Source organism: Melospiza melodia, chromosome 9, assembly GCF_035770615.1.
Source record: "Melospiza melodia melodia isolate bMelMel2 chromosome 9, bMelMel2.pri, whole genome shotgun sequence".
NCBI classification, from domain to species: domain Eukaryota; kingdom Metazoa; phylum Chordata; class Aves; order Passeriformes; family Passerellidae; genus Melospiza; species Melospiza melodia.
Window position 1 is genome coordinate 6,161,824 of NC_086202.1, and position 72,089 is coordinate 6,233,912.

The 72,089-nt window shown below is 39.1% G+C and overlaps 1 protein-coding gene across 5 annotated transcripts; it reads left to right on the forward strand.

Moving 5' to 3' along the window:
* The first annotated feature begins 24,028 nt into the window (after positions 1-24,028).
* Positions 24,029-40,210, forward strand: FAM204A (family with sequence similarity 204 member A). Of its 5 annotated transcripts, none has more exons than XM_063163120.1 (8): positions 24,034-24,391; positions 24,494-24,805; positions 25,703-25,793; positions 26,308-26,341; positions 26,901-27,000; positions 28,698-28,787; positions 39,391-39,497; positions 39,847-40,210. In XM_063163120.1, exons 2-8 carry the CDS (start codon positions 24,572-24,574, stop codon positions 39,896-39,898), a joined length of 708 nt encoding a protein of 235 aa, XP_063019190.1. In that variant the 5' UTR covers positions 24,034-24,391; positions 24,494-24,571; the 3' UTR covers positions 39,899-40,210. The 5 variants fall into 5 exon arrangements, with proteins under 5 accessions (XP_063019191.1, XP_063019192.1, XP_063019190.1 ...); XM_063163119.1 differs by having other exon boundaries at positions 24,037-24,391; positions 26,898-27,000; XM_063163121.1 differs by lacking the exon at positions 26,308-26,341 and having other exon boundaries at positions 24,029-24,391; positions 24,494-24,758; positions 26,898-27,000.
* Positions 40,211-72,089: the final 31,879 nt, after the last annotated feature.

The window sequence follows — 72,089 nt, forward strand, 5'->3', positions numbered from 1 at the left end:
AACATTTGGCCAGATTCAGTCAAAGTGTTTCTACAGATCCAGATGATAATTTCAGTGGAAATTAGAACCAGTTCAAGATGTGTTGTTGATATTCAAAAGGCTCTTGGTCTGACTCTGATACAAAAGACTAAATTTAATTAGCAAGAAAATTTTTTAAGATAGCTTTTCCCCCCCTATTTTTAATTTGTTTCATATATACTATTTCTCCAGGGTGTATAAGGAAGACTGGAGTTGAAAGGGAAACAGAAAATATTGTTTAGCAATACAAGGGGGGAGGCTTCAATGAGTATAACCCAGGACAGCAAAGGTGTATGAAAGAAACACAAGATGGGAACATTGCTATTTTTCAAAGACTTTTTTTATAATCTACTCAATCTTCAGAAATTTCAGTGTTTGTTTGATATACATTACCATGATTTCCATGTCAGGTGTGTCTCAAGTATTTAATAAAAGGTAAATATGCATCTATGCATGTATGCATATATATACACACACATACACACCTGCAAGTTTAATAGTATACCAAGTGTACATGACCAAAAGACCACAAACCATAACAAAATATTCAAAATTAATTTTTATCTTTCTGTCAGTAATATTGGAGACCTGTAAATGTACCTTGAGAAGAGCACCCCAGCAGTGCCCTGTGTGCTGCCACACACCTGCCACGGCTCAGTGATGGAAGTCCAGGAGCCCTGAGCCATTGCTGTGCTGGAAATGGGAGCAGAGAGCAGCCCCAGGCGCTGGTGCTGTAGTGGCTGTGGTGACACTTACTCCTGCAAGCACACGAATCTCAAAATACAAACTTCCTTTCCTCAGAATGCAAACTTCCTTTAGTCTTAGGCTAATATTTGGCAGCTACATTTATAGAGCATTCTCATTTAAGACTCCAGGGCCTAGATTTTCTAAGATGTTTAGGTTTCTAAATGGTTTTACTACCTTTGATTACTTTGACATTTAATTTGAGGACATTGGAACATGCTGGAGGTAGAACCCAAGACATCCAACATGAAACTCACAGGACTGATTACTGAAAGATATACTTTTATATCAGCTATAATGAAAATTTGGGTGCCTATTCCTCTACACCAATACCTTGGTTCTAAGAGGCTTAATAAATAAAATAAATTAAGCTAATTTGTAATCTGTCTTTATTGTCCACAAAAATGTAAACAATGTGAGCTTCAAGCCAATCTAGTCAGCCCTCAACCCCAGCAAACCGAACACAACTTTCTTCTAACCAATTAAAGATACTTTCATTACCTGCCATAAGTAGATCTCAGTCAGTGAAATGAAAGTCCTACATACACAGAATTAATAAGAGGTTCACCTGAGGCTTTCTGTTTATTGATTAATTTGGATTTTTTTCAAAATAATTGAGTTTTAAGCAGTGCATTGCCATGGCCCAACACTAGTTAGGTTCCAGAATCAGTGAGGAAGGTGTCACATAAAGGTCTTCACAGAAGAAACAGAGAAACCTGCATTTTGTGATGCAGAGATCAAACCCATTTCAGAGGCTGTGTAATCCTGCTTTGGTTTTGATTTTCCTTTGAGCATCATCCAAGCCTTCATTACAGCTGGCTTTTGGCAGACAAAAGTGTCCTGTCACAGACTTGTTTGCTTCTTCCAAGTAGGTCCCAAACAGAAGCATTTCCTCACCTTTCAGATATGAAATAATCACATGTTTATTAAAGGAGCTGTTTGCATGATATATTAGTGCTCTCCAGTCTGACTTTTCTGGCAGCCCAACCTTCTCATTGCATTTAACTTCCTGAAAGAACAAGGACACAAAGGAAGAGCCTTAAACGCAGAAGAAAATGAGAAAACATAAATACACAGCAGGATACAGATGTAGAGGACACTGGAAAAGATTCTAGGAGAAACAACTGTCATTCATGTTTCACTTTCTGCAAGGCTGTAATCATGAAAGTATCTCACTACAGCTGGTGAGAATTTTTTACAAAATTTTGCTTCCAGGAAAAATAGTGTTTTTGTCATAAGAATCAAAACATTATGATTTTCTCATAAAATCTGAATATATCTGTCAGGCAGGAACACCCTTTGAATAATGGGAGGAGGTTTGGGGTTTGCTTTTGTTTTAAAATGAATCTGAAACTGATTAATTGAAAACAGCTGAATTATGCTTCCCATGAGTCCCTGCAGTGTATTGTGAAGAAAACCAGTTCAAACTACACCATAGAAAACACCTGTTTGGTCTAATAAACTAAAATGAAATTTTTAGATTATTTCTATTATGTTATTTACATTAAACTGAAAAAATCTGTGTGATATAATGAACCAAGATACATCAAAACTTAAGCATAATGTATACTTCTGTTTTCAGGCAGTTCCTCCACCCACATGCACAAACTAGAAATCAAATTGGTTTGCAGGTGGCTGGGTGGCAAGAAGGTGCAAAGCCATGTCAGCCTGGCAGGGTTTCTAATGACCATCCAATTTTCATTTTGCTGTCCACCATAAGTAGATAGAAAATTATGAAAGAAAGGAAACTAGAATCAGCAGCACATATCCACCAGCACTGCACATTTTTGAGAATAAAAGATGAAATTTTGGCCCAAAATTTCAGTGTTTCGGCATGCAGAATCACAATCACTGTTGAAGTGTACACAAACTCTACCTCAATATAAACTGCAGATCTATTTCTGTGCACATAACAAACACTTTAGCACAACAGGACACAGCAAAAATGCACCTTCAGCTGTACTTTGCAAAATACCTTCTCTTGGGCTTCATATTTGGGAAAATTAGGGACAGGGAAATAACGGAGGAAAAAAATACAGGCAGTGATTAGGGCTTTTAGAAAAAAAGCAGACAGACCCTCACAAGAAATAAACAAAGAAACAAAAAGCAGTAAGTGCCATCCAAATTGCTTGAATACATCATGAAGCTCCATATTCTGTTAACACAAAGCCTTACAGTGAAAGATGAGAAATATGATGTAGCATGACTGCATTTAATGAAGGTGAATCCTTCTCTGATGATTATCAAGTGAGGATAGATTTCCTGCTCCACTCTCCCCATCGTTGTACTTGAAGAAAGACACTGAGATAACATCTAAAACCATAATAAGGAAAAGAGATTATGTTAACTGTTGCTTAAGAAATTTCTTTGTACCAGAGCAACAAACAAATTGAAGGCTTTAGAAATCAAAGGGCAATTTGATGTAGCAGTTCCACACAAGCACAAAAGAACTAATAAAGAGCTGCCTCCCCTTGTTGCAGGTAGGTCACAGAACTCTCACTGTTTGCAGCATGTCAGCAGTGGCTTCCTACTACCACCACCTTCCACCAGCCCTGGGCTAAATGGCTTTATCTTCAAAACTGGATTATAGGCTATGCAGTTTAGCTTTATTTTATATATATCTATCTACCTGATAATATCTACTATATTATCTACCTGATAGAAGAAAAATGCACCATGAAGAAAACATTCAGCACACCTGCATAAGCAAGGTGTGTTTCTCATTTGTGATGTGGCTGTTTGTGACCTACCACCTGTCTGGAGTACCAAACCAGAGACCCCTCCTGAACTACAATGGTACTGGATTGTATAACAGAAATGGATTTTATTTGGCAGAAAAAAAATAAACTAAACACAGAAGGGACAATGAAAGACCCAGAACAATAAAAATCCCAACATGCTTGACCAAACTGAAACCCCTTCTCACATAAAGGCTGTCCTGGAGACTGAAGGTATAATATCTTCACAGCAAGGAACAACTGCTGTAGTCAGAAATGTTTCTGACTACAATGAAGCCAGGGAGGGATTTGCAGGTGAGAGATTGCAGTGACTGCTCTGTAGTGCCATAAATCACTGCAGGACAATGCAAGATTTCCCTGCAGAGCGTGTGGTTCACCTCAGGTGATCGCCCTGATCTTTGCCTCTCTCTGCCTCCCACACCATGGCTCAGAGATGAGGATGTGGACATTCAGAAAGTTCACTTTGAACTTTCCATCAGCCCTTCCAAGGCTGTCCTAGAAATCCTCTGGATCCTCCTGAGGCCACATGTACATCTAATATGGTTTTTTGCCTTATTTTGCAAACTGATATATTAATTTCATTTAATGTGACTAGGAAATAGAAGAAAAAAGAAGAAAGAGGGAGTCATGCCAAAGTGACTTTAAACCTGACTACTCAATATTGGGCATCCAGACTTGGTCAAATATATTGAAGCTCTCAGTTAATTTTTTATACACAAAATCCACCGTGTTTTGCTTGTAGCTGCAGACCAACATTAATTTTTGTGAATGTGTCGAATTATGATGCTTATAATGCAGTATTGTGGATTCAGCCTCTGCAAAATAACACCAATGGCATTTTTAGTGGTCCAGTTTGAAAATGTGACCCTCAGAGACTTGGTGAATAAAATTAGTCAACTCTGTAACTTTAAAATAGCTCTTTTCTAATTAAAGTGTGATGAAGCTTTCAGCCTATCTAGCTAGGGATGCAGAGTGCACGAGCAAACCAATTAGAGATAGTGACAAAAACAAAATGGTGTCACAAAAAGATTTACCACATCAGTCCCTCCAGTAGCTGTACCATTTCTGCTGATAAAGGTGAAACAACAGCCACTGCTGCAGCTAAGGCTGAAGCTAATGTTAAGCTGACAAATCAACTTTTAGAGTCTTGGGAGATTCAGCAGAGCTATCAAGAGGCACAAAGGCTACTAATGCTTATGTCATACTTCTCAACTCTCACATTTTACCCAGGAGACGCCAGATTTTTTTTGGCTTAAATTTTTTTTGATTTTTGTATTCTCTTGGGCAAAAAATCAAAGAAGCCCATTAATTCAATGAGAATTTCACATATCACGCTGCTTGATTTTTTTTTTTTTTCCCTCCACAAGACTCACACTGTTTGAGGTTGAGAAATATGCTCTACTTTGACAATGACACCCTGAAGGATAGCGCTGGTAGAAGGATGAGCACACAGCAAAATCCCAGCTGCTGCCATTCCAGGCAGACATTCAGGCCATTGGATGCTTGAATCCAGGTGGAGAGACCGCCAAATATCACTGCACTGCCATTGTGGGAGCCTGTAGAGCCAGACCCAAATTCATCCAGTATTTAAAACCCACAGCACAGGGGAGGGAAGAGCTTGGCCTGACTCCTATGAGCAAGCACACAGCTAGTAATAATCTGTCAAACATTTGCACGCCTTGTGGTAATCTGGTTCACCACTTCTTAGAGGACGTGATTACATGCTTACTTGAACAAATCTCCCTGGCTGTCTAGTGGCAAGCATTAGTAGCAATGGGAGGAAACAAACAGATGTGATGCTAACAAAAAGAAAAAGCAATGATTTTTATGGCAGGCTCTCCTTATGTCGTTCCAATCTTTCCTATATCAAAATACTGAGGAGTGAAAACAATTTTTTTGCAGAGATTGAAGATCTAGACAAAAGTTAAAAGCAAAGCGAGTGTTGGAGGCTGAAACAACATCTTGCAAGTAAAGCACTTGTCATGTTAGGTTTAAACCAGGTTCCAAAAAGCCCAAGAACACAGGTCCTTTGTGGTCAAAAATACACAGGTTTGGGCACCTGAGGGCAGAATTACTGGACCTTCAGCAAACTGTGTGTTACCAAAACCACCCAGTGTACTCTGTATTACATTCAATATTATCCCACATGGCAGAATCTTTGTAGCACAAGATTAGGAAGCAGTACATGGTTTACATTTTCAAGATATATATCCAGCTTTAAACAAACCCATCCTCCTTTTCTTCAGTTCCAGATAATTCTTTAAAGAAACAGCAAGTTCCTAATATATAAATTATTCAAAAATTAAGGTGGGCTATAAATTGAAACACAGATGCAAATTTTCAGGATTCAGTAACCCAGTGTAGATCACCTGTAAAGTTCAGATCTGAAACCTAATTCAAATTGTACACGTGTAGCTCTTCAAAGCCATAGATTTATTCCAAGCTTAGCTGAAACATTATTATTATGAAGAAATAGTAATTAAAAGACTAAGTTAGCCAGAGGAATTGTGAGAAAATGTAAGACAAAGCGTAATTTTAAGATGTAGGTAAATATGGAAGAGTGATGTCTAGTTAATTTCATGCAGGAGAATAGAAATAATGTGAGTTAGGAGCATGACACTATTGAAGGTAATAACATCAGGTAATACATCACAGATTATATAAGTGGAAGAAGAGTAGACTCTTTTCAATGCATTCAGAAAAGTCTACAAGAAAGTAACCACCATATAAATTCCCACCTATGGATGTGATATGGAAACTGCTTTAGAATATAGCACAGGGATGATGTCTGAAAATCTGTATAATTCCCACTCAGTTTTTCAGGGAAGACAGAACAAAAACTGTCAGAAGATTTTCTGACTCATTGGATTAACAATACTTGCAAAAAATGGTGGAAACTACTGCATTTTACATAAGTTGATGTAAACATAGTGGAGGAGACCTTTGGAAACAGGGAACTGTGTTAGGGACTTGGGGCTGGAAGCAGGAACTAGAGGAGAGAGTTACTAAACTCATAAAAACTCAGAAAAAATGATAAATTCTCCAAATCAAGATCTGATTTTCAGTCTGCAAAAAAGAGAGGAAAAACATCAGAATAAATATTATTACATGTCCAAAATACATTTCTAATTGACCTAGGCCATTCTGCCTTTATAATGCTGATACCTGTGTTTCCGATTTTGCCTTACTAAAGACGTTTTCCAAAACTGTCATTTTAAGCAGCACGTGCAAAATTCAATCTGTTTTTTCCTGGGGCCAGCTTTTTTTTTTTTTTTTTTTTTTTTTTCTCCTGGGCTCTGAAAGCACAGCTTTGATACAAATCTACATCTCTGTGTGCCTGCTGCATTAGTGATCATACGCAATGGCCTGTCTGCTGTGCGAGATTATGGGGATACTGCAGGCAGGGGGCAAGGGATCAGCCAGGATGTGTACAAACTTCAAATTGCTGGCTACACCCCTGACTGAAGTCTACATAAATTATGTCCACCACATTCCCATCATTTATTTCTTTTGTCATTCCTTCAAAGAACTCGGTCATATTCTGTCTGACAGGATTTATTCTTGGTAAAACCATCGCTGATCTTCTTTTAATAACCCCTTCTCCGATAAATACCCAGCGCTTTCATCCCTAATGATTGATTCTCGTATCTTAACTTTCAGCAATATATCTGAGGAGAGCTATTGAAAAGCAAGTTTCATCTGCTGAGGCAAGTTTAAAGATGAACTCAGGTGGCTCTATGCTTAAATGTCTGTGTATCTATTTATCATCTGTTGAGGTACAAACAGCTCATCATTACAACAACAAGCACTGAAGATGAAAACGATATCCTTCACTCAGTCAATCCTAAAGCGGGAATCAAGTGTCTGGAAAGAACAGTTTAACTTTTTTGAACATGAAAAGGAAAAAGCAACCCTTTATCACAGGCATTTTTTCTGTCAGAAAACCATTTCCCATCCTCTGCCTCAATGTCTGCTACAGCTAACATATATGTACTAAAAATGTGACTAGTTTGTTCTAATATAGACCCCCAAGTTTTATAGACTCAAGCTTCAAAAGGCACTGGTTTAACATATTTGATTGGTGAGACTTCATGACATAATAGCAGGCAAGAATTGAGGCTGTAGTATATTCTAGTATTCATATTGAGTTTGTTACTGACAGGTTTATTTCCTTGTGTTTTAAAACCCAGAGAAAGTCCCATGGTAGCTGCCCTTGCTGGTGCAGGTCTGCATGGCTGTGCCCACTCTAGAACTCGACAATGCAATTCCATGTCAGCGTTTTCTCTGCCTCACTATTGCCCTGATGAAGAAACTTCAGTTAGTCTGGAAATCAGCTCTGAAATTTTGACTGACACCATGCATGAAAATCACATTACCCTGGTTGTAAAAAACCTTCTCTGGCTACCTGTAAAGTACAGGATTATGTGTAAAGTCCTAGTTATTAACTTACAAGTCCTTAAATTGACTTGGGTTTGAATACCTCAGAGACATTCTGGAACCATACATCCCCAGTCGTTTTCTTTGGTCTCAGTCAATTGGATTAGTTCTTTTTGGCTGAAGACATTGAGCTACAGGGCATTTTTAGTGTTTGCTCGCTCCTCATGGAATTCATTAACCATGGAGGTCAGACTGGCTGACTCTCTAACATGCTCTAAATCTGAACTTAGGTACACATTTTCAGATTGCTTATATTAGGGTGTATAAAAAGTATATGATTATCTCCACTAAGTTGCAATAGTTTTTCACATCTGTACATATCCTTGAGTGTCAGTATTTCAGAGCTAGAATTTTTAGTCGTGTCTCAGGGTTATTTTTCCTCTGTGCACCACAAGAAAAAACCCACTTTGTATTATTGCAATTTTCCCAATAACTTTGTAAGGATCCGCAGAGAAAAGACTTGGCAGATGGAAATTCAAAGCTTAGACAAGACATTCCTACCTTTAAAGCACATTTGACAACATGATCTAGATCAATATTTCCAGGAAGCACAGCAGATGAGAAAGAGAAAAACTATCTTTTTAAGTTTTTGAAGTATTTATTGCAAATACTATGAGCATTTGCTTTTAAGATATTTATCACTTTTCCTTTTTCTCATGATTACACACCCAAAGAAGTTTCCTTGATTTATCTGGTCTGCACTACAGCAAATGAGCACTGAATTCAGACAGATGAAATAAACTCTAATGGAAATAATTATTAAGACTTGATGGGATCATAATTTTAGTGTACCAAGAGGTCTTCTTATGAACTCCTGTGTGGTGTGACAAGGCTTACATTTCACAGTGGTACTGCAGGTGGACATATTCTAAATTATGAAAGCACAACAAAAGGTTGACTAACAAGAGTCTAAGGGGATTTGATTTGACCCTTCCCCTGTGTCCTGGGGATAAGTCAACTGGCTGCAGAGAGGATGATGCAATCAAAAGAGGGAGGCATGGATGCAGTTAATCCATGAACGTGCTCTCTATATTGGTATATCATAGAATGAACAATTCCCTATCAGCAGTGTATGAATAACTGTGTCTTGAGCTTGCATGCCAACAGTTATGGGTAGATGTCATCACTTTAAAAAATAAAAGCTGTTTCTGCAGACATGCAAGACAGATTGGTGAATTTGCCTGGTTTAAATTAGGCTGAGTGGTTCAGGATGGTGTAAGGAGAGGAAAGATATTTTAATAAAACCAGCCAAATCAAACCTTCCCTGCCCAATCGACTTTTCACAGAACAGGTTGACAGGGTATTAAAAGCTGTTCCATTGCATTCTGCATGTGAAAAGGGTGCCTAGCATCTAGATTTAATAGAGCCCTAAATAGCTATAGATAATTTATTCTAGTTATAGCTTTAAGTTCTGTTTTTCAGAGAGTAAGAGTCTTACAAAAATGGTTTCCATGCAAATCAAAACCAGCTGAAAGCTTGCCAAGGCCAAGATGTAATTTAAGATGGCATTTAAGCTGCTCTGTCTTTTCTGTCTCTAGAGATATCATCATAAAATAAAAGAATTCATCAGGTAATATTTTCTTCATTATTCAACTGCACAATTCTGAAGTGAAAAAGTTAATTAGACATACAGTGCTGTCGACACATAGTTTATTAGGAGATTCTGATTAATTAGCTATGGTAAAAGGTTTTTATATAGTCATAATTAATTTATATTTCAAGAAAAAAGGCAAACACAGTACACAGATTTTAATATTTCTTCCCTCTGACAAATTTATCAAAGTAATTCTGAAGTTCTGTTGAACCTACTGCCCTTCATTGTTACTTTATAAAGTGGGAAACAGACATCTGAGAGCACAACTAACACTGGCTTCCCTGGGAGTCAGCTTAACACTTTCACACCATTTTGAAAAATGCATTTTTTTTCTGCTGAACCAGCAAATGAAACCACTGTGAACTGCTCACCAAGACAAATCTTGGAATACACTGAATCAGCAATGCAATATTTGGATGTAACACACAATATGCCTTCTGCATTTTCATATTTCCTTCTATGCAATTGACCTGATTTATGGTAGGACTCAGGTAAAAAGTTGATTATTCCATATTGCTTTAATTTTACATATTGAGTATTATATACCAGAGTTACACATATTCTCTTAATCTATTGTCATGTTTGCTCCAGACTCATGCTCACACTCAAGCCCAAACTCCCCTGACAGACCTCACAAGTGATACACATTGATTTATGCTTTGGTCAACACTGGAATGAGTCACCAGGTGCAGCAGACAAAGAGAAGGATGAGACAAATTCAAGCAAATTCAAGTACAGAGAAGAAATGAAACTTGATCAAATAATATGGCAGAGAAAAAGTGAACCTTGACTCAAGCACAGAAAACAAAGATGATGCCACAGAGTTTAACTGGTGTATCTTCACTAAATTACTGGCAGGGATTAATTTAATCCAAATAAAAGAAAAACAGAGAAAATCTCACTGATCTTTGAGATGATCTTTACACTGCATCACTGTGTATTGAGGTTTATCAGCCACAGCACCTACATACTATGGTATAAAGACTCATTTTTTGTGAAACAAACATTATGAATCCATGTTTGGACGTGAGGCTAAAGGCAGAAGCACACATACAATCACCAGGTACCGGTCAGGGTTTTTAAGTCACTTATTCTGAGAGTTAAAGTGTCCTCTGGGGACATTCATCAACAACCCCTGGACACAGCAGGGCTGTCTCCAGTAGATTTTGCTCAATCCTTTGAAAATGCTCAGGTGGCACCTCAGCCATGGGTGGAATTAGAAGGACTTCCAAAACCACTGTTTCTACTTTGGTTTCCAGAAAATCCTTAATGATAAAAAGTAGTTCAGAAAAGCTGAATGCAGGATTCTGAGTAATGTCCATTCAGTTTCAGCTTAAGCTTTTTTGATGCAGTCCATTACTCAGAATCATTTTGAGCTATAAAAAATGTTACAATAGTGAAGATTCCTGAATAAATAATTCTCAATTAAGTGTTAGCACCTAATTATATTAACTTATAGTAATTACTGATTCAATTATGAAATTGAAGATTAACCTGAAAATGCAGACTGGCTAATTTATTTTTATGATAGCTATACACTAATAGCACATATAGTTGGGCTTCTCTGGGCACAAGCAAGGCAGAGTTAATTTTAACACTCTTAGGAGGCTAGATTGTCTTGCCACACTTGAACAATATCTGACTGGAATACATACTGGATTGTGTCTGACACAATGTTCCATTTTTTATTCCATAGTCTCATGAACCTTGCACAGAAATAGGGGAAGTAATGCACCTTGCTTTTTATCATCTCTGTTTATGGTTTTATTTTTTTCAGTCACAATTTGCATGGGGCATTTGATGATATCTTAGAGTAAGTACAAGAAGCAAACATATTTCTTAATACATTTGTGTTTGGATTTTGTCTTGGGAACAGGAAAGATAGAGAATGGGCCAGGTTTGGTTAGAGGAGAGAACAGGTTCAACTGTTGGTCCAAATGACATCAGTTAAGTATTTAGGGAAAGCTTTTGGCTATTAAGACCAGTGAGGTAGAGTAAGATAAAGATGACATAGTCAAGCTTTCTTTGCGTTGTGTAAGATAGACTAGATGAACTTAAAAAGTTCTTTCCAGACCTCAGATTTTAAGAAAATGTGCAAAGTAAGACTTCTGGTGTTTTGATCTCTCATGTAATCTCATGATTGCGTATTTTCTTTCCATATGGGTATAACTAAGAGCAGAGTTTTGCCACTGATTTGTACTTTAAAGTTATGTGACTAAAAAAAAAAAACAAAACAGCATGCCTTGGAATCCCAAACAGCTAATTTCTCCCAATCCAAATTTTCAGTGATGATTTACTTATTGTGCTACTTACAATAAATATCATGATTCTCAACTACAGAGATAACAAGCTGCATTTGTGAGTGGTGCATGTAGCATTTTTAAGAAGTAACAAAGCAGCAAAGATTACTTCACGTGTGCAGATTATGTATTATTTGTTAGTGTGTCACTTCCAGAACTCTTTCTCTTCCAAGGGAAAGTATAAAAAACATGTGATTAGCTATGACACTTTATATGTTAGCTTTTACCCAGATAAATGTCAGATTTAGGTAATCCTATAGGATCTATGCTTCAAACGCTTAGAAACATGACTCTGGAAGTTTAAGAAAATACATACATACATATTATTGAGATTAGTACACCAAATAGCACAGTCCTGCAGTAATAATGTGTGGGGCAGATTGAGTTTAACCACCAACTCTGAACATTTTCTATGTGAATCAGTGGAAACCAAGTATATGGGAAAGGGGAGTGGATTATTCACTACAGGTGACTAATAAATGTATCATGCTGCATAATCCATCTCTATTTTAGCAAGTTTTTTAACATTTCAATCTTAAGTATCTTCCTAACTTTCAGGAAGACAGAACATAGTAGAGATGGCTTCCAAAAGTGACTGCTGTGGATAATTTCTTTCATTACAATGCATGGACTTTTGCACAAGTAATTGGTCTTTCCTTTAGCATCCCTTTTTGTTTATATTTTTATAAGATTGAAGAGAATATTTAAAAGGACTGCTGCATTGTGCTTCTTTGGCACTTACCTTGTTGCTATGTAAGAAATGGGAAAACTCCAGGCAATTTGTACTTTTGAGGTGTTTCCCTAATCAGAATGTCAAACTGGAAAAATATAAAGAATCTAAAGTTAATTTTAAAAAAATATTTTTTTTTTGTAAAACCGCTTTTATGTTTTGAAGAAAGTCAGATTGTTCCATGATTATACATAAATCTGTCACTACCCAACACAATGTTAACAAGTTTTATAGGAGCTCACTGTCCCTTTCCACTTCATGACTCATGTACTGCATGTTTCAGTAACTTCCAAGACACACTGCATTACTCTGCATTCTCATAAACACTAAATATTTTAAGAACTCTTTACTGTTAGGAAGTTGGCAATTAGAATGTATGAAAGCACCATAGGGGAGGCAACTGAGCTTTCCAATACAAACCAGAATTTGACACTGGCTGTGTATAAGTGTGAACAGCAAGGTTAACCTTGCACTCAACTCCTCCCTTTCACATTGGTTCTAAAATCTCTTCCTTGCTGATGGTTAACTCACCATCAAAAAAAATGCAAAAATTCCACACCTGTCTGCCAACCACACACAGCTGCACAGATCTCACTGCTGACCCAAGCATCTGCAAAATGCAGCAGTCACTTCATGAAGAAATTCAAAGCATTCTTAAGAAACAATATTTTATTTGCCAAGCGGTGCCTGCACCTCAAAAGAAGCATCCATTCTTTGGGACTCTGGATTAAAAGCATTGGATTCAATTTGGGAACCTAAACAATCAGGCCAGCCTGATTTAGTATTTCTGAATTTCATCAAGGGCCTGACACAAACCAGCCTGGATTTGATTCCTATACCAAAAGACAGGCTAGAGGAGTCAGTCTTACTGGTGTCTATCCATAACAAAACAGTGGCAGTAAGGAAGGTGCAAACCTTCAAAAAAACCCCAAACCACTCAGAAATCCACATCAGATAGATGTCTGCTGTTTACACACAGTTCAATATATAGAAAATATGTGCTGGGGCTTTCTGACACTTTGAAATAGATGAAAGTCAATATATGAAGAATTTAGAGTAGGAACACTAAATTTAGAACTTAAAATACTCAACACTAATTTAAGTGATCCCTTATCAAAATATGTATTTTCCTGGGGAAAAAAAAAGAAAAGGAAGAAGCAGAGGGATACTATGCAGTTTTGAAGAAAAAAAAGGATGAAGAAAATATCCTGGGTTCTTACAACATAAATGATGGGCTGTTAAAAGATAAGATATGCTGTAGATGATGTCTCCATCACTTACACTAGATCTTTCTCTTGGAATCCAGCTCTGTGTAAACTGCAAGTAGGCAAGACAACACTTAATGAGAAAAGAATATGATTCCATTTATTGTAAGCATCACATTCAATTTTTAACAACATTCCAACCCTAAAGCTTTTGGAAACTTACTGTTGAAAAATTATGAGACATAATAAACCTATGGTTAAGTGTGTTAAATTATGATGATCTGTTTTATGTAGAATTTAAAAGAAACATTTTCCAAAATGTGTGCTGATTTACAACCATTAATTCCTTTTTTATGTAAACAAATAATTCTTCCTGACATGTTTATTTCTAATCAAAGTCCATTTAAGATATTGAAAAAGAATTAAACACACTTAACAATGTGTGCTCAGGACCTTTCATCCCCCAAATATACACACCAATTACCTTACCTTTTGCAGTGATGCTACTATCCCAAAGAATCCCAATGTGCTTTGCAAATATAATTAACAATATGGCATCAACCTCCACTGTTGATATGCAACTGCTATTTCTGAAGCTGTCAGCACTTGGCAATACTGTGTAAATGTTTAAAACTAAAGTGAAGAATTAGTTATCAGTTTAGGGGGCAAATATAATCATTGAACTTGGAATTTGATCAGGATTAAGCCCTGGGGTTTACAACCCTGCTCTTTTTGTTGCATTCCTAAGGTATCTTGATGGTTAGCATCCTTTAGCTGCACAATGAATAATGATGTTTGACTGGGTGACTGCATCAGAAGAAAGGATAATATACAATGAAAAAAAAAAAGTTATTGTTTTATTTTTAATATAAGAGTTCAAACATTTTTTTCCCAAGATACCTATTGGTATAATGAAAAGGAAAGCAGTTTTGGGGTAGGGATAGGTAGGGTTGTTGCAACTGTAGCATCTGGGTGCTGCTCACTGCAGGTCCTTTCTGGACATGCCCCCTTTGAAGGGATTAGCAGCAGGCAGCTCCAGGCAGCCCCTGGGTATCACCTGGCATGTCCCTGACACTCTGCTGACAGTAAAATAAGTTTATTATTGCAGCCACAGAGACCTGATGTTCTGGAAGAATCTCAAACTGGTCACTCAGGCTGGCCATAGAGCCAACAAGGACTACCACAGGATACACTGAAACCCAGCACAAGGCATTGCAGCTGGAGTACCCAACAGTTTGTGTGCTTCACAAACTGTGTTTTACGAAACAATAAACGGTGTTTATTTCCCCTGGTTATAAAAGAGGATCCGAGAATTCCTCGGTTGTTCCAAAAATGTAAAACAGGATCAGCAGTAAGAGATGTTGAAGCAGCAGCGTTTCCCTGAGAAGCAGCCAACTTAGAAGTGGAATATGGATTAGTGTCATCAGGAGCAGCAGCAAGAGCTGCACAGGCAGTCTGATGGGGCACTTCCTTCGCACATCATTCTGAGGCTCTACAGCTGAGCCACTCAGAAAATCACAACTGAAAAAATTGTGTCCAGAACTATCAAGCAGATTTGCACCTTCTCTACACTCTGAATTTTACAGGTTACTGAATAAAGATGAATGAATATCTCATGTAGCAGGTGGAATTTCCATCTCCTGAAAAGAAAAAAATAGCTCCACTACCATAAACAGCAATGGCATGAACCAGAGTTTGATGTGCCATACTGGGTCTTTGCAGGAGTCTGTAATCTCTTGTCAGATGAAAAAAAATAAAAGCTCTTTTTAAACAATTCAGTCAATCTCTTCTTTATTTATTTATTTTTTTTTAATTTGTAAAAAATGTAAGTGGGAAGTCTCTGTCGTTGTGATATAACAAAAAACCACTCAATGAATTTTCTTCTTTCACATGCCATTCTGAGATTATTTAAATATTCTTATTAAATATAAACAGAAAATATGCTAAAAATCAGCCCTCCACATTGATTCAGTGGTAGCATTAATTTCAGTCTCTAACTGGCTGCAGTCAACAAGCCTTCAGAGAGCTTGGAATCTCTTCTCTTAGTGAAACTGGCCATCAAGATCAAAAACCATCAAGGCATTGATTACTGAATGATTAATGTCAGACTAGAAGACCAACCAATATTTATACTGGGAGTTTTTGAAGTGGCAAAATATATCTAAGCTCCAAAGGCTCAATAATGTGGCATTTCTTTTTCAATTTTAAACCATTTGGAGTTACCATAGGGCAATTTTAGATCACCTGACATGGCTCCACTTAAAAACAGCATTCTACAAGTCTGGGTTTACTTTCTAAGATGTCTCAAGGCAGGCACCTAAAATTGCAAGTACCAGAATACTTTAGAAAACATAAGCTTTTATTTCCAAAGCACTGAAAGTTATTATTCTTACTGACATCCAGACATGAAAAAGCCTTATTTATTCACCACATATACTCAGAACCACATGACTTGCTTTGCCCTTGATTGAGTTGGATTTTCACAGTGCCCTTATTTTGGTCACTTAAGTTTGCTCTTATATAACTTTTTGTGTTCTTATTCACATTCTGAAAAAGTTGAAGAATTCAAAGTAATAAGTTTTCCAGTATGAAGATCTATAGTATTTACCACTACAAAATTAGCTTTTAAAGACCTTCATGCTACCTATAGGCTTTGTTATACAAAGATTCCTTGTCTTGATAGTGAAAACTTTTATCAGTCTTCTGTTTAAGGTGAAATATCTCTGGCCATGAAGAGCCCTGCTCTGTAAGATGGAAAGGTAATGACAGAGTTTTAAATTCCTCCTTGGTCCATCCCATGGTGTAACATAATCCCCAGGCTTTTACTACCTGGCACATCCTAGGAGCAGGTGAAAAATATGACAAGTCCTAATTTTAATATTAAAGAACAACTCTACCCAGAGTGTACTTTTACCCCTACGTGCTAGTCCTTTGTGCCATCAGGAAACAAGGCAAGCTTCTGATTCTCAATTTACAGATGGAAAGAAACACTGGGCAAGCAGGACCAAGTGACCTATCAAACCTGTGGGTGATATCAGCCTCACAAGCAGGAGCTCATAACTTCCAAGTCAGGCCAGAAACCTCCAACTGTGATCATAGACCCCTTGAAAATAGTCAAATGGATCATAGAGTCATATTAACTATGCATTTAAATTAGGCAGTTTGTTATAATTGCAAATTTAATCTGAATTCTGTGTGTGCAATAAAATTTAGAACTACCTCAAATATGTTTCTCATAGCAGATTGCAATTTTTAGTTTCTTGACATTGTGTAGATGTCAGGAAAGGGTTACTGTGATCCCTATGTCTTTTAATATGCCCTAAAGATAAGTGAATCAAGATGAAAAAATACAAGAACCTCATAATCCATACTCTCTGTGCTGTTCACTTCCTAAGGAGTGTTCTATATGAGGGAAATTATCTATATTATATGTATACTATAGCAGAACAGATCTATTTTCCATCTGCTACATTTTCCCCCCTTCAAACTCTACTCCCTCTGTTGGTACAATCAAAAGATGGCCACTTGTCCTCAAAGAGAAAAATACAGTAAACATCTAAATTTATGTAATTTATTCCATGTTTTTCAGCAAAATACACAAAAAATCAACATAATTATTATAGATTCTTAGAAACGAGTTAGGCCTTTACAGTTAGCTACCTCATTTTATTCTAAAATTCAACAAACTCTGAGAAAATCTCTTTTTTTTTATACAATCTTTTGGATATGTCATTTGCCATTTATATTTGATGGCCTTAAGGAAAAAAAAAGTTGCAAAAAGGTATTAATGCAAGTAGATAATAAAGCTGCATTCTATAAATCTATAGCAGCTTACAGTAATCATTAAAGCATGCAAAACTCTTTCATCTATTCAAAAATATGCAGTGCACAGAATGCCTGCTAAGGTGCATGACAAGTCAGAGTTAAATATATATTAATAAATGAATTAGCTTCATAAATAATAGCCATAATGACATTTTAGGAGACAATAAGTCTGAGGATTGTCAGAAAATGGTTGATGTATGAGCTTCACGTCTCAGTGATTCTTCAAAATGAATAGGCTTTGCGAGATAGTTCAGACCCACGACCAGCCTATTTCCTTGAATAATTTACTTGTTGTCAATTTGTACAGCCACATTACACATGCAAATTGTGCTGCCTGTGCAAACACCACTTGGAGATGATAAAAACAAATTTACGAAGGCTATAGAGGAAGGATTTATTTCACTTTCTCGCCCAGGTCAAGCAATACATGTATCTGACGATTGTGTGTACCCAATTTTGTTGTAATTATATCAGCAAATTATTCTTTATAATCTTATTATTTTTAGCAGTCTCCTTGTGCTTGGGATAATTAGCTTTCTTCACTCAGTGTAAAAACAATTCAACTTGCCAGCTAGGCAGGGCACAGCTCCATTATCTGTTTTGGGTTTAAATTTATTCCCTATATTCTTGGACACTTTGTGTAAATTAAAAATTTCATAGTCCCTAATACTGTACACGCTGTTCATTCAGTGATGAATTAAGGTCCCTAAACCTCTACGTTTGCTATTAGATATCTCACCCACTTTATATGTTAATCTGTGCTAATGAATTCCACAACCCCTAGCCACAGCGAGATGACTAAAATTATTACCACTTACAGAGATATGCCTTTTTCATTTAAAGTTCAATTCAAATTGCTCCCATAAACAGTCTGCCACACAAAGATACCTCCTTTAAAGAAGAGTTACTTACCTGTAAGTAGAGTTCTCTGAAGGCAGCACTATCTGTGGATACACATTCCCAGCCACGTGACCCCTGGTTTGTGGCAGGGGGGAGTGGATCCATCCCTTGATAGTTAAGACTTTTTCCTCAAGGCACTTCATTACCTCTGCAGCTCCTGTGCCTCAAGGGTTGTTTATATCACAGCCTGTCAACACAACCACCCCGCACTTTTGGAAGGGCCTGGACCAGGCTGGAGAGCAGAGAGGCTCCTCAGAGTGGTGGCCATTGTGTTGAGGGAACATCTACACAGCAGCTCTGCACTGAGCAAACCTCAGGTGTGTGTCCTCCTCCCTCTCAGGATTGCTACCTATGAGCCTTCACAGCAAGAGCAGCAAATCCACCGAAACAAAAACACAGAAGGCAACAAAAATCTGGCACAGTATCACACGTGTAGCACCAGAGTCACCCAAGTGTCAGCTTGCCCATGGTGCAGCTTCTTGCACTTCACAAAGCCTGGCTACACAACCAAAATTCTACTGCTCTCAAAAGGAAAATAATTTAAATATTACATTTTTCTCAATAAAGGAGAACAGCAATACCCTCTGTTGAGCGATTGTGTTTCAAACCAGTAGAGGGCATTGGCATACACAGAGACTAAATAGGTTTGTTACAGGAGCTTCCAACATCAGCTGTTATTTATAAAAATGAAACAATAGCACACTTCAAATACACTACAAAGTAACAAAACTAGCCCTTCAAAGTTAAATCAACACAAAAATAAAACGATTGAGATGCTTATAAGACTTTCCAATTATATAGACCTTTATTGCAGTACAAATACAAAACTAATTAATTTTATCTAATATCCTTGAAAAGTAGTTAAAATAGTGTTGTTTGTTTCACAGACTAAGCCAAGGAGAGGTTAAGTAGCGTGCCCCAGCTCCATATCTGAGGGCCACATGAGCTGTAACACTCCCTATTGTACTTCTAAACAACATCTATTAATATACAAAGCAAAATTCTTTGAGAGGTTAAGAAAACTGCTTTCTCACCCTTCTGTGTAAGAAAAGTCAGGTGCCACTCCATTTGGTGATATGGTAGAAGGATGTTTCTCTTCTATTCCAGAGAAATGCATCCAAGATCCCAACCCAGCATAAAGATTTTGCATTCATTACAACAAAATTTGGATTGATATATTTGGATCAATGAAATTTGTCCAGTGCTAGGTGAAAACCCTCACATGGTAGTGAATTACATGATTCAGGTTCCATAAAACATATCCTGCACTCAAAATAACAAATGCAGCAGCAGAGGGGTCAGGTCAGAAAACACAACAGTCCCCATGCCCCAAGGGAACCCCAAAGGAATGAAAAAATGCTGTGGCACAACTAAGTGAACTTAACACCCTCAGTTCCTGCCCTGGATGGGACCCAGATGAGTCAGGTTGAGTTTGGTATGGGCACATCTCCAACTGCTCACTGATGCTTCTGCCTTCTGCAAAAAACTCATTCCAGAGAACCCAGATCATCAGCACCTTGAAGTGCTTAAACTTTTTTTTGTAGACCTACACTGCAAGATTAATTTGTTCCTTGGCTTGACCCTCTGAAATCCACTGCAGACTCTGCTGATGCCCTGGAGTCCAAATGGGCTCAAAACCTTCACAGTTTATGCTCACAACAGACAAGAGTGATGAGAACTCTTCCACTTGAGAGGCACTGAAATTGAAAATACCTTGTTCATTCCTCACAGGAATCCTGTGGCAAGAATGGGAACCTAGTACAGATCTTCCAAGCTTCAATGGGGAATTTTGAACAGGTCTTACTTCCTCCCTGAATACCCACTGTGTGTTACTGATGTAGAAATTCCTTTTTTAAAGAATAGACAAAGCAAGTTGTTCATGGGCTGCTGATGCTTTAAACCACAGAGATTTCTTTCTGATCCTGTGGTCAGAATTTTCATCAAAATGCAAACCTCAGAGGAGCAAGGACATTGTAAATGGTGCCATGAAATATTCTCATTAAAGCTCAGGGCTTGATGCTACATTAATCAGTAATGTACTTCACTGTAATAAGAAAATTTAGAAACATCTGGGCAGACTTGCTTAGATCTTATATAGCAGAGTATGTGGGAAAAAAGCCATCTGTAAACCTTTTAACTGACTTTAAATGTTCATTTGACTATAACTATTTCAAAGGATTGATAAAAAGTATATTTTAAGTTAGCATCAAATTAAAAGTTTAGGAAAGAAAACTCAGAGGCTATTATATTGTCTTTACATCTCTCTTTCAAATCATACTAATTTTCCTTTCCATGTATTAAATACAACCATGGTAGAAAAATTTCTCATTATGTTAGCAAAAATGAATACAAGGTAGATAGTATACTAACACAATGACTGTAATCTGCTAATACAATAAGGCCTTCCCATTATGTTTAAAGAAGAATCCAGTTCTTGATCATTTTGACACAGTTTGAAAACACAGTTTCAAAAGGATAGAATAGAAATATGGAATATTTCACTGCTTAAGAAAAAGTTTCTTATGTCTTCATTTACTGCTAAAAAACAGATAATAATGGAACATTTATGCTGGAGTAGATTTCATTTCTGCACTTGGAAATTGTGTATATTTTGTGGAAATAAGTATGTAAGGAGTATTTGTGGTTAGTTAAACATGTTTTCAAACCTGTATCCAAGGAACTGGTTCAGGCCTTCAGTGTGTTCTACAGTTGGCCTGAAAATGTGAATTGCACTGTGAGAACCTGCCATGGGGACCTGGCACACACACAGTCTCCAGCTTTTCTGGGCTCTGACAGCTCTTACCACTTCTGTGATGGTACTCATGAAGAGAGTTTCAAAAAGAACCCAAAATACATCTGACAAAGTACACTATCAGAACTGGAACTCATGGTAGTGTCTGCAAATATCCCACAGCAGGGAAAGGAAGAGATAAAGATGGATAAAAAAATCGCCAAGGACCTGACAAATCATAGAGATCCTGGAAGATTCAAATTAAACCTGTTGTTACATTTAATTGCAGCAGTCCTTCCTTCTAAAGTTCAAGTCATTTTTAATAACAGCATCAGAAATATCTGAGCTGTAATTACTGTGGTGTGCCAGTTTGATGTTCCACAGGAATCTCAAAGGCATGACTCGTTTCATTCATGAGAGTCATTGCTTGGCAAGTCTCCAGGACAGGAATTCAAGTGAGAAAGGAAATTAGATCAGTTGACCAAAAGGAAATAAATCAGATTATTTGAATATTTGCTCAATGGGGAACAGAAAATTGCCATCAGAAAAAGTCGACACTGAATCAAGTGTTGGCCACAATAGCAGCCCTCAGAAATTTGATGTAGGGACATCAGGGCTGGTCACAAGGTTGTGCTGCCTTCTATTTTCTTCTGCAGATAAAAAGACTTTACACATTATTTCAACACAAAAACCCAGCAGTAAGTTGCAAATTCTGATAAGTAGCCAGCAAACTCTTTTGTAGTTCCACCAAGCACTTTGTGGATACAAACACTTCTGGACTGATGAAAGTCCAGCAGGAGCCCTTGCCACCATTTTTCCTATGGAAGAATCTGTGAGAAGTCAGAATTATTTTTTGGGAGGACTGGAGATTACCCTGAAAATGTGGCTTTTAAAATGATGAGAACATTTAATTTGTAACTATAAAATACAGTTAATGTGGATACTTGAGTACTTCATTTGTGTGCACCACCAGTGCCATTCTTGCTACAAATTGCTAAAAAAGGAGCAAGATGTTTGGATACAAATTGTGTAATGAAATTAAACTTGCCTTCTGAAAATGTATCCCTACCAAACATATAAATTTACAGGTCATAAAGATGTCACAAACCTTTTAATTTTATGAGTGTGTTCAAATTGGGTCACATGAAGAAAATATCGTGCAGCCTAATGGTCTAACAACTCACTAGAACAAATGGCAATGAATATCCAGTATCAATACAGTTATTAATTACCAGTTATCTGTGTACCAAATACAACCAATTATTCAATGTAAATAAAATAACTCTCTTAAAAATTGATTTCCCAGATGAGAGGAAAATCTAGTTAGCAAGCTGAGTGTGAAATTTACATGTAGTTCATGAAAAAGTGATTACTTACGGAATTAATTGATTTTAGAAATGAATCTGAGGATGTAAAACTATGGCATAAAAGGAAAACAATCTGAAGATCTGATTTATGTTCATGAGAAAAGCATTTAGTTTTTCCTTCCATACACAGCCAATCCCAGAAGCTGGGATCAACCAAAAAATCCCTATTTATATCCATATTCCCAATTATCCACCTTCATAACCCCTGCCCTTTTCTCATTCCCCTTTTGTTTGTCCACAACTGGGTTGTGCTGTGGTTTGGGGTCAGCAATTCCTTTCTCAAAATTCACATTATCATATTGAGATAGAGTTTTCAACCAGTCACACTGTCACTCAAAAGTACATCTTCTCACAGATTATTTGGGAGATGGGAAACCTCCTGTTTTTCAGACACATTTCAGTGCTGGTGATGTCAGCCTTGTCCCTTCATCTTTTCCTTGTGCCTCCCTTCCCGTTGCTCCTTCTGTGCAAAATGTTCTTGGTGAATCACATTCAGGCTGGTCCCAAATACCTGTGTTGTCTGCCTCACCTAGGAAAGCTGAAAGGACAAAGTGTAACAGAATCTTAGAGATTTGCTCTGCACAGACTTCGCATTTTTGTGGTTTTCTCATTACCACATCAATCCAAGGCATTACCAGGAACTTTGTAAGGATTCTTGAAGAGTATGACCCTCATCATTCTGTCCCAGCAGAAACATTCTGGTGTGGCTTAACTACAACGTTTACTGTTGGAAGAGACACCAAATTCCTTTATGGCAGCAAGGATTGCTGTACAACTTGATGCTTGTCCTTCTTCTGAAACTACCTCAAGCCTGATAAGAGGAGCTGAGGGAGTTGGGGGTGTTTAGTGTGGAAAAAGAAGAGGCTCAATGGGGACATTATCGTTTTCTGAGTCCCTGACAGGAGGCTAGAGCCACACTGGCAACAGGTTCTGCTCCCAGGGAACAAGAGATTTGATGAAATGGCCTTCTGTTGCATCAATTGAGATTTAACTTGGACATTAGGAGCAATTTTTTCCACTGGAAGGGTGACAACATTGGACTGGGCTGCCCAGTGACGTGCTGGAGCCACCAGCCCTGGAGGTGACGCCAGCAAAGACTGCATGTAGCACCCGGTGTCACGGTCTGGTGGATACAGTGGCGTTGGGTCGTAAACTGGACACGGATCTGGGAGGCCTTTTCCAATCTAAATGGTTCTGAGACTCCGACAACCCCTCGCCAGCACACGCCGTCCCCGCAGCCCCGCCGCCCCCTTCACAGCGCTCCCCTCACAGCGCTCCCCTCACAGCGCTGCCCTCACGGCGCTGCCCGCCATGGCCGCCCCGCCCCTCCCGGGACAACCGGGCCGCCCCGCCCCGCTGCCATGGCGACCGGCGCGCCCGCTGATTGGCTGCGCCGCCCCGCCCAATCGGCGCGCGAGGTGTTCCGGCGGTGCCAAGATGGCGGCCAGGTAAACACGGCCGCGGGCGGCGGCGCTGAGGGGGCTCCGCGGGCACCGGGGCACGGCGAGAGCCCGCTGCCTTCCCCCGGCCGGCCTTGAGCCGCGTTTCTCTTCGGCTCCCCTCACTTCCCCGGCCTGCCGCCTCCCCGCACCGGCTCTCCCCTGCCGGGGCCCGGGAAGGGGAGGCGGCTCTGCGGTCCCGGGAAGTTGCCCCTGAGGAGGCACCGGAGGCGTTTGCTGCAGTGTCGCCCCTAAACTAAAAGGAGCTGTAAGCAAACGCATAGGGGCACAACTTTAAAGGACGAGGAGTGGTGAAAATAGTAGTCTCAGCCTCTGTGATCAAGTTGTCTTCTTTCTGCAATAGTAAGTATTAGCACCTTTATAATGTGCTTATCTGAAACATGTAGGAAAAGCAAAAATATTTCTGATGACGTGTTTTGCTGTTTCTGTTTCTCTCTTCTGCAGGTTGTTTTTGTGTTGGGATGGGTAACCTGGTGTCTTTGCAGTGACTTGAAATAGTTTGGACTTTATATAAACTGGAAGATGTGGAGTGGGCTGTTGCCTCCAGGACTGAATGAAAGTGATGTTGATCTGAGTTCTGATGATGGAGACGAATCACCTGATTCCTGTTCAAAGCAAGAGGCAAAAGAAGATACTGAAAGAGTTCAGGGGACTGGACAAGAAAGTAATGGCAGCAGTGAACCTCTTGTACCAGTGGCAGATGAAGAAGGTGAATTTCAAACGTGCCCTCCTGGAGTTTCTGTAAATATCTGGAATGTATGTATCATTACTGGTCTCCAAATGAGCATGATGCAATGTACTCAAATGGTTGATTTTTAAATTAAAGTAATTAACTGTTGAATAGTCAATATACAGATCTGAAATTGGGTTAAATATGATCTGAGTATACAAACCTTAGATTGTTTGAAGCAAGGTGAACAGGAATTTAGGAAGTAGTTAGGTGGTAGTTTGGTGGTGGTTGAAAGCACAGCAAGGAGCTGTCATAACTATACAGTTGTATAAAAGTTGTGTTTTCAGTGGTTTATGGGCTCTGAGCTGCTTGGTAGGTGCTTTCTGCATTGGTAAGGATTTACAGCTCAGTGTTTCATGCCTGGGGAGGGGAGGTGTGCCCTGCTGCTTGCTAATTGCAAACATTCAGACTCAAGAGTTCCTTATAACCTCCTGATTTTGCAGTTGCATGTAAAGACTGGGGAAAACAAAAAGCCCTTAACAAAACAATATGTTTTAGGCTTTAGATTCAAAATAAGAATTGGCAAAAAATAGTTGCCTTCTTTCACCTCTCAGTCCTTGTAGGTAGCCTGCTGTTCAAGGGCCATGCTGTCACTAATTTGTGGATTACAAACTACCAGCTAGGCAATAAAAATCCATGTTATAGCTCAGGAAAGCAGAATTGTGTTCTGTGTCACATCCCATGGGAGAACTGTCAGATCTGAACAGCCCTGGGATGTAGGGAGGGCACAGAGTCAGAGAGAGGTGATGAAATATTTGCACCAGTTCCAGTTTAACACCATCAGCGTCCCATGGTCTCGATTTATAGGCTGGGATGTAGCAGGTAACACAAGGCACTGTGGGTAATTATACATGTCTCTATGTAATTTCTCAAAAATGGGGGGAAAATTACAAGTACTGACTTGGTTTTTCATAATCTTGTAGAAATTTGTGGAGCTTCAGAAGAAACACCAGGAAATGAAAATGCAAGTGAGAGAGGAAAACAGATGCCGAAAAAGAAAGCGCCGCCGAAAAGGTGTTATTTTAAAAATTAACAGAATTTATTTTTTTCCAATTAAATTAGTATCAATACATGCTGTTTTGTGGGTGGTTTGAGGTTTTCTTTCTTGTGTCTTTTTTTTAAAATGAAGAATTGTATTCTAGCTGTTATCTAGGATTTTATTTTTCTGCTTGTATGCATCACTTGCAAGGTTGCAGTGACGTTGTAGACAGATTGCTACATGGAATGCAAGTAATATATTTCTTCTCTCCTTTAAAAGGAGGCAAAACTTAATTAATACTGATTTATAGTGGTTAAGTGTATTTCAGTAGTTCTACAAAAGTTTTGCACATTCTGGTTAAAGCTTCACAGATATTTGAGGAGTTTCTTATAGCTGGGTGGTTTAAATCCACATGATCATTGGGTAAAAATCCCTGTGTGTTGATCTTTCAAAGGAAATGTGACCAATTAGAGCTCTGTTAACTTCATTGGATGCTGTGGGGTATCACTGTGTAATGTTGGATTTTTTTTCTTTTTTTTTTCCCCTTAGCAAAGCAGAGAAAGAGCGATGAAGTGGCTCAGAGGTATAACCAGGTCAATGGGATTACCTGAGGTCTGTTAGTAGCAGGCAAAACTTACAATAAGCCTGACCACATTCATAGCCAAAGCCTAGCTTTGAGCATTGTGTAAATTATCTTTTAAATTTGCTCAATGTGTCTGTTGGGCAGGCTGAATTTGTACTGGTGATTGCTTGATTTTCAAAATCTCCACAAATGTATCATTTAATGTAACTTTTAATAGACTTAATGCTCTTCCTACTTCCTTCATACAAGCTCCTGTTCAGCCTGCTCCTTCCCTTCTATTTCCTCCTTGGCAGTGTTAGATTTATGGTTAGACTTGATCTTAAAGAACTTTTTCAACCTAAATGGTTCTTTGATTCTACCAGCTTGCTTTCAAGATTGTGAAATTACACTTACACAAAGGGGGAGCAATAATTAATTTCACTTTTTTAAAAAACTGAATGGGTAAAAAGGCTACGTCTGCCAAATGGAGGAGTTTATTTTAGCTTTGAAAAGGATATTACAAATTGTGGAAAGGAAAGTGGTTATAGCAATGACTTGTTTGTTTGTTTGTTTTTAGTAGTCAGCAGTTGGAAAATGAAGACAAATGGAAGGAACTTACACAATACTTTGGAATCAATGATAGATTTGAATCACCTGTGGACAGCAGGGCTCCACAAAAGGTGACTGTTATTACAAGGGCAGTGTCAGCTTGTGTTTGGCAGTAAAAGAGCTTGTCCTTAACTGAGATAGGAATGAAACTGAGGCTGTCTGAGGGTAAATGCTACAGTTGCTCTGAGGAAGGATGATTTTGTGAGCTTTTTAAATAAATGTCCTTGAATGGTGGCTGTGCTTTCTTTTAAGACTGTATCCAGGCTTGTTTCCTGTCTGGTTTTGTTTTTCCTGTTGTGAGAGACAGAACACTGCATAAGCATTGTTTGACTTTTCCTTTTGTTTTGCTTCATTGTGTTTTAACTTTAAAATGTGTCCCATAAATTCTTCAGTTGGCACCAGTGGCTACAAGAATTAAAGGTGCAATCCTAGCATACATTTTGACTGGATTCATAACAAATTCTGTTAATAAATATTACTGTGTGACTAGTCATATCTGAAAAATTGGCACACACAATGGATTAGTTAAGAATCTCACTACACTGGGAGTTTCTGGCAGTGCTGTTGGCTCTATAATATTTCTTATGAAGTTCTCTGTTAAGTTCTGTTACATGAAATGTTCAGTTAGCTTCCTTTTTGATAATTCTTGTATTTTTAATTTTCTTAAAGTAAGTTTCTACATGCAGGTCCTGAAGATTTGTTTGCTTCTTATCTTTGGTGACTATTTAGTTGTCATTGAAGTGGTCAGGATAGATCTGGAATGAGGCCCAAAGTGTTAAAGTGCAGATGTTTCATTGTAATTTCAGGGATATTATTACTAGTGGAAGATATGCTTTGCTATTTTCAGAAGAGGCATCTTAACAGAATTTGCCATCACTGCAACTTCCAATTGTGCTTTTTTTTTCATCTTCCACCTGAAATAACTCAAGTGCAGTGTTTGCAGATCACTGTTTCTCAAGAATTCCATTAGCTTGTTCCTTTTTATCTCTTAAAAAGTCTATGTTACAGAATTGTCAAATGTGTTTTCTTTAGTTCACTAATATTTAAAATCAGTGAGGCTGTAAATTATCTTTTGTTATGAGAGTGAGTTTTTTGGTGAAATTCTGAAGTCAGTGCTATCCTTTTGCACTCCATCAGAAATTTACAACTGTAATTTCCAGGACATGGTTACTTTTTATTGTTGTGTTATTTTTAAATGTTGCCATTAAACAAGTCATGTTTACCTTTGAAAATAAGAAAACAACCCTTAAATCCTGAAGCTTTCTCATTGTTTTCCATAGGGCTGCTAGAATTTTTAATTTATTAGCACAGTGGAGTGGCTCTGTGCCAGAACTCTGGTTTTTGGGTAGAGATAAGATCTTAGAACTGTAACGATACAGTGGTAATTGCCATTCTTCATGTTACCTGACACATATATTTCACATTTTGTTTAGAAAGCTCCAGGGATGGAAGAGATAAGCCAGATCTTCAGATGAAATTTTATTGTGACAGGCATAAACTAGCCCGTGTAATTTTTTTAACCTATAGTATTATCCTGCACATAAGGTGGAACTAATGCAATGATTTGTGCTCAGACAGCCTCTCAGTGAATTCTTAATTATACTGTCCATTACAATACACAGCCAGAGTGATTTGTGGTACATAGAAATTACAGGTTTGTGCAGTGTCTTAAAGAATTTATGAAAGAAATATTTTTAGAAAGGAAGTATTCCCTTTAAATATGTTCTTTTTGTTCTAGAGGCATTTACTTTTTTTTTTTTTTTCCTAGTCTGGCCTGGAACTGAGCATAGAGAAGTGTGTGGCTGAAGGTGACATTGCCAAGGCTGAGGAGCTGAGTGACAGATTGGCCACTCGTGAGGTAAGTGGGCTGTTAACAAAAACTCTGAGGGGCCATTTAGCTTTGCACATCTGGACTGAGAGTGTCATGAGTAGAACAGCATTGAAGGTTGTTTGCAGCATCTTTCCAGTTTCCTGAGCAGGTTCAGTCAGTGATTTCAAGACTTTGCTGCTGATCTGGCAATGCTTGGACAGTTGTAGCTGTGTTTAAGAATTGAAAATATATCCGTGAGCTGTCCCAAGTACTTGCTTTAGAGCCTTGCTGCTCACTCCACAACTCAGAGGAGTTGGTCTGGTCATCTGTGTGGAGCTTTTGTTTTTTCTCTATGTTGCAAGCCAGGAGGACAGGGGTAGGATGTTCCCTTCCTCTCAGTTCCCTGTGCCTCATAATTTGGTTTTTTGCATTACCTCTCCCATGATCATGGGAAGCCTGAAGACAGGTAGAGATTTAGCAAGCCTAGAGCAAATAAGGACATATGAACCCCAAGCTGGGTGCCAATACTTGTTTTTCTGTGTATTTTTGTGGTCAGGAGTTGATAGCTGGAAGAATTTTCAAGAAGAATGGGAGTAGATGGTTGTCTCTCTGTACTACTGCTGTAGCCTTAGAATTGTGTTGGATAATTTTTTCTCCTTGTCATAATTGTTCAGTGTATAAATACATACCTAAAACCAAGTGCAAAGTAACACAGTTTCTTTCAAGATGTTGTCTTGATAGTTGGTGTAGCTGAATAATTTCATGAAAGCTGTGCTCTCTTTGCCACAAAAGTGGGAGAGAAAAAATCAGTATGTAGAGGTCTTAGTGAATACTTAAAACTGGTGAGGAATTTATCAGATAGCTCTGGTAACTTCATCTAAGAAATTATTCAATTTGTGCACATAGGGTAAGTGGTAGCAGCTGAAGTAAAAATAGCTGAAGTCCACAGAGGCTGTTTTCCCCACTGCTAGTTGTGCATAGGGGAGAAAATGCAGAGGAAAAAATTAGGTTAATAAAATCATTTAACAGTTTTGAAGCCAGGTAAGAAAAAAAAATACTATTTCAGTGAGTGGAAAAATGATCTTTTTAAAGTAATTTGAGTAGTATGATTTAAACTATAAATCTTTTAGATTTATACTAAAAATAATTATATAATGTTCTGCTTTCATTCCTTTATCTTGAATATTCTTCCATCTTCACAAAGGTAATGGCAATTTTCTGTCCACTGTATATGCTTGCAAAATTCAAAGGTATTAGAAGAGGATTAGGAAAGCAAAGACAAATTTTAGCTGCTTCTCATTCTCATACAAATATTTTACATGTTTCTTAAACACAGTGTTTTAAACTAAGCTTTAATGTAAAATTGCAGTTTTAAATCTGTTTCATGCAATGTATTACAATATTGTGATGACTTTAAAAACAGACAGCTTTTGAAGTGGGAAATACAGTTCTTAAGGTTCTCTGAGGTTGGGTAAAAGTAACTGTTCCTCAGTGAGTGTTCTTACAAAATCATTAAACTCCTCCATTTAGTCACTCAGGGCAGTTTCTAATGACTAGACTCTTATCTGCCTTGTCACCAGTGATCACAAAACTTCAGCCTGCAAAGATAACAGCTATTGACAGTTGTAGGATTGTGCCCTGATGTTCCCTTCAAGTCTGACCAGCTTCTGACTGTTCCATTACCTTTCATGTGTACAACATGAAAAACACTTGCTGTTCTCCTTCACAAATGTCATTATCCCATCTCCTCTAAAGTGGTTGGAGTATTGTAATCAATAAAACATACTGAGGTTCTAGTGCAAATTGTTTGACTATAAAAACAAATTAATGTAAGAAGTTTTAAGGTTTTGTAATATTTATGATAAACTGTTATCTGATTTTGGTAGCCATGGGATTATACAACATCTAGCATATCCCAGGTGCTCCAGCAGTGTATTATTATTTGTGGAACATTAGCTCCAAATTGTTGACTTTCAAATATTAGCATGTTGTAATTCTGAAAACAAAATGCTTGAAACATTATTAGTATTCACAGCCTTGACTTGGTTTTGGTTAAGTGGGTTTATCTGAACAAATAATATGTTGAAAGAAGAAAAACTCAAATGGCTGGCTTGATCTCTCATGAGGAGTTCTGTCGAGGCAGAATCCATGTGAATTCACTGGGGTTCTCTGCTCTTGTGGAGATGTGCTCCATTGCTCACTGCAAGGTTCATTTTGCTTTGTGATTTTCAGAAGCTTTTTTTTAATGGAGCTTTTAAAATACTTTTTTTTCCTAAGGAAATTCTTCTAACAGTGACTGTTTCAGTGAAGAGCTATAAAAAGAGGATTTGATTATGGAAGAGGCTGATTGAACAGTCATTGTTTTGTACACAAGTACACTTAATAAAATATTGCTTTCATGTTGTATTCATTCAGTTGCTACTTTTCTTCTCTTAGCAGTTTACAGAAATGTTTATTTTAATACACAATGCCTCTAAGAAGTGAGTTAATTTTAAATTATGTGGCTATTTGTATCCCTCTAACTTCCAAATGCAGCACAGCTCTGTGGAACTGCACTGTGGCTGTATTGAAGTGCACCCCTTCTGAAGTCTGGGGTAATAAGTGGATGAATTATTGTTCTTTTATCTCAACTTCATCTCTTTATGTATCGTTTTCATTTTTCTTGAGCGGTGTCACAGGGCTGGGGACAGAGAGTGTGTGAGAAAGAGCTGTGTGGTGTTTGGGGTGCAGCCCCCCTTGCAGCCATGTGAGAAATGTTCAGTGGGTAGGTGTTCTTTTTGAAATCAGGTGTATGGGGTTTTAATCGGCACCATTTTCTTTTGCAAGAAGCAGTGACTGGAACCTGCTGATAAAGCTTTTGCTTTGAGGCACAGATCCCAGAGTTCTTACAGCCGTTTCCTGCCTTAATAAGTGAAACTAATTTTTGATGTATAACATTTATAAGCCTGTGAAACTGATAGGGCAGCTTCAGTATTTAGAAAAATGAAGCCAAAAATAAACAGATGATGAGTATAGACGGTAGAAACATGTCCAAAAAAGCAAAGGAATGTCAAAATGATGCTGTCAATATCCTGTCGTCGTGACACAGTGAGAAAAGGTTTTTTAAAATCAGATTCATTTAAAATCAGTGATGACTTAGGCAATATGCATAATCTAGCAGCTGTCAGTGCATCATGGAATTTTGCATTCTAAAAACCTAAATGATTCAGCTTTAAGGTTTTGGGTCTTCAGGTTTCCAGGTGGAACTTGTTGCAGGTTCTTTAAGGAAAATGCTGCTGCTGCACTGGTTAGATGAACCTTTGGGTAATATATTTGTTGTTTTCTTTTCCTGATTTTAAAAGAAAGCTTCTCAATCCAGCAGCATTCAGGGTTTTGGAGTGAGAATTAGAACTTGAGCACCTCCTGCATGAGGCTGTATTTACTGGTGGCTGCATGGGTGGATTCATATGTAGCTTTTGGGACTGGCTGATGTGTTCCCTCTCTTTTGTTGGCAGTTGCATTTCTATTATAAAAATGAACTGTATGTATTACACTGCTGAATATTTTGTCTAATCTCTGGACAAACCTCACTGCCAAGTGTTACCCCTTGTCTCTTGCTGTCAGTCATCAGGGTAGCAGATCTCTACCTGTGGCCATCCCCACGGTGCATTCTCTTGTGGAGTGTTCTGCTTCCCTGAGAGGTCTGGTGATCCTGGAGTTCTTGATTTCATTATTTTATACACAAGTGAAGATTTTCCTGAAAAAATATGGGCATCTCTGCATTATGTGGTAGAGGATAATTTAGGCCTTCAGTAACTCTGCTCCTTCAGCTTCTGGCTGGAGCACCTCAGTGCTGTGATGAAATTACAGTGTCCAAGATCAACACTGCTTTGATAAATGTGTTGAGCAGCAAAATAATACAGTGGGTCATACTCCTTAATTCACTGTAGAGCTTCAAGCACAGTTAGACTGAATTATTTCTTTAATGCCTTCAGTACAGTACTATTAGTATTAAAAATGAACAATTCATTGCAGTGTGCATGGTACAATATGCACAGTTAGTGTTTATTGTTGTAATCCTGTTGCTGTCTTTGTTATCACATTCCAGGGCTTCCAGCATGGGCAGAGTCCTTCATGTTTTATAGTTGTGCTGTTCAGATGTGGCCTGGCAAACCTAAAGCTGTTGTTTGAACATTGCATTTAAGGATGACTTATTTAACTTGAGTGATGCCAATAGAAATGTTAATGTAGGAGTTACCAAAAAAAAATCTGAGCCTTTTAGAATGAAAGTTAGAAAGAGAATAAAGCACATGTGAACATTTATCTGGGCAGAAATTACAAGATTTTTTTGGTGGTGCCTTAGGGTAGGATAGCTGAGATCTAATAGTAGCAGATTCTTGGGATATGGAGCTGGGAACAGACACTTGGAATTATCTCAACTTCTTAATGCTTTGTGAAAATTTTTTCTGGAATTCTATCTTGAGATGTAATTAAATTGTTCCTACTGCTTTAGTGGGAATCCACCTAGATTTCTTTAAAGAATAAATGTTGATAAATTAGAGCACTGTGACTGTGAATAGCTGGATGTGTTTATCCCTTTGAGAATGGATGGTATGTGCAGATATCTGCTAATTTCACTCTGCTTTAAATCAGTTTCAATCTGGAGTGATACTTGTAAAAATTTTCATAGGTAAACCAAAAAAATCTTAAAAGATTCCCCACCACCACTCCTTTACATATATTTTTCCTCCTAGAGAAAGAGTTTTTTTCTTAGTGTTTTTGTGCTCAAATCATGGTTTGGTTGTATTCTACAAAATGCAGAATACAGATTTCTTATGGCTCTAATACTGTGAGAACTAATCTGACTAAAGCCCAAACTTTGCACATATTGGTGGGGTTTTTTTTGTGTGAGCTGCTTGGTAGGCAGGTGCCACATTGTCTAAGAACACATTAGCCTGAGGACTGTAACTTGAACACATCTTGACCATATTAGACTTACCTGTCAAAAGTAACTTCTAAAATATTTTGTAATTTAATGTGCTAAATTGCTGCAGCACATGTCAGTCTCTAAATACCCCAGACTTTTTGACAGCACTTCCTGAGTGCCTGGCTTTGTGTCTTCTGGCATTTTGGGGAAAGACTTAAAAAGCTGCAATTTATGGGGACACTGGTATTTATTCCAACTTAAATGAAAGATCTGCGTTGTAATTGATGAAATTAATTGGCTATTCACTGGAATATCATCCTCATGTTACAGCAAGATCAGTCCTGCTGTTGGCTTTAAAATTTGATGCATCAGTTTTGACCATTTTCTCATGCTCAAATTAGTGTCTCCTGTCTGCAAGTAGCCTTTAGTCATATGAATTAGAAAGGGAAGTACACAAGGCAGTTTGTTGGTTATAACTGCTGAGAACCATTCTGGAAACTTCCATGAGAGAATCTGGGTAGGAAATGGTTGGTTGTGATGACATTACTGTCAGAGATGGACAGGAGTTAGTACATGATGCTATTCTGTTGGTAAAATAAAATTTCAAAGTTCTGTGCAACATTCACAATTTCTCAGCGTTTTTAGGTACCTGAAGTGGTGCAGTTTTATGTGGAGTGTAACCAAGCACAAATTAACTTGGAACTCTTGTTGTGGAAGAACTGTCCCCCTCACCCCCCCCCCCCCCCAAAAAAAAAGGAAAAAAAAAAAAAAAAGAGGTTTTTTATCTGTGAAGGATTTCCTTTCTTACCTTGGTGAAGGTGCTTCCAAATACTCCTCTTCATTGAGGTGGTTTTCTTTTAACCTTTGGAACATGGCAGGGTTATCACCTAGAATTACATTCTTATGCTCCCTTAATTATGTATATCTTTTCCTTAACAAACCTTAAAAAAAGATTTCAGATGTTACAAGTCTAATTAAAGAGACAGACAAAGCACAGTTTATACTGTAGATTTTTTCTGCAGTTCAATTAATCAGCATGTTTTCTCTTTTAATTAAAACCATTTTAGTAAATTAAAGCCCACAGCAAAACACATATATAATTTGTTTGTAATTAGCTCTTAATTGGTGGTAGTTGAAGCTTAGCACCCTTGGTTTCTTTCTTCATGATTGCCATTTTATTAGCAGCCAGTCATTAATTAATCTTTTTTTCTAATTAGCTTATAAAACTGTTGATGGCACATTATTGTAAATGTGATTTTAAGTTCAAAGCTTGTTAATAAGCTTTCTTACTTAGAAGAACAGAGATAAAGAAATTGCTGAAAACAGTACTACAGTTCTTTTTTTAAAACTGCCTTTGTTATAAGGGGGCTCTGTAAAGCATCTAACAGCTTATGGTTAATTTTTTAATGCTGTGTTTTCTCGTGAATGGAGGAAGTTACTTGCATTTAAATGTTTAAGTCTAGCAAAGAGCTTAATATTAGAACAGTTTCCTGTCCTTGCTCCATTACTGTGTCATCCAAATATAATGTGTGTCCAAATATTATGCTGTGTTGTAATACACAGCATAAAAATACAACAAAGGTATTACAAAGTATTTTAAAGGGGAAGTTGAGCACATCATTGAAAGGGGACAATTTTCACTGCAAAATCCACTCGGTATTCTTGTTTGCTTTATATATTTTATATACGTCAGCAATGGATAACATTCCATAACATAAAAGGAGAAAATCATTGCTAGAGGCAAGCCTGAAATAACTAGATTCATATTTGATGAGAAACTGTAACACTATATTAAAAGGCTGTTTGGCTTCTCTGCTATGATCACAGGATATTTCAGGACCTGTTTGAATATAGATGTTGTGTTGGAGCTTTTGTAGGTTTAATATTTTGTATTTCATACCTCAGTATTTCTGGAGCAGTTCTTGATTCCGTTGTCTCGTACTTGTATCGTTCAGCATTTACATTTTACAGTTCTATCTTAAAGGCAAGTCTTTGCTTTGTGATATTTAATGTTAAATGTCCTGATTTGCAAGGAAGTTTTCTGGAAGTTACAGTAGATTCTGTTGCAACTTAATAAAAATGTTTACTCTTCTGCCTGAACTTTACATTCTATTTCAACTTCAGCCATTTCTTTGCTTGTTTTAAAAGTGTTTTATGATGCTGTGCAAGAAACACTAGAAAGGGATAGCTGACAAGGAAAAAATTAAAAATTGGATAAAAAGTAAATGAATAATGTCATATTACTAAAAAGATGAGAGGCTAATTTGTGCCGACTTTTTGCTAATTTTGTTCAAGCCTCAAAATGAGGAGCTGTCACCCGTTCTGTGTAGCACTGATGACAGTGCCAATGATCCATGAAATAAGCTGCCGCTGGCTTTGTTCTGATAAGAATGAACAAATCTGCACAATGTACGGCTCCCAGAATCTCATTTTCATACTTGCATGCAGGCTAAAAGAAATAAGCTGTTTGCAGGCTTGATTAATCAGACATTTGAGGGTTTTTTGTCTCTTTGATCTCTTTCGTCTCCTAGGTAACTTGCTTGACATTAATGTTGAGCTTGAGTAAAGACAATCAGGAATTGTAGACCAAACTGATATAAAAATTAAAGACCTTAACACTTTAAGTACTCCAGTAATGGTTCCGCTTTACTTCAGAAAACATCTGTTTTCATTTAATTAAAGAACAAAAGAGAGTGGCATAAATATTTTTCATAGAGACCTGTTATTCCACAAAAAGTTAAAGTATGATAATTGGTATTTTTAAATAAATGCCTTGGAAGTGTTCAAAAAAGAAGCAAAGCTTCAGATATTTGTTACAAGGTAACAATTTCAGATGAGTAGGAAATTTTCATTTATGCTGCATTAAACATCTAGAGTAAGATATTTGACATGATTATTGGTCAACTTCCAAATGGAAAGGGCTTTGCCCTGTCGAAACTAAGTTGTTTTTTAAGTTTGTCTCAAAGTACAAATATATATAGTGTTACAAGGATGAACCATTATATCAGCTTTACTACCCAGTATGATTTACACACTTTAAACCTGTAAAATTGAAAGGAATTTAAAAAAAAAAAATGTCGCAGTGCGTTTGCTTGAGGTTATGCAGACGCTTTTACAAATCTTCCAAGTGGCTGTAAAGATGAATGCCTCAAGGGTCTAGCCAGGGCCCTGCTTTTCCAACCAGCTAAAGCCCTTATCTTAAATCCAAGCAAAGTACCATTAATCTTTTTGAAAGACCTTTTATGGCTTTTAATATATCCCAAATTAGAACATTTTACACCCTTGGTTCCTGAAATATGGTGATAAAAAGCCTTTAGAGCTTAATTTTCCTTACTGCGTGCTCTGACCAATTTGCAGTTCTTTGTGATAATGTTTAGACACCTTAATTAAAATGCAGCAAAATATTGGATGTTCTATATGGAAAATGCTGATACTTTGACTACACAAGAAATTGTTGTATATATTTTTATTCATGCTTTCTTACTTCTTTTAAGATTGTATTTTATTGAGTTATCTGATGACCTGAAATGTTAGTATGTTTTTTTTTTTTTTAATGTAAAATCCATTGACCAAGCTTTTATGGATTTCTTATGGGGGGGAGCAGGGAGTGAAGATGTATGTCTGGGTTTGGGTGGGAGCAGAAGACATTTAATCTGACTAAAATGTTTGTGTATGTTTATATGCAACATTTGTTTTCATATCTTGAAAATTTGACTATGTAGCCTAGAAATTGTAACAATGCTGCAAAATGTTTCTGCATTTACTTCCACATACACTGCAGAGGCTCTTATTATCCCATTTTTTCTGTACTTTTCAAAGATGGAAGAACTCATTCTGTCTTCCAGAAAATGCAGATAAAAAGATTTTTCTGCAGCACTTGTTTAGAGCTCCCTTGTGTATATTTCTGTGTGTATAAGTGCTCAGTAGGCCACTAGAATATATTTTAAGGAGATTCTGTTATTCATCACACAGTAAAAGTTAATTTTCAAGTGTGTTAGGAGGTAAAATACCTCTAATAAAGGCACGGTTCTGCTGACTGACTTCAGCCATCAGATTGCTGTATTGTTTAAACTAATAATTACTCCTGTTTCAATTTAAAAGTAAACATTTTTTGAATATTTTAGGTGAGTTTTCTTAAGCATTTTTATTCTGCAATTATTTTAAGGTTAATAGCTGTCCTTAAATATTAAGTGACAATGCAAATAAAAGAATGTTATGTTTTAGTCTTTGATCTGAAATTTAGCAGTTCAGATGTTGGCATTGAATTACTGTTAATAAAAACCATTAATGCTCAGGGGGAAATTACATAGATAATATAAAAGTTTTGAAGTAGCTGATCACAATATTTTGTGCATGATGATGATTCCAAAGGTACATATTTAGGATCTTATAACACATGCAAATACTGGGTGAGACACTTGTTCAGTTTTTCCTTTTTAAATAGTATGTTTATGAAAATATCTATTTTCCTATCAAACTGTTATGCTCAGCTCCTGTCTGCTTGTGTTGGCAGCATTTAGAGCCTCAAACAAAGCACAGTCTGAGTTGTGCTTGCTGCCTTTCCTTAAAGGCTCCTTTCTTCTTTCTTGAACCCTTAGAGGACCATAAGGTAGAAGAGCTTGTTGTGATGCTGGTTTGGATTTTTTTTTTTTTTTTTGCTTTGTTAACAAAATGATCACCTACCTATTGTGTGTTTGATGGCATAGTTGTGGAAAATGTCAGTGCATCTTCACCTGCAGATGTGTTCTGGAGTTCCCTCTCATCTTACCTGGGTAAAGCATTTCTCAGAGTAAATATTTGTCTGCATAGATGCTGCAGATTATCCAAGTGTATTACCATGAATAGTGGAACTTCAGCCACGGTGTTAAAGAGTGTTCTTCCCCTTGGGTCTCCCATTCTTTGATGCCCCCATGGCATTTTGGGGGACATTTAGAATATCCAGTTTGCTGGATATAACTGTCTGCAAATTTCAGGAGGTTTGGGTGTGGATTGAAGGAAAACCTGTTTGCCCACATCAGTTTGTAGCAATTTGGGGTAAATGAATTGCGTGCTTGTCTTGGAGAATAGCAGTAACTTCTGAGAATGAATTCCTTCACAAATCATGTCAAGTCAAGGCAGCAACCACAAAATTTAACTACAAGTTATGAATGTTGATTAAGGGAAATAAACTGGTCATAGTTCACTGTGTCTTCTATCTTTTTTACATTACTCTTCCCTGCCTTGCCCTCCTGCACTTCACATTCACTAAAGTGAACTTAATTCTCACAGTCTGCATCAGTTTATGGATGTGGTATTCACCTACATGGAAAGCTGGCATATCACACCCTTGCAGTCTAAAAGCTTGTAATGTGGAGATAGACACTAAGGACACACCCAATTCTGTTGTGTTGGCATATCTGAGCAAGACTGGTCCTGATAATGGAGACTGTATATTTGGATATATCTGTCTGTATGAAACAAACAAACAAAAGGATCCAGTGAGCTGTTGCCTTTGGGTTTTGGTTTTGAAAATGAGGGATTTGGTGAAAAAGAACTGCTTGCCCCAGGATCCTACACCTTTGTGTTCCCCTCAAGAGACACTCTTGTTTGTCCGGTCTTACAGTGCATCATCAGCCTAATATTTGAAATATTTTAGTATCTGTTGATTTTGAGAAACAATATCAGACCAAGTAATTTGGGAGGCTTAAATTTCATATGAGCCATTTGCATCTAATCAGTTTTCCTTTGTTCCTTTTCATGTCTTAGCTTGGTGTGAAAATTGCCAAAGCTGCCGCTTGCCGCAACTTTGTAAAAGCCAAGCAAGAAGCAGAGGCTGCCCAGGAAGCTCAAAAGAAAAAGAAGCTTGCTTGGGGGTAAGTCATTTGAGTATGGAATTAAACATTTGTGGTTTCATTGGCACTAAGTGTGTACAATACAATCTTAGTTAAATGTTTTTTTTTTTCAGTTGAAATAGGCTTGTGCTAATCTAATTTGTTTAGTTTAACCTTGTTGGGTTTTGCTGGGCTTTTTTAGGAGTGTATCAGACTTAAGTACAGAGACTTTATCAAAAATAAAGTGGTGGTTGTGTGGCTGTATTTGTCTTCATGTCTTTATTACAGTATTAAAAATAAGTTATTTTTGTTGTTGTTAAGAATAACGTGCTTAAATACCTAAAACACATACTCTCATCATTCCTAATGTGGATTTTGTGCTCTGTTTCAGATTTGAAGCCAAGAAAAGATGGGAAACAAAAAGCAACATGGGATACATGTAGTCCATCCTGTTTTCTTCAGGAGTCGAATACCTGTTGTTACTTGAAGAATTTTTGTGGGCACCTTATTAAATCTAAACATAAAACCCCCCAGAACACAACACATCAAATGCTTAGTATTTATATTAATGTTTTTAAACTGCACTGTCTTGTTTTGTCACTCTCTTATAAATAATACAGCAAAAATACTATCTAAATATCAATACTGGGTTAAACTTTCCTCCTTGATATGAAACTTAAAGATAATACATTTCAGGATGAATTTGGAGTCTGGCAGAGAATTCTCTGAAGTTGAAATAAAATTCTTGGTCCAAATGTGTTCTGTGCTGTACTGCAATTATAATGTGTGGGTGTGAGGAGAGGGGTATGTTTGCTTCTGGGGCTACACAGACTTAATGCAGTAAGTACTTCTTTTCTACTTGTAAGGTGGGGAAAGACACTAAATAAAGAGCAAACCCAACCTGTCTTTTTTAAACCAAGGGCATTTATAGCCTTAGTAAATATAAATATTAAAAAAAAAACCAAACAGGAAGAAGTCCATCCTCCCTCTCCTGGAAGGATCTGGTACTATTGGTCATATCCTGATGCCATGTTCTTCATAATATTTCAGATTCCCAGTTTTCTTTCCTTCCTAAGAACACAGGTTTTAAAAGTCCTAGATAAAAATAAATAAATACATATCTTGGAAAAATATCTGAACTGTTATGTTGTACAGTTAACTTCACCCAAGATACAAATGCAGATTTTACTCCAAGTCAAATGTTTTACAGATCAATTAGGATTTGAATGTTTATGTTATAAGATTATAACAAGAATTGATGATAATGTTTCTTCAAAATTGTTCTCAGTGAAAAGTAAGTACACATTCAAAACTAATAACTTTTCTCCCTGAAGCTCTTGCATATATGTTTAGTCACCACAATGCCTGAATTGAATTGGTAATGTAAATGTCAGTTATTGTTAACCAAGATTAATATGTTTCAGGCCAAAGGTATGGTATTAGTGTAATGGTGATTTACTGTGGAAGTACTTGGGGCTAAAACAACTTGCCAACAAATAGCAATTTGAAGTTTTACAGCAGCAATTCGAAGAGTTCAGGTTTGCAGTCCAAGATGGAATAGTGCATTTTTGTTCATTAGCCCTCGGGATATTTGATTCTTTTTTTTAACATCATATTTCTTTCACACAGATGAGAGTTTGCAGTATGGTAATCTGCAGTTAGCTGTAATTAGTTATGATGACAGAGTTGAATACAATTGCCAGGATTGTAAATTGGGGCCTAAGCAGGTTTCTGCAGTATAACGTCATAAATCTCACACTATGGTTTGCAAACTTTTGTGTGGAAGGAAGCAAGTGCTATCTCTAGTGAAGTGATTGTAAAGGTAAGTTTCATGTTTGCATGTGAAAACACACAGGTTACACCATGACCTTCATCAGCATCTTCCTCAGCTCCAAATGTTCCTGTCCAGAAGCTACAGGCAATCTGTCCATGATTTCTGGGGGCTTTTTCTAAGCATCTGGAAGATGGGTGTTAGATTCAATTGGCCTTTATTATATACTGAAAAGTAGAATGATGCTGACAATTAATGGCAAACACACCAGCAGCATTCCATTAAACGTTTTAAAGTATCATTTATTAAATAAGTATTTTCTTTTTTGCAGTAATTGCTCTTAAAGAGCAATGGTATTTGTCAAATCTAGATCTTGATCTAATTGCAAGGATCAGTGTTATTTGTTTTGAAAATGTGCTTTAACAGAAACCCAAGCCCTCAAGAAACAGCTCTTGCCCAGCTACCTGTAATATTTTAGACTAAGTCAATTAATTTTATGTTAGGCCATTAACAGTGGAACTGTTTAGGAAGTATGCAGAATATTTGCTTTGGGTCACTTGTGTGATGAATTTAAAAATGACCACATTTCAAACCTCTTTATCCACCTAATGGTTTGCTTATAATACTCATGGACTTACAGAACTATACCATGTTCAAAAATCTCTTAACAGGGAAAATATAAAAGCCTAATACAGCGTTATGGAGTTCACATAAATACATAAGAAATAAATGAATGCAGAACTGTATCTTTAATAATCATCATCCTAAACTGATGATTTGTTTTTAGTTTTGCATTGTGTTGACACCATTTTTTTAAGTTGATCTGGTCTGCGATGTAAATTTTGGCCAAGCAAGTAAAAGTGCATTCTGCAACTATATGTTTCATGTTTAACAGATGCTATGGATCTAGAGGAATGTACGTAAATTATAATTATCAGAACAAATCTGTTGTGACGCCAAATATTTATTAGAAGTTCATTTGATGCTATCTTGAACTGGGCAACAGTTCAAAAGCAGCCCTGCCAAAGTGCTTCCTCCCTCTCAGAAGTCCTGAAAAACATAAATGCATGCACTGGTTTTATCCCAGTTTTTTTTTCTCCACCAATTTCATCCAGCATCATTCATGGTATTCTCTTGGATGTCCTGAGTAGCCTTAAGTCTTTTGAGGAAAAATCGTTTAACTTCCCAACTGTGGCTCTATGGAGTAAACCAAGAAGCTACCTGGAAATGTGCTCTCAAAATTTCTTTGTAGAAATGGTTTGAGCAAGGCTGTTTCTAGAGCATCCTGGCCTGCTCCAGCCTCGCTCTGTTGTTGGCCAGGCTTTGCCAGTCTGCCCTCTGCTCTGGGCTTGTCACAGCTGCTGTGCCAGGGTGAGGGGTTTGCCTTGGGGCTTTCAGCAGCCCCAACCATGTCAGGTTGAGTGGCTCTGCACCATTTCACTGAGCAGTGTTGATGCTCCTTGAACACTTCTCACTCGGCTGCCATGTCTTCATTTCTGCTCCCATCTCATGTTCTGGCAATTCTATTGTGTTTTAAGGCCTACATGAGAAATACTTTTATCAGCTCCTGTGATAAAAAAATCCAGTTTGAAGTTTGACAACAGCATACTAATACAATTACTTGTATTTCTTAATACTGCATTCCTGAGCTCCTTAACCAAAGAGTGGCTGCAGGGACAGTTTGACAGATAAAAACATATATATAGTTGTTAGAGTTTTAATAGTTTTTTGCCTGCAACCATAATCTGTATCATTATTTTTTTTAGTTTAATTCTGTTGGACAAGTTTCAAAGATAAATGTGGTGTGTAATAAGTCTTTGCGGCCTCTAATTTGTGAAGGAGTGTCTGTCCAGTTAATACTTGCTCATTGAAGCAAGGGGTTTTGAAATAGCTGAAGTACGAACTGTAATTACTGATGTCTGTTTCCTATTCACCTATGGCTTCTGGCATTTGATCAAAAACTGTAATGTATTGCTTAATCTCAAAGCATTCCCCACTTTCAAAAATATTTACCTCATGAGAATTGCACAGCACTAAATGACCTTAGCAAAACCAGAGTAGATTTTTATTTGGCATTGATCATATGTAGCTAATCCACCAACAAGTATTTTTCCTGTTATTTTTGAGCGTTGGTAATTTAGGTACAGATGTGTCTGTAGTGTACCTTTAGTGCAAGCTCAGAGCATCTTAAAAAGTCTTAAATTTACTAATAATAGGGTGGGATTTTTACTTCACAAATGGGGTGGCTAAAAAGAGGAGTACAAAGGTTGAGCAATTTATGTGAGGGGAAAACTCCTGGCTGGCAGCAAAGTGGCGAGTGAAGGAATCTCCTGGTTTGCTGTTTTGTCAAAGCTGAGAATAACAGAGAGAAATCAGTCTTGAACAATTTTGTGGCAGGTGCCTAATCCTCTTTGAAAGTCATTGGGAATTGGGCACCTCATTACCATCTCTCCCACCGAGAGAGTAAAAGAACTGCGATATTGAATGCAGATGTTCTGAGCATCACAAGAGTGAGTAAAAGCCCGAATTTCATTTGAGAAAAGTTGTCATTTTTCGTGTTGAAAAATGCCTGCATTGCTTTGATCTGTCTCCAGCTGTGTTTATTTTACCATCAAATCTTGTCTTCCCAGTTTCTGTGGGATTGTAACAGAGTTGAGAGGTTTCTATTTCTTTACTTGTAATTGGACCTGGAATAAAACATTTTGCCCTAAAAAAAGCATGGGAGCTAAACAGACACTAAAAATGAAAACAGCCAGCTTTATAAAAGGAGTTCTACCTATTTTACATGTGAGTGTGCTTGCCATGCTTGTTCTCTGATACTGAATCATCATTGTGACTTTAATAGTATGTTCTTTTCTCTTGAGTTTCCCAGGTGTGCTGGCTGCCTGACTCACAGATGGAAGTGACTTCAGGCTGGCATGAGGAGACCACAGATTGAAATGAGCATTTATATTTCCATGTTACGTGTTCTAATGAGTCAGCCTTTGGCAGCTTTTGCTGTAACTGAGGAAAATAGATACAAGAAAAGATAGATACACAAATAAGGGTTTTACCCAAATGAGAACTGACTGCTTTCTGGTAGCCAGAGAGGGAATTTTGTTCATCCTTTTTTTACAGCCTCTCTGAAATGAACAATATATTCAGGTAGCCCAAACAGCAAATTCAGATATCAAGCAAAGTGTAATGCTGCCTATGGACTCTCTTAGCTGGATAGTGTTTATGGTATTTTAGGGATTTCTCTGTGGAGAAGTGGTTGCTGACCTTGTCAGATCTTTAATCTTGAAATGCCAGTTGGCTTCTACGTGTACAGACCAGTATTAATTCCAAACTAGTAGTGCCCTGAATTTACCAGTACTGCTCAAAGAGAAAGAAAAAGGATCTGCATCTTTGATTACTCTGATTCTGTCCAATCATCTGCACCTGTGACCAAAAATCATTGCATTCTTTTGTGAATTGAAAAGATTCCCAGCATAACCGAGGATCACTGAGATTGTTTTAACATTAATTCCTCTTCTGTGGAACTTATAAAAATATATTTTACACAATTATATTTGAAGTATGTCACCAGCTCCTCAAACTACACTCAGTAATAGCACAGGATTGTGAGAAAGCCCTGAGTAAAACCAGGTGTAATGTGCTGGTATAAAGTGTAAACATGCAAAGAACATCAGAAAGGTGACGTATCGCATGATTCGGCTCCTAATTACCATCAAATAATGGAGGATGGAGCTTTTGCAAGTTAATGAAGAGAATGTTGAGAGCAGCCTGCTAGCAAGAGCTGTCCTCCCTGTTACCTGCTGGAGGAATACACAAACTGCAAAGGGGGAGAGTCAGCCAAACGGGCATTTCCAATTGGAATACTTCCTCTTTTTGGAAATACGTTTATAAAATGTCCTCTACTCTCAGCACAGCAATGCCAAGGGCCTTTCTCACACAAACACAGACATCACACAACACTCTTTGTTAAGAATTACTGCCTTTGCTTCTCTTGCTGTGTTGTTTGTTTGTTTGTTTGTTTAACAAACAACACTTTAAAATATGCCTAGCTTTAGGTCACTTTAATTTTTAAAGATCAGCTCAGGGAAGGGATTTGGGTGCACTTTGTTAAGCAACAGCACGTTTTTCCCTGCTCTGTGGGGCTGGTGTTTCATGCCATACTTTTAGCAGGCTTTTTAAAGATCAGCGTCACATCTCACAGGCTGGTGTGCACTGCCTGCCCTGGGGTCAGGCCTCAAGGTGAGATATCAGGTGTGTTTGAGCAGTTGCTGCTTCCTTTCCAATCTCCTTCCTAAAGGAAAACTGTCTTTTTTTAAAGCAGTCCTTTTTCAGTGGTCTGGTTTAGAATGTGCATCCACAAATAATTGCACAGAGCTTATTGGGGGAGTGGTAGAGAATGGGTTGAGGAGTGAGAGCAAAAGGATGAGATTCCTGCAGAAGAGGAAAGAGGGAGGGGAAAATGTCTTATACTGGCATTATCTCAGGAGATACTGTACTCTGAGGGCCCTGTGCTCAGTTTCAGTCTCACAGCATTCCCACTGGAGTCACCTTCATTGTTTTGGATAGCTGATGATAATGCTGGACACTGTTGTTAAATATAATTATGGATTTGAAGCATAGAATTATCTGATGTAATTAATTTTCTGATTCAATCAAAAAGCCTTAGCTCTAGGAATATACTCCCAGATTCTTTCATGATGGAAGTGGCACAATTCAGCCACAGATCTACAATCTCTGGGGATCATATTCTGCTGCCCTCAATCAAGGAGAGCCTTTACTCCAAAATTTGTCGAACTGGAACAAATAAGGGTGACAAAATTTGTATGAAAACAAAGGAATGGAGACATGGACCTGCATTTGCTATGGGGTGTGGATATTAGCTGCTATTTCAATGCTGACTGCAGAAGGGTGTATAAATCTTTAAAATCTGAAGGCAACTGTTAGGTAGAGAAAATTAAGCAGGCAGTGCTGTACTTGGTGCTGCTAAACAATCTAGCACTTAAATGCTGATGCAGCCTGTATGGAAAGAACTCTCCTACATTTTAACTGCCTGCAGGTGCCTGAGCTCTTCTTCTGCATTAATTTTCAGTGGTCCCAGCAGTGCATGTTGTCAGAGTTCTAACAGGTGTTTACAGATCTTCAGAATGAGATTCCCAGTGGATTTAAGGGGCTCCATCAAAAATCTGTGCCTTAGCTCTGAAGTTTCTTGAATATTTGCTTTCTCACAGTCTTGAGAAGCTGAAGTGGAATGGGGTCTGGAGAAGGGACTCTTGTGAGGTGTCCAGGCTGCAGATCCTGTTTCTTTGATGCAAGGAAAGGAGTGCACTGAAGCAGGGGTAGGAGTGGGAAGTCACTGAGATCAGAAAAGGCTGGAGACCAGAGATAAAGGCAAATGTCTTGTGGAAACTCTTCCAGCTCCACTGATGTCAGCGGTGAGAATTTGTTTTAAAAAAAGCTTGGTTTCTACAAGTTGAGGGCACATAATTAGTATTACTTAGGTACAGAGCAGTACTAAACACCTTCCTCAAGCTGCCTGGATGTTGTTTATACTTGTGAGTGTGTGATCTCTGTGAAACTCAACACAACTGCTGCTGCCATAACAAAAAAAAAGACCCAGAAATGCGTTTTTGTTGTTCAATGCGAGCTTATCGCAGCTGACACATCCCTTTTGTTACTGTCACATAAGATAACCAGATCACTGCTACCAGAGCCTTACCAGTCACCACTGCCACCACTGCAGAGAGGCTGGTGAGGGCTGGAAAAGCTCCCAGACAGATCTTGTAGGACTCATTTTTTGGTGCCAACGTGGAATGCATGCACCTTCATCAGCTGAGCCCCTTAATTTAGAAGGAGGAAGTTCATGGATTGTACAAAATTTTCAGGTCATCAGTGTAATCTAGTGAGAACGATTCTGTAAATGTCTCCCTGTGGTCATGCAGAATGGAAAATAAAGCTGTAGCATAACCTCGTGCCTGAGCTCCCTCTGGTGTAGACAGAACATGTGCTGCTTGCACAGATGTACATTAAATTCTCCTGGAGCTGGACTGCCCAGAGTCAGTGCTGCTCATTCCTGTCACACTGGCCATGCCCACAGCTCAGTCAGGACCATTCACTCACAAAGACCTGAGTATTGAGGTGAAAACTCCTTTTATTCTTCCCAAAGAATAGCACAGACAGGCTAGGAAAGTTGGCCAAGGCTGTGGAGAGTATGACTCACAGCATAGAGAGAGGTGATCTCACATAATTGTAACCAAGCACAGGCACCCTGACATTTGACTTGTACACAGTGAAAACCTGGCTGCAGCTCTTTGTGATTCACACCTATTTTCCACTGCTCATAACCCTCTTACACCTTCTGCCTACGTCTTGTGTTGAGTGTTTCAATTGACTTCATTATTGTCCTAAGTGAATGTTAAGTAGAACTTTATGAGCCATCATGACAGAGAGGATGCAAAATTTCAATGAAATATGTTTTGGGGAATAATTAATAGACATGCACAATGTTATTTGTTGTGAAATTCATCCATTCTGATGACATTTCAAGAGCTTTTTAATCCTTGTTGCACTAATTTGCTGGTGGGGTATGCCACAGACAAAAGATTTGCTTTACCAAGACTGAGCAGATGCTTTGTTTGAAATTTCTTACAGAGCCCAGTATTTCAGCTGGAGCATAATGGCACTGCAAATGTTAATGCACCTCAATTGATCCTGCCAGCACTGCTCAGCAATGCAATTCATCCTCTGAGCACAGAATCTTACTTCTAGAAAAAATTAAGTGCTTAGATCACATAGACTCCATTAGAAATAGGATGTCCATCTAATAATAGAAAAAAATGTGAGAATTGGTCCTGAGGATAAATGGGCACAGATCTATTGAAGCAAAGCAGTCTTTTTATGTAAGTGGAGTTGCACATGTTTTCTCCAGGGATCAGTTCAGTCCACTTTGCCTTTGTAGTTTATGCTGAAATTCTTCAAGATAGGAAAAACTTGCAGAGTATTTGCATGCACTAAGTGCTTGGCATAGATCAGAGTCTTTACTTCTCACTTTTGCTAGCAGTACAGTCATTTAAAATTAAAGAAAAAAATAAAGCAAGTAATTAATCCTATATGAATGTTCAAACATTTGGTTACTAAGAGTTATTTTCTCCCTCTAGACCTTGGACTTCCTCTGTGTATGATCCAAGAAGGCAAGTAAAAGTCCTTTCCAGGAAAATACAATTTTCAAGCGCCCTGATTGTGCTATGATACTTGCTCTACCTGAATCTTTTTAGATAAGAGGCATCATGCTGCCTTTCATTTATTTATCTCTGATTGAAGAGCAGGGGAACACAGAAGTGGCAGTCAAGGAACATGTTAGAGGTGTGTATACAGTTTGTGATGGTGAGATCAAGCAGAACTTGTAACAGGGAGAATTTACCTCATCCAGAAATTCAGCTGTGCTCATAATAAGATCCTCCCTCAAAAAATAAACAAAGAACAATCTGGAAAAAAACTATCTTTGAAACAACAGTCTGATCTTGTTTTTATGGACTGGGACTCTGGATATTTTTCCATGGTCCTTTGCAGGCCAGACTAGGACCATCCTGTCCAAGCTGGCAAGCAAGCCACCAGCTCCACTCCCAAGTCTGTGCAGCTCCATTTGTGTGCTGCTCTGTCCACTCCATTAAACCTTCTGAGAGCCCCTAAGCCTTGTTTGAAAAAAAAAAATCTGGACAGACATTCCTCAGAAGGGCACAGTTCAGCATCCAGCACTGGCACCACTTCACTGAGAGACCCTGGAGAAAGCTCTGAGCCAGGTCTGGGGACAGACAGAGCCATCCCAGAGCCCAGTGGTAAAATGCTGCTGCTCAGCTGTAGTCTCTGGTTTTGCAGAGGATGTGTGCAAAGCCCAGCTCTGACACTGCCTCACAGGGGCTGTGAATGAGCTCCTACATCACCCTCTGAGTACAGATTCCAGTACATTCCAGATCCACTGGGAATTTAATTATTTACACAAACCAACTCAACGCTTTTGGGGAGGATCAGTCAGCCTGGGGTACCTGGTGCCTCAGTGGCTGGGAAATTTCCTTAGCTGTGGGGAGGGTGTCCTCCAGACTCCAGTATGGATGGGAAGCTCAAAATTCAACTGCACCTATAGGGAGAGCCCTGGTGAGGAAGGACCTCCTCTTTAGTCTGAGCAAATTTCCTGTTTTCAGGTTTATTTGTATAATCTCAAACTGTTTTCTCCATGGTTGAGCTCTTCAGGTCCTCTGTAAGGGGGACACATGGTGAGTTCTGCCATGATTTAGACAAAAATCTGTGCAAGAAAGATTGAGTCTGCTTTACCCAGGGAGGCAAGTAAAGGTTCGTGGAAATCCCAATTTTCAAATCCTTCTAAAATGACATCTAAGAAGACTGCTTCAAAAATATGGCCTTTTATTTTTTTAAACAAACTTTTTAGTCAGCATGAATTCAATTTTGGCTTTTCTTGTGTGGGAAGAAGGAATGTAAAGGCAATTTTTCGATAACATTATGCAATAAGTACCTCTGAAGAGGGCTGCACTCAGTTCAAAAGAGGCATGCACTTGGGAGCCCATAGGCCATACTTCCAAGTTGTATTACAACCAGGGTTTTCATTTTCTTCTAATTCTAAGGCAGGAAGATCAACAAGACAGCTATTTGCAGGAGATACTGGACATAGAATCTCATTTAGAAATATTTATCTGATCTCCTCATGCTTCTTTAACAGTGGAGCGTGTGGTTGAAGTCTCTGAAAGGAGCTCTTTTTGTGGCTGTTATCCTCCCTGAGGAGCCCAGCACAGCACAGGGAACAGCAGGGAGGTGCATATATCAGAGAGAGGATGGGTGGGGTGCAGAAGCAGCCAAATTTTTGTGCTTCAGCACAGCCTGGAAGCAGCTGTGAGACGGGAAACAAAGGCTGTGGCTGGCCACACCTTGGGAGGACGGCAGCACCCACACAAAGCGCGGCAAGCTCCAGCAGCGCCTCCTCCTCCTCCCTGCCCCTGTGCAGCGCAGGGATGTGCTGTCCTGCCTCCCCCAGAGCAGGCAGGTGCTGCCCTGCCTTCCCTGGTGGCTGCAGCTCTGCCATTGTCATTCTGCTGCAGTCGTGCGTGCCATCGGAATTCATTTGCCATATCCCAGGAACTGGAATCCATCAAAGCGCAGTCACTGGCCTTTTAATTAGTGTTAGATTAGCATTTGAAGATATGGGTAAATTCCCAAGTCTAACTTTGTTTAAAGGTGCATATTCAATACAGTAGCCAGGAAATCGTGTATTCTCATGTACTTATTACCTTAGTAATGTAATGCTGGGAGGGAAAAAGGCAGATAATACTTCCGACAAATATTAAATGTTATTTGTATAGCTACTGTCTGTGAATTTAAACAGAAAATCATTTCTCATGCCTCGCCATGAAACACACACAAATTTCTTTTGTGGCTTTCATGTTTCATTAAAGCTTTGCATGTGGAGGAGAATAAAATCTAAATTGCTACTTAATTAAGGGGATACTGTCAGATTAAATATATTTTGAAGAAATGAACTTTGCTTTTTTACCTGGGTTGTCAGTAACACCTAGGATTATTAAAAATGAAATATTTTTTAACATCTAATATACTTCTCACCATTTCACCATTTATCAAGCTGGGTCTTTTCTTCTCCTTGGCTGGTGAAACTAAAACAGTCTCTTGCTTTTCCCTGTAGTCAGCTTCATTGTCTGGATCCTATTAGCTAACCCAATATTGGAGAGCTTTAGGATGTAAATACCACAAGGTGAACCTTACATCTAACCAAAAAAAAAAAAAAAAAAGAAAATGTATGGCTCTTTCTTTATTCCATTAAAATATTTCTCTAAAGCTGGACATAATGTAATATACTCTCCCTTAATCACGTTTTCATCACCACACAGCATGTGCAGAGTGGGTTAAATCCTGGAAAGTGCTGAGCAGTGTGCTGTGTGTGCCTTCCCTGAAGGCCAAAGGTTCTAAAGGTGCTCAATTGCATGGAAAGGGGTCAGGCATCTCTGTCTCAGTGTTTGGAAACCAGAGCCCGGCCCCACTCGGTGAGCTACTGACTGTTGTGGTGAAGGATTTAAATTAGGAGCAGGGCAGGATTGCAAAATATGTGGGTTCATCTGACAAGCGAAAATGAGAAGTGATGTGGAGCCCCTCCAGCACCTTGGCTTTCCTACAACATCTGCCTGGTTCTGTGTAGAAGGGCAGGCAAAATCTCATCCAGGCAGATGCCAGGTGCAGCTGTGGAGGAGACTGGATTCTGCAGGAGTGGCTTCGTTGTTGGTTTAACAGGAGCTGCAGAAAGAGGATAGAGAAGGTGTGCAGTATGGGTTAATATTATTATATTTGGACATAATAATGCATTCAGCAATCCCAGAACTCTGCAATATCAGAAAGGGCATTATTTAGAAAATGGCCCTATCTATGTACACCAGTGAAAGCTGGTTTTGAAGTTTCATATTAATGCACATTAGCATCCTCATGAACCTATCTGATAATACTTATACATGGAGACTTAAGCTCCTTAAGCAATGTTCACACCTCCATGAAAAATAATACAGTTAAGTTCTTCCTTTAAATAAACTTTCTGAGCAAGTCTATTAACAGTTATCTGCTATCTGCCACAAGGGGAAACATGTAGACAGTTCTGTAGTGTCTTATAAATCTTGGGCTGCTGAGTATTAGGTAGTAAATTAAATGAGAAGCGAGAGCTCCTTTCACTGGATCCTCCTACTTCATTTTACCACGTGGGAATGTTTGAGTCCTGAGGAAACAATCTGCATCCCCAAGGGATATGTTCCTGCATTCTGACAAATGAGTCTCCTATGCAAAGAGCATTTTAGAATGCTTTTGTAGTAAAGATTTACCATGGTCTTGGTGTATAAAAGCCTGCCTCAGTGCTGTACAGTGTTGTACCGTTTTAAGATGAGTGTGAGAGGTCACTCACAAAATCTGACTTCAGATATGTGGAGATGTCCACAGGCTTCAACAGCAAACAATGGCCTGTGGTTTGGCTCCTGCTTGAGGGGTGAGCAAGTGGAGCTGAATTCCCAGGTCAGCTCTTTCCTCTGACTGAGCAATTCACTTCATCCTCCCCTGCTCCACACTCCCCTCTCATCAGGGATGCTGAGGGGGTAAAGGAATATGTTCCTGGCCTTGCAGTGCCTGGGATGGGCAGGGATCTCCACAGGGGAAACTCTGAGAGTCACTCTGGGGACAGAGGTTCTGGGCAGGGCCATGCAAGCTGGTGGGAAATTCTGCCTGCTATGAAACGCTATCACATCATTAAAAAGCAAACTTTAAAGAAGGGCTGTCATTGTAAATGAAATCCCACGGACTTTTTGGGTTGTGTTTGATGCATTTCCATGAAATCTGACTGTTTTCATCCCATTTATTGCCGCATAAACTTTCCACAGTGGCAGTGGAATTTCATTTGAATAAAAAAACCACCCTCAACAACTGGAGGATTTGGATTCTAACCATAAACGTTAAGTTAGCTGGATTTATAATATGCCATAATCAAGTAAAAATACATAAACAGGGAATCAGACATGTACAGACAGCACAGAACATGGATAATTCCTTTTAGGATTTAGCATATGGCCAGCAGCTGGCAGATCCCTGTGAAACTGAATGATAACGTAGACATCCTTTGCTGCATGTTCCTGGGTGACAATAACTGGTAGGAAGGAAAAGACTGGCCATTCATAATCTTTATTTTATTTAGTGAGACTTTTATTTCTGTTTTGAAAGGGAGAAGGAAGACATGGAGAGGCAGAAGCTTCCTGGAAAGCAGAAGCCTCTATAAATGGCACCAATGGGAAAAATAGGCTTTTATTTTCTTTCAAAGACATAAAATTAAACAGAACTTTCCAGCATATGTTAGTATTCATAACTCTTGCAGACCATGCATCAGAACAGAAGACTTGTGATGATTATGAGTGCTTTGTATTGCGGTAGGTCCTGGAGATCAGGGTACTATTGTGCTGGTTGCTCATAATTAGAGATTGTGTACTCCCTGGAGTAGGGACTATCTCAATAAACAAGACAAAGGGATGAGAAAAAGGAGTTGGTATTGTTCTCACTGCACAAACAGTGCACTGAGAAACTGGCACATTAAATAATTTGCCCAAGTTCATGCAAGATCTGGCAGAATTTGGCAGGAAAAGTTACTTGGCTTTTTTGCCAGGTGGGTATTTAGTTGAGCGATCTCCTCCTGCAAAAGAAGGAAAACATGGTTTTAAGTGTCAAAATAATTTCAGATTTAAGAAATAAATTCATTTTGTTGTCCTCTAAATCTGCTGTGGTCACGTGAATGTCAGGTTTTAAATTTTGAAAATTTTGGTTTTCTTTTAAATTTCTCCAGTTTATTTCCACCCACCTTTCCCTTTAAAAAGAGATGCGTAGGAAAGCTAGGGGAGGAAAGAGTTGAGACAGGGAGCACTGGGGCTCTCCCAGAGGAGCAGGAACAGTCATGGCAAGGTGCAGAGTGGCCTGGACTGATGAGCCTGGGCAGCCTCGTGGGTGTGTGGCCAAAAGGTTCTGCTGGCTTCCTCACACTGGGCTCGGGGGCTTTCCTGTATGTGGTAAAAGAAGGGATTTAAGCCCAAAATTCTGTCTTTACCCTACCTGTGGCACAGGAGCTGAACCAGGCTTCTCACAGCAATTTCCTGCCATGTCTGCGCCAGTCAAAACCTGCTCCCTGCTTGCAGAGCTCTCAGGAGCTTATTGCACTCTTCCCGTTCCTCACGTGATGTCAAGAGTCCAGAACACCACAAGGAACTTACTGTTTCTGCTTTTAAACATGAACGTGTGAAAGAGAGAGGCTGGATGCACAGGGGAAGGGTGTCTTTATCCATCCTGTCTCTCCTTTAGTACATTGGAGGCAAATAATGCAGGTTTTTTCTTCTTACCTTGTTTCTTGCTACTAGAATCTCTGTGGAATGGCTCCTGTGCTCATTCTGAGGTCAAGGGTTCCCCCCAAAGGCAGGGCTGGGCGTGCTTGGACATCATCCCAGAATGTCCTGCATCATAAACAAGTTTAAATATGTTCTGAGAGCTCCCATCATTTGAATGATAATGATATAACGTTTTCATAACACTTAACAAGTTCAAAACCTGAAGGAAAAGCAACCAAATTAAAAAAAAAAAAACAAAACAAAACCTTTTGCTCAGACTTCATACTTTTTAGAACACTAAGTTGCCATAACAACTTGATGCAAAAATCTTTGGTGGCAACTTTGTATTTGGTCCTACTGTGGCTAAAATAACCTTGCTCTTGTGTTAATACTTAGCCAGCATAGTAAATGCTATTGGTTACAGAAAATTAAAACTTTTAAATAGTGAAACTACTTTTACTGGAGTAAAAGAAACCTCTTAAATCTAAGTGTTTTTCTTCCTTTAAAAAAGCATAATTTGTCAGACATTAAAATAACAAAAGGTCTTTGAAAAAGGATTATGGTTTCTGATGTTTCACTACGAGAATGGATTTACTTTATATCCTACTGATGTTGTAATCTTGAATTCTGAGGTAATGTTTTAGCCCTTTCTTTTCACATAAATAAAGATTTCAATGATAGCACTTCATTTCTTCTGTAGAACTTTCCTTTATTTTTCAAACTACTCATTTTCTCTCGCTTAAACCATTTCATCAGAACAACATACAAATTGGATGCAGTGCTTATTAGGAGGAGGGGAACAGTTAGAAAGGCAAAGCATTTCAAATCAACACAGTGCTGACTGTGAGGTAAATTTTAAATGAAGAATTTCCATATTCCTTATATGTTTCCCTCCAACATGTACTTTTAAAAGAAGTTTTATTTTTAAGATTCCCTTGTAAAATATGAAGATGCGTTTTTCTTTAGCATATTGTGGGGTATTTTTAAATCACTTGAAGTTTCATTGCCATGGAGCACAAACAGTTGTTTTCCATCAGTAGTAAGCACTGGATTTTAAGAATCAAAAAGCATATTTTAGCATGGTAACAAAACACTTGCTAATCAGACTGACTTCATCCCTTCTTGAAAAACGGTGCTATATTTCTCTTTGGGCTGCATAGGTTTTAATTAACACTAAGTGTCTTTAAAGAGTTGCAAATTCCCACCCTTTCTGAAAGGAAATCCACTCTTTGCGCACAATTGTGCTGCTTTTTGGTGTTGTTTAATATCTAATAGCTGGGTGAGTGGTGGAGACAGCAGAGCATCTTTAAAAGATAATTGTTTACTACCAAGGGAACAAAGAGTGCTCAGGGAGGCTCGACAAGAGATTTCCCTGCAGCAACTCCATCATTATTATTAGCCTGCTTCCCAAATAGGGACCATTCTCCTGACTCTCACCCTACAACCTGCCTTTGAAAGTATAGAAAAAGTGCTGTTTATAAACCAGATTTTTTTTTCTTCTTTATTTTGTATGGCGAAGTGAAGGCCAAAGCCTTTTCCGCTCCAGCAGAACGAGCAGGGAGGAAATACAAGCAGTAATTACCTTAAACAAGCAGGACATAAAGGCAGCTGCCTCTCCAGCCCAGTGCTCTAAGGGTATGAGGAAATGTCAGCACTCCCAGCCCAAAACAGCTGGCTGGAAATCTGGCATTCCTGTGCTTCCCCAGCCTTCTCCTGGAAATCTGGCATCCCTGTGCTTCCCCAGCCTTCTCCTGTAAACCTGGCATCCTTGTGCTTCCCCAGCCTTCTCCTGGAAACCTGGCATCCCTGTGCTTCCCCAGCCTTCTCCTGTGGGCAGGAGTCCTGCCTGGGATACTGCAGCACTTGGGTCCCCAGAAACAGTGGATGGCTTTGTCCAGGTGAGCAATCCCACTGATGGTCCTTGAGTGAGAGAAATCACAAAGCATCCTGGAAATCAGCTGGGGAAAAGGTAGAGTTTGGTTCAATCCTCTCAGAATAATTTTCTGTAGGAATTTTCAGTCGCCTTGTTTTTTTGGTGTGTTTTTCTTCTTTCTTGAATAAGGAACAAATTGACTTTAATTTTATATTTCAGCAAAAAATATTCTTCTTCCTTTTTTTCCCTGTCTTCCTACACTCAGGAATTTACTGACAGAAGCAAAGCCACCACAAAGGACCAGGACATGAGACATGGGCTGGGAGGTTGGACAAGAAGCACATGGTGCTTTGTGGGCTCAGTGCAGAAAAAAGCATATTCCTTAAAAATGGTGAAGAGACCAGCTGGGCCCCATTCATGGCCTTGCTGCCTTCACCATGGGCCCTTCTGGACAGTCAGGTCCAGCTTGTGGCCACCACAGGTGGGATGGGGCAGCACCAGCTGTGCTGGAGGGGATGGGAGCTGGATGGGTTGTCCCAATAATATTTGCTTTGGAGGCTCCCACCCCAAAGAGCCAGATCTTTGTTGCCCTCTTGAGATGTGTGGCAGATTTATTTCTACTAATGTTTTTAAGTACAGAGTGTATCTAGTGTACTTATTGCTCCTAATTAATGTGAGAATAAAGAATCAAAGAGGGCATTCCTCCAATGAGTTGTTTTTGAAGAGTGACAAATTAATCCCCTTGGATATGGCTGAAGCCAGGGAAGATCTTTTTGTTTCTCTAACAAACTGCAGCAATTAGATGTCCATAACTCTGCTCACAATAAATAGATCTTAATAACTATTTATTCTCTTATTGTAGGCCCAAATCCTGGGCCTTGCATCCTACAGCCACAGGTCCTTGCAGGTAACTGGAGATGTTGGAGTGTGTTCCATTTTTCAGGACCTGTGTGCACACACGTGTGTAAGACACTGTTGTCAGGGGATGCATGGAGCCATTTAAATGCAAACTTTGTTAGACTTTCCCATAGGCTCTTGTGAGCATTGGACCAAATCCTAAATTTGTGTTTTCCAGGCCCCACTTGCTCACACAGTTACCTGTGCTCACTTTCCCTGAGCGTACATTTTGCAGGGAAGGATTTGAAGGCTGGGTGTTTTTGTACGGCTGTCTCTGTAAATGCACACTGACATTTCAAGGGGATGCTTGTAATCTGCTTTAATAAGGATCAGGTTTACCAGAACTCGCTCAGACTTCACGGGTGCAACTTTAAATCTCCCAGAGTCAGGGAGCCGGGACAGCCCTTGGGTGTGATAAGCCAGAGATGAGACTGACAGCTCCTTGTGCTGATGGGGGCTGGAGATAAGGGACTGGGGCATTTCCAGCTGGAATTGTTTCTCCAGGGCCAGGAGAAGGGGAAGGCTGGGAGCACCTTTGTGCTGGAGGGCTCAGAGCAGGGGCTCATTCAATGCTATCAGCCTGCAGCAGGCCCTGCAGGGCTCCTGCACCTGCTGGCCCTGCTCCTTTGTGCTGGTGCCACGTCCTGCCTGACACCCTGGGGTGACAGAGCCCACTGTGCCAGAGGGTGCCCCCACCACAGGGTAATCCTCCAGGCCTGCCTGTTTATTCAGGAGGCTGCAAAGGGGCAGCAGCTGCTGCTGGTGGCCACGGATGTGCAGCTGGAGGTAGCCATGGCTCACTCTGAGGGAGGGTGGAAAGTGAATTTTCCCCTCATGCCTTGTTTCCTTTTGCTGGTTTCGAGGTTTTTTCCGTGGTGCTGATGAACTCTGTGTTGCCCTTAAATTGGCTAAATGTAATATCCTTACAAAGTTTTTTACCCAAGGGAAAGTACAGCTCTTCCACATTCAAGGGGAGGAAGACAATGTTCACTGCAGCCATTCATGGCAAAATAACATAAAGTAAAATCTTTCTGCAGTGCTCAACTTCAGAAAAAAATGATATTTTCACAGACCTTTCCTTCTTGGGTATCAGACCTTTTTCAAATGGGAGCAGGCTGTAAATAGCTGTGAAAAATCATTGAGAAGGGCAAAGCACAGTTTATGGCACAGGATGTCACATGAATGCAGACACGGATATATAAGTTTGCTGATGTTTATCTCATATAATCAATTTAATATTTGGGGGTTTTGGAATCCTCAGTTAATGAGGAATTCTAAAACTGAATTCTGTTGTGAAATTCTAGAGCTAGAAGAGTCATGCTAGCTCAAGTTGAGGCTCTATTCTGCTCAGTGCTGTTTGAAATTTTTGGACCAAATCTGAGCTATTCAGCCTAGGAAACCAAGGTAAACCAGCTTGGTGTGGTTGTGGTTCTATGATGTTTTGTGGTGCACAAAAAAGGAAACTGTGAGGTCAGAAGGGAGGGGAAGATGGTTTTAGAGCCCAAAGAACCAGCAAGGCATGGATGGAAGGTCTAGTGGTGTTACTGGGGAGGGAGTGTCAGAGGCAGTGGGGACAGCCAGGTGGTGAAAGGCACACTGCAGAGACACACAGAAACCCTTGCTCTTGTCCCATTCTTAAAGGAAATAATTTGCACGACTTAGATACTGCAAGACTACTTTTTAAGTAAGACACCAAAATATCCAAGCATGTCATACAGTCTTGAAAACAGAGAATGCTACAGTCCTTGGACCCAAGGCTGAACAGAACCAACTCTCACCTCCTCTCTGATTTCTCACTCTCACCATCCCAAGCCCACATCGATTTTCACCCAGATATTATATAGAGAGGGTTGCACAAACCAAGATATTTCTTTTCTTCCTTCTACTTTTTCCCACCTGTGGCTGCTGTGGTTCACACTGGCCCTGCCTTTCCCTCTGCACAAATCCTCCATGCTGAAGAGCAGGGCTCCACTGCAGAGCAGGCACTTATCACTTTATTTTCTCCTATGAGCACCGAGTGGGAATGTCTCATCTGGTGTGCTGAACTCAGATCTAAGTGCTAAAATGTTTACTGCTTCCAGTCTGCCCAGCAGGATGCTCTGGGAGAAAGAGAGGCATGTGAGCCTGCTGCTGAAGGAGCCATCCTCCTCACAGGGCTTACGGGGAAGCCGTGCTGGATCGCAAACATTAGGCTTTTAATTATTTTAGGGGACTTGTTCCACAAGTACTTCTGATGCTTTTCTATTAACATTTGACAAGATCTCAGCAATTGAAATATAGTTAGTGAGATTGCAGGGTTTAGATTGCTATCTGAGAACTTCTGACCGAATTCTGCTTTCCCTAATTAATCCATTCCGGCACCTCCTTAATGACATTCATTTCAGCAAATAATTTCTCCTCTTCTCTAATGATATGCAGCATACTTGGCACTAGAGTACAGATAAATACATATATGTTTTTTCTATTCTGGAGGAAAAATCCATATGCTCTGGATAATGAAGGTTAAGTGACAATTTTTCTCTACAACCACTCATGTCTTACAGTCTGTGAACTGAAAACTGGATTAACCTTTAATTACCCCCCATGATCTCTCAACCCTGAAACAACATTAGCACTCCTCCTAGTGTTATTTGCATACAGCATTTAATGAGAGAAACATCTGTTTGCATATTTCATATCATTAATATTATGCAGATGAGGTGAGTTTTCATGTTGCAGTGGGCAATTGTGCAGAAATCTCCTTTTCTTTCATTTTTGGTTCATTTCCCTCCTCCAAACAATTTGCTCTGACATGTATTAATTGGAAAAAGAGCTGTCTGGTGCCACCAGCCTTGCATATATAATGTATAGGGGCTATGTGTTTTGAGTGGCATCATGGCAATATCCTGATGAATTTACAAAATACTCAATATATGCTTGATGCTATTGGCAAACCTGTTGATACAGTCTGAGGCAAATGTACTCTTTTAATGAAATGTGCTACTCTGGCTGAAAATTAAATGAATACAGGTAAGATTGCTAACAGGATTGTTGTTTTGTTTTTTTTTTTCCTACTGACTACATTTGTAAAAGATTTGTTCTCTCTAATAAGATGAAATATATTCCTTAGGTACCTGATCTGAGAGCCATTTGACTGATTGAAATCTAGGTTAGATTGCCATCTGTGCCTCTTCTCTTCTGAAATGTTTCATGTGGCCCTGCAATGAAATCTTTACTTTGCACAAAGCCAAGGCCATTGAAAACTGGTGGGGCACTGCTTGCAGTGAGTGCATAAACCTGAGGTCTGGGAGAAGCTCCTTGTTTGTCTTGAGGAGTAAGGAGAATTTTCCATTTTGTTTAGCTGAATCTTGTTTTCTTGAAGGTGTTTCTAAGAAAAATTTAAGCCATTGCTTATATTAAAAGCATGGCCAGGGAAGGGAGGGGAAATGGGGATTGAACCATGAACAATCATTATAGGGGGAAACAGGGTATTGATTTTTAGTTTGCTGCTTAAAGTTCCCTAAGTCCCAGATGTCACAATTTGCTGAATGTTTAGCCAGCCCAAGATGTGTGTCACATCCTGGATGTATTCCCAGTAAGCAAGGTAAGTTATCTTTAAAATTAGACTTTTAGAAGAAAAGCTGAGGATTTGTTTAGACATTGTTCCAGTGCTGGTTTTGTCATTTTCTGAGGGAATTTCCACTAATTCAAAAGCAGAAATTATTTTCCACAGAGGGATCTGAAGAATGTTTTTCATAGATCCTAAATTTGTCTAACTCATCATAAATTGCTTAAATTTCCCTTTTGTGCTGCTGAGCCAATGCCAGTGACAACTGAAAATTCACAAAAATTATTTTGCTAGACTTTTATCTGGATAAAGCTGAGTCTGGAAGAGTATGGAATTCACTTCATTGCCTAAAAGGACACCTGAGCTATATTTATCTCCCAAACTGTTCCTCTGTTGAAGAGAATTGATTTTATTTCTGGGACACAGAGTTCCTACAAATTGCTTGGACTAGAGTGCAGCAAGAAAATAGTTCTCACATTTGCAAGTAACTTCTATATGGAGACAACTCGTGGTTCTAATTGTCAAGGGCTGACAAACTTCCAGTGAGGAATAAAATAGAAATCTGAATAACCTACAGGCATATCTGCATAGCAAAAAGTCAGTGTGTTATGGAAAAATGGGATTACTCTGTAAAATAGGTGTTTATATCAGGATTATCAGGATGATTTCTTTCCAAAACATTTGTGGTGATCCATGCCTCAGTAGCCTGGGATTAGCTGTGCCCACCTATTCCCAAAATAAAAGATATACCAAAGGTAATACATACTCTGTGACTAAATGAAGATTAAATATGACTGAAATGTATAGATTTTTTTCCCCTGCTTATGCTGCAGAATAATAATATGCCTCACTTCTAATTCATGACACAAATTTTATAGGAGAAATTTGTGGAATGTTGCCTTTTCTGGTGGGAATCATTTTCATGACCAGTTACATGCTTTGTGAGAACATGTGTTCATTTAAAGCAGATTTTCATAGTTTAAGAGCTGCTTTAAATAAGTAAAGCTTGTTTATCTAGAGGTCTGACTTGCAGGTAGGATTACTGTGGTTTTGTACACAAGTCATTGCTTTGGCATCTACCGGGCCTTTTATGCAAAAAAGAAAAAATCCTTAATGTATGCAAACTGTTGTGCATGCAAATTCTAGCCCTGTGTGTGGAATTTAGGCATGCAAAGGAGCACAGTAATGCTTCCCACATGGAATTGCTCCTGCTTTGCAAATCCTCTCACTCCTGAGCACCTACAGTGCATGGACCAGCTCACAGAGCCAAGTCACTGCTCTGGAATTCAGATTTATTTGGGTAAACAGATTGTGCTGGTGGCAATCAAGATTTAGGCTGGCATAAAACTTTATTTCATAATTCTTTTCATTTCAGGAACTGCTATGCACAAGGAAGGAGTGCTTTCCATGGTCGCACAGAGACCTGGAGAAGTAAATGAAATTTGGGGCAAGGTTGTATGAAATCTTGACAGAGTTTGGGAATTGAGAATTGCTCAAATTCTCAAAATAGAGAATTGCTATTCCAAAGCTGTGCTTTGTATTTCAGCTACACAAGCAAATTTTAAGTTGCCAAAAAATTTTGGATAAAAAAAGATTTTAGCCTATCATGTCAAGCTTTGTTTATGTGATATTATTTAGATTTTTCAGATATAAAGCAGATGGTCTGCTTTATAACAGTGTACATTTAATGGGTGAGGACTATCTTTGGGGCCCTGGAGAGGACTCAGGAAGGCAAAGGGAGATTTTTTTTTTAATTGCAACAAACTCTTTGTGCATCCCAAGGCGCTGACGCTTCCAAGGCAGGGATTCTTCCAACCACTGACTGCAATCCAGTGGCTTCTCAAGTGAAGTAAAAGTTGTTGATTGAGCTAGTTAAGAAATAATCCCCTTGATTGTTCAAGAGCTTTTGTCAACACAAGGTCAAATAAATTTTTGTTGGCATGGCTCTATTTTCACACATTGCGACCAAGAAAAACAAAACCTGCAAGCGGTGGCTCAGCACTGGCAAAACAATTCTTGCTAAAATCAGCAGCTTCTGTGCCAGGGTTTAACTGAACACAGGGTGCTTTTAGCAGGTTTTTGTTGGCATTTGATACACAGGTGAACTCTCATGCCAATTCATGGATGCATTTTCCTCAGAGCAGTGATATCATGGCAACATCTGTACTTTCACGTGAATGAGATTATTTTGGAATCGGTGAAATATTTCTCTAGTTAAAAACTTTTTTTTTCATTTTGCTGCACAGCTGTTTGCCTGAAAAGCTTGTCTCCATGAAGCAGCTCTGTTTGCATGTGCCTAGAAAAAATCACTAAACAAGAAAAACAAGAATAATATCTGTGTAGTAACTGAGTTTAAATGCAGCATAATTGTATTAATAGTGGCTTTTATAGCCACTAATATATAGTAAAATAAATTCTGTCTTTATTCTTGTATCTAAGATAAACAGTGAGTATGTAATTTATCAGTAATAGAAAAAGTTTTGGCATTTAAGAAAGAATTGAGCTTTAATGTAGGGACGTTTTTATACCTCAGTAATAAATTAACATTTCAAAAGTACTTTAGCCTGCTGAGATGGATCATTCTATGAGTATGGGTAACACCATGGACTCCAATAATTAGTGTAAATTGCCTTTGAATAATACAGAGCTGGGAACAACTTTCAGTGCTTAATGCCCCTTGCAGTACATGATGAAGAGTCCTTAATGGAGCTTGGAAAAACAAGTAATACCTATAAATCAAAGAAGAAAAGCCGTTTTTGATGCATTTGTCTGAGAGTGTGAGTTTTAAACCAAATTGTTAACACTCCTCCCTGCTGAGGGTCATGGATTAGCTAGGGTGGGAGTTTCTTATAGGATCTTTCACACTAACCAGCAGAGGTAGGGGGTTTCAAATACAAGTGTTTTCTTAACCCTAATCCCTGCCTCCCTGACCAGTAGAGCTCTGAATTTCTCTCTAATTAGGTGGAGAATTAGTAGGTGGATAAATGTGTTAGTGGATGAGGATGAAGTGATTAACTTGCCCCAGACTATGATAGTGAGTTCAAGGCGCTACTGAATTCATTTTGTTTCTAATAACTTTCTCCTACATCCTAGCAGCACCAGAGCAGAGGACTTGCATTTATATCTATAATCTTACAGCAGTATATTCTCTTGCCTCATTCCCATGGCTTTATCTGCTATATTTAAACAGCAGTGCAGTATATTTCCCAATGTGCCAGCTCACATTTATGTGCACTATTTAATTATCTCAACAGTTTTGTAACCTAATTTAGATGTATTTATGTTACAGTAAGACTGTGTGTGTGAGGAAATATGAATTTTATTGCAAGATAATGAGGCTGGAATACTTCCTCCAAGTGTTTGCTAACTGTACTTTACAAACAAATATCTGCTGCCTGCTTGCTGCTCTTTGTTCAGTGTGTGGGGCTGTGCTGTGGCTGAGGAAACACAATTTCACAGCCCTGCAGCCAGATGTGACTCTGCTAAACTGGAGTGGTGACATTTTCTGTTTCTGAAGATTGACTAAGCAGGGAAGGGTTTGTCCTGGTGGAGGGAAGGATCTGCTCCCTGACATCTCTCCCTCCAGCAGGGGACAGGCTCTGGCTTCACCTTGGAAAGTTGGTGTGAGCTTCTGCCCTTCCACAGCAATGCTGCATCATCCACTTCCACCCTCCTTGTTATTCTCACTCATGGCCACCACAGAGTCTCAACCAGCCCAGCACGCTCCTGTCCTGGGGTCTGCTCACACCTGTGAATTCACTTGGCCTCCAAGAATGAAGTGTGCTACTCACAAAACAAGAAAACCCAGCAGGAAAGGGACAAGATTCCCAGTGCTGTGACTCAGACAAGCTGGGATCTGAGAAAAACTTTCCTGGAATAAAAGCCAATGAGTTTTTCAGGTGTATTCAGAACAAAGGAGGGTGCTAGAAGATGCCACAAGTAGGAGTAGATAATAAATGTTTATTTTCTGAGAAACAGTCTGACATCTACAACTCATGGCACTGGATGCTGACCTTAACCAGTAACTAAAATTAATTAGTATTTTTCACAAAAGATCTGGTGCTTCTCAGCATACACATTGAAGGGAAGTAAAAGTGCCTTGGGGAAATGCCAACCACTGTTATTGGTAGACTAATAAAAATAAGAGGCTGTAGGACATACCCAATAATCCTTCAGCTCTGCCCTGAGGGGCTGAAGTAACATGTTCAGACAAACCACACTTCAAAATAAGGCGAGAAAGGGAGTGTGGATGACCAGAAGTCTAGATTGGGTAAAGAAGTCATGTTGAAGGAAAGGGAGAGATTCTGTGATAGAAGGCAGATGTGAGTGTGTGTGTGAAATGCAGAGATGTGTGTAAGGAGTACCTAAGGAGGTACCTAAGGAGATAGGCAGAAAGTTATCTTCCAGGACCACAGTGCACATGAGAAGGATGTTGCAGCTGAAACGTGGAAGGTTTCTTTTAGAGAGTAGCCCAAACACACTACTAATAGAAGGAAAATGAAGTCCTGCCTAGCTAGGGTTGAAAGACAAAAAATAAGATCATTTCAAACTTACAGTGGCTTAGGATTAGTTAAAGATGGTTATTCTCTCTACACACACAGAGGTGATACCCTGTGTAAGCTGATGTAGAACAGAGGCTGGACAGAGCTAAAGAATAAAGTAGGGATTTATTAAAAGGCCTCAATGGATCCACCTTGGGTAGCACAAGAGCCCAGCCAGGGCTGCACCCAAGATGAACCAAAATGGTCACAAAATGGACAAGTGGTCACGGGGTCTCTCACTTTTATAAGTTCTGCTTCATTGGCATATTGGAGTTAATTGTCCAATTGTAGCTGTAGGTTATGAAGTCCCATCCTTCTTGTTTTTCTCTCTTCAGTCCATGTTGTTTCTGCCCTTGGGCTTAAGATTTGGGTCATTTGTCCTTGGTCCCCAGCTAGAGCAGGAATTGTTTTGTCTCCCTTCTCTGTGCACAGAGCTCACCATCCCCTTATATGAAGCTTAGAAGTGCACACTAAAGCAGAGCAGAATCTGAAAAATATAGAATCTAAAACCTGATGCATCATTTCCCCCCTTTAGCTCCACCAGCCTGTGAGAGGGCAGGCTGGGCCGGGTGAGAGGCCCTGTGGGTCAGCCAGGGTAGCTCAGCTTGCATGATTGAGTCATTAGCCAGGGCATTGTGTGTGCAGCCAGGAACTGAGGCAGGCAGGAAATTTCAAGGGAAGTATATTTTCTATGCAGTGCAATCAAAGCCTGTTTCACCCTTATCTCAGCTGTTTGCTCCAGTGAGCACTGAGTGCCTGGGGAGAGCATGGCTGCTGAGGAATCTGAGGCCCACAGGGTGCACGGGGCGGTGCCAGGGTGAGCAGGAACCAGGCCTGTGCTGCCAGGCACAGCCTGTCCCTGGGGCTTGCTCCTTGCTCAGCCAAAGGATTTGGGTGCTGCAGAGACTCTTAAAGGTTCACTTTTAGAGTGAGAGCCAAGTTACCTCAGTCCCAGGTGTCTGCAAAATCCCTGCACTGCACAAGACCCACAAAATGTCAAAAGCAGCCTAAGCTCCTGAGAACCTCAGCAAAACTTGAATGGGCTGCTCTTCTCTCATGTTTCTGTTTCTTCCTGTCCTTTTTGCTGGCAGAAACCTCTGCCTAATTGTCTCACTGATAAAACTCCCAGGTACACATTTGGGAAGTAAAATGTTGGGGGGTTTTGATGTGTTTATGACAGTGGTTTGCAAATGGTGCTGTGGGAGTTTTGAGTAGCAGATGGGAGCTGTGAGGTGCCAATGCACAGCTCCTAGGACAGGTAAAACTTTTCTTTGCGCTCAACATGCTCAGTAGGTGAGACCTGTGTATCAGTTTAGGTTCAGGGTCAGCCCTCAAGAGGGTACTGCCCCTGCCCCAGCCTCCCCAGGTGGAAGGATTGTTTTTCTAATGTTCAGCTGCATCCATACAGTACATAAAAGTCACCCTTCATTAGCCAGGATTATGTTGTCTCTTGATCTTATCAGGTTTTGCTCTGCAAACTGCAAAGGAACGTAGCCTGATGCAAGCAGCAAGCCAGGAATCTCCACTGGAAGCAGGAATTTCACTGGCTGAAATCTCTCTGAAGTGACTCTCTGCAGAGCTTATCTTCATTTTTTAGCAGGGATACAGCTTCATTAAAGCCTTGGGAGCCAGAATTTTGCTGGAAAGATACAATTTGCTTCATTAAAAATATATGTGGAAGTCAGTGAGTGATCCTGTTTCCTAACTGGCTATCCTACCCCTTGAAATAGTTTTATATATTTAAATGGACGAGGATGTAAATTGTACTTCCAAACTATTAAAGCCAATGGCACACATTAAATTATGCTGTGAAAAGAAGATAGCTTCGGCCAGTAACTCTTAAGCCTAAATGAGTTTCTCCTAAGAGGAGAACAGCTGCTTAAAGTACATATATTTAAAATTAAATTTCTTTATTACAAGTTACTTAGCGTATTTTGGACTTATATGTTCTCTTCTTCTTCTTTTTATTTTTTTTTAATTGCACAAAGCTGTGGAAAATAATCGGAAACTCAGTTAGCATTACAAATTGAAAATCAGAAATTACAGAGATTTTTTTTTCAGGTTCTCAAGCTACATAGGTGTATTAACCCTCATTAGTCATTTTGTGGTAGTGAGAGATTTGAAAACAGAATTCCATTATGGTATTTATGGTCAAAATCTGATATGATCAAATAATAGGTTTCCCAATAGAAATGTCTATGTGCTATGTAGTAAACTTGATAATTGTAAGAATACATTTAATGCAGTAGAACTGAATACCGAACCAGGAGATTAACATTTCTGTTATATAATTACAAGTTCAAGGAGTTCAGCTTCTTATCATACTACAGTAAGTATAGAAAGTAGAAGTGATCCTCTTTAATTTGTAATTATTTAACTGAAATAGAATGTCTCCCAGTCTTATTCTTACTCTTCTACACTGAAGACATTGGTATGCAGAAACCATGCACCAAGGAATAGTACACTATCAGAGTAGGACATGTTTGAGTATTCTTTAAAACCAACTAAGAGAAGTTAATCTCATTGAACTTCTTTTTATTCAACAAAAGAGTTAGATGTTTCCAAGTCTAATGTGACTATAATGTTCATTAAATGGACTTCTTCACACCTTTAAATGGATTAACTGTACATCTTCACAGTCTAATTATTATACATGTCGCTCACAAATCACAGATCTAATTCAAAGCACTATAAAAGCTCTGTTCATGAGCATTAGGAAGGCAGATACAGTGAGAATTGAGTATGATTTTTATCTGGGTCATATAAAAGAATGAGTGTTGTCCACATTAAAGAGTGCACCTTCACTTGTTGAGCTTTTCTTCAACTCTGAACTGGTGAGAGCCTTTGAAAAGTTAAGCCACTTTGTCATCTCCACTCCCTCATTTGTCCAGAATCCAAGATGATCCCTGACTAAGATCCCTGCAGCTGTGTTGTTCATCATTTTCAGACAATAGCTGTCAGTCAGATAAAGGATGATGTACAATTGTACCAGTATAGGAATAACTGTGATTTAGAGTCTTATCTGAAGTTAGGTTTTCTAATAAGAAGATATTAAGAGTGTTTTTATTGATCAGATTTTAAAAGGCAGCTAGGTGCCTGACTCCTTGGTGTAATCATGCCTGAACCCTTCAAAAAGAGCTTTAATTTGTATTTTTGCCATTTGCAAATTGTTATCACCTCACAGAAGTCAGTGGAGCTGTGCCAGGCTGTGGGTTTGGCTATCAGAGTGGGTAAAATAAACTTTACTGTCTAGGCAGTGAGCTTATCCAGAGTTTTGGGAACATGTTATGACAATATGGTCCTCAGAGAAGATACTACTTCTGTAGTGGGAGCAAAAGTCAGGTGTTTGCCCAAATTTTCTCACATTTCCATCTGTAGAAGGAAAAAAGAGACCTCAAAATCATAATGAAGATGTTTGCAGGGTAATCTTGGGCCTAACAATGAGAGGCAACAGTAACAAAAGTTACATGTATGACAGAAATATGTTATATGAGATATATTTCCACTGAATCCTGACATGGCAAAGATATTCTCATTTCTTACAGACGTGTGCTGGCAGCAGTTGCAAGTCTGTTTATGTTTATAATGTGACGCCAGAAATATCTCCCTTTTTCTCTCAATTACAAAACCTTAGATATTTCTACCACATTTCTCCTACAAGAGTGTTCACATTCTTGGAGTAGATGAGAGTTCAGATAATTACAATTCTCAGCTTGAAGACCATCATTTCCCTGGCCAGGCTCTCAGACCCTTTCAGCCTGCAAGGATCCAAGCTCTGTGACCAGCTGTGGTGTGTCTGAGGTTGGGCAAGAGGCACAGATAGGGTTTTAGGATATTACAGTGCAAAAAGCACAGACATGCCCCAGTATGACAGGATGGAAAGTGATGAGCCTCTGTGTGCCTGTGGGTCTCACTTTTCTCCTGTATTTGGACAGTACAGATCTGATTTCACTGGATCATCTGGCAACTGCTGGGAAGCAAATCCCAGAAATGCAAAATGCAGCCTCAGCAGCATGAGGTGCATCCCCTTTTTATCCAGTCACAACCACAGTGTTTGGGTATTCAGACTTCAATGGGCAAAGACTTTGAAATGGGGAATTTTGTGCATTAGGGGAGTTGTTTATCCCTTACACAGCTACATCCAGGTGATTGAAACATACTGTTACATTTCAATCTGAAATTTATGGCTGGAAATAGGCTTTTGCATTCTTGCCTTGTCAGACCACCTGCTTCTGCTCCTTTCTATCCTGTGCAAAAGCACTTCAGTTCATAAAATAAATAACTACCTGCAGCTCTCTCTGCACAAAGGCTGCCCTGACCCCAGATATTGTCATGCTTTCTGCAGTGATTTTAAAGAAAGGTTTGCTCTGCTTTCCACATGTGCCTCAGCGTCCAGTGGCAGGTATGCTAGGGAGGATGAGAACCAGGTGTTCCCCCACAATTATTGACTTATTTGCAGACATGGGGGCTGCAACATCCGCTGGAGCAATTTGGCAGTGATTTACGTGCTGCGGCCAGCTGCTCTCTGCCTGTGGGGGCTGCTCCAGCTCCTGGGGCCAGCACTGGAGTTCCTTGGTTTGATATCTGAGCATTTGCTCTGTCATTTCAGTGAGAACCAGGCAGCTCTAAGCTCCTTCCAGTCTCTAAATCTATTGCAATGACTTTGCTGATGAGGTTTCCAAGAGCTTTTCTTGCCTGTGGTCTGAAGATGCAGCTTCCAAACTTTCACATTTCCACAGACTCCCACTGTAGGGGTCCATCTCAGCCTGGGACAATTGTCTCATCAAGGGGCAGCAACATTCTTGTGTGGAGCTTTTTACTCCTGCAAAAAGATGTTCCAACAGCTAACTTTTGTGAATTTCTACTGCAACCTAATATTTCCTTGAAAATATCAGTGTTACAATGGCATCAGGATAAAGTATCACAAAGCTTTGTGAGCTGGATCTTGATGAAGGGCAGAAAGTATTTTTAGTTTCACTGCTATATATATATATGAGCAAATGTCTGGATACAATTCCAACCTGCTGGCTGTTCCCTTGACACCTTAGCTGAGGGAAATGCAATTCTTGCTCACTGTGCTCCTGCAGATGCATGGTGTGTGGCTGGGGACTGGTGTAATTGTAGTGGATTCGATTTTGAATTCATGGGGTTTTGGCAGGGAAGCAGCAGCACAAGGAATTAATTTTTTAGTGCTGCCATGTATTTTGACTGTACCCACTTTGAAGCAAGTAGTTTTTCTCTTTTTTAAAAAAGTATTTCTTAAAAAAGGCCCTAAAAGGCAAAAATAAACTGCAGTATACAGCAAAGTTTCCTATTAGACTGAACCAGCTTAGATAAAATGACCTGTCTTTCAAAGTCTGAGGTCTAATTTTCTATAATTATTTTTACTTACACAGACAAGTAAGCAAACAGATTCTCAGGTAAAGAAGTTGTTTTGGGGTTTTTTTTCTGAGTAAGGATGGGAGTCCAGGAAGGTGGAACCTATGCTGACAATGGAAATCTCTTCCAGAGATCAAGACTGAGAGGAAAAGAGCAGAGAGCCTCAAGAAACCAGGTCAGATTTAGTTAAAAATAAAGTCTAAGGGAAAATATAGAGTGGTTTTTTGTTGGGTTTTTTTTGAGCTGAAATTTGCATGAGAAATTTGTAAGATTGTGGGCTTTATGTTTTACTAAGAGCATGGAAAGGTTGCTCACCCTTCAGACATGAATTTTCAATTCTAGTTTTGTGCATGTGGCAAAATCTAGAAATATTTGAAGCAATTTTGGAGAGAAACAAGATCCCTTTTCCTGTGAATTCTCAGTGATTCAGGCTCTGGAGATTTGTGCTGTGAGGTAACTTAGACTGTCAAAATCCACATGATTTTCCCCCTCCAAAGACCTTCCCAGGTTTGCCCAATGCCCAGATCTCTTTCTTCAGGAAGGGTAAATTAGGCCAGCTTGTAGAATTGGCTCACAAATGTTTTTTTATGTTCACACTCCCAGATCTTTCAAGAAGTTAAATGAGTGTCAGTTTAAGATTAATTGACTAGGTAACCTGCTTATCTCTAGAATATCCATTCTGAAACAATGTATAGGAATAATCTGGGGGATTTTTCCTATACAAATCTGCCTTAAAAACATAAATCCAGGTTACTTCTACTCTGCAGGATTCTGGCCCTGCCCCTGGCCCTGTTAACCCAGAATGTGTCTTTATGATCAAAATTCAAATACATTTGCACCATCTGTTAAATAACTTGGATCCTGCATTTGAAACTGATCTCAGCAGAGATGTCAATTCAATTAATATTACATTAGTCTACCCACAAGACTATGCTAGCACAGAGCTGATGCTCCAAGTCAAGCCTGGGCTTGTTGTCCACTACCTGACAAAGCTGAAAAAAGATGAATACTAAATGTAAGGTAACTCCATTAACTCTTTGTTTTCCTGAAGGCATATTCAAATACTTTGAGTGCTGGGAGGCCTGCTTGTAATCTAAGTGAACATTTCATTCTGACTCACCACTGGATTTGTTAAAGCTGTTTGTGGAGCAGAGGCATCTGAAATCACTATTCACTTTGGGAAATTCTGATAATTTGTTTTTATATATTTCACCCAAAGTTTCCTACAGTATTGAAAGTGAGTGGAAAAAAAGGAAAACACTTTTCTTGTGGGAATTTTAGCACTAACTAATAAAAACAAAGTTTCTTAGAGCAGTGCAGGTGGAGAAGAGGCAGAGTGTCAAGGACAACTGGGGGAGAAGAGGACTTCTTCCTATGTGGCAGTTACAGAAGATCTCATAATATTTGTCATTCCTGAGCCACCTGGGGCTGGGAAGCTGTTTCATCCACTGTACTGACTGTACAGGACCTAAGGGAAGCAACTAAAACCAGAACACTTTCTTCTGTTGTCTGACAAGCCAAAGAACAACCAGTTCTCCCTTTGTAAATAACACACTGTGGAGCTCAAATCCATTTTTCTTCCTTGCTGACAAAACCTGGGGTTTATGGGTCTGTCATGCAGCTGCTAATCTCAGGGATATCTAATTGTGTGACATCAGTTCTCCCACCAGCCTGCAAGGCAAAAGAAAAGCTGGAAACTGTGTGTGAACATTTCTAGT

Excerpts from the sequence above, each read along its gene's own strand:
- FAM204A (XM_063163119.1), top strand. The coding sequence starts at position 24,572 with ATGTGGAGTGGGCTGTTGCCTCCAGGACTGAATGAAAGTGATGTTGAT. Across the intron at positions 26,342-26,897 it reads AGCGATGAAGTGGCTCAGAG|TAGTCAGCAGTTGGAAAATG; the intron begins GTATAACCAGGT and ends GTTTGTTTTTAG. Across the intron at positions 28,788-39,390 it reads ACAGATTGGCCACTCGTGAG|CTTGGTGTGAAAATTGCCAA; the intron begins GTAAGTGGGCTG and ends TTCATGTCTTAG.